The sequence below is a fragment of the Panthera leo genome, chromosome C2 (assembly GCF_018350215.1).
Source record: "Panthera leo isolate Ple1 chromosome C2, P.leo_Ple1_pat1.1, whole genome shotgun sequence".
In the NCBI taxonomy this organism is placed as follows: domain Eukaryota; kingdom Metazoa; phylum Chordata; class Mammalia; order Carnivora; family Felidae; genus Panthera; species Panthera leo.
The window spans coordinates 153359834-153420781 of NC_056687.1; the positions used below are offsets into that span (position 1 = coordinate 153359834).

The following is a 60948-nucleotide window of genomic DNA, read 5'->3' on the forward strand; positions in this document are numbered from 1 at the left end:
GGGCTTTGCCTGGAGCTGGCCTCCCGCCCTCCTTCTCACAACCTGTAGGGAAAGTGGAATTATCCCCATTTCTCCCAGGAGAAGCAGCGGTGCCCGGAACTCTCGACTTGCCCGAGGTCACTGGGCTGGGTAGCCGTGGAGCTGGGCTTTGAACCCGGGTCTCCAGAGCTCTCCGACCCAGCTAAAAGGAAGGGAACTCCTTAGAACTAGATACAGAGACACCCGGAAGAAGTAACGACCTTCGGGATAAAGGCTACAGGCGAAGCGTCGGGGAATTCACAGAAGCAAACGAGTTCCCGAAATCCCCCATCACTTAATTTTGAATCTAGGACCTCATTTACACTGCCTTCCACGTCTGGTTCTGGGGGGCGAGGTGTTGGGAGGTGGAGAGGAGACTGCCCCAGGGCCGTGCAGAGGCGGCTGGGGACACCTTTTCAGAGGATCCCTCTGCTGGGAGTGGGGGGTCAGGAGAAGTGGAGGGAACTCAGTATTCACGCCCAAGGTTAGTCATCCCTCTGCCTCAACCTTCCCCCTGCACTCCATTTCCTTCCTTTTCTCCGTGTGTTGTCCAAGAGGACAGCGGTCAAATGGAAGCCGGTCCTGCTACCATCACTGTGTTTCTGGAAGCATCTTGGCATGGGGTGGTCCCGTGCCTCCGCGACCGCGTTACAAGCTGTGAAGTCAGTCTGGGTTGACGTGGTCTGCTGGGCCGGTGTCGAGCTGACAGTCGCCATCACAACTAAGGAGGCAGCTCCAGCCGTAGTCAAGCATTGTGCTTTTTCTTAAGGGACAAGGTGGCAAATGGCAGGGGCCCCAGGAAGTAAAAAAGTAAAGGGATGCTGGGCGTGCGGGGCAGCCCAACTTCAAAAAAGCATTTTAACTTAATATTTGGCTTGCTTTGGGTGGTGCCCTAAAATGCCCCACTGGAGAAAGAGCAGAGAAGCACAGAAGGATTGTTCAGAGATACTCAGTAACTCTCTTCATTTAGGTTTGAAAGGTCTTTGAGCCATGTTCTTTGATGGTAAGCTGAAAGAATAGGAGAAGGGGGAGAATCCCTGCATGAGAACCCCATAAGGACTCAGACTAACAGAGGAAGTCTTAGTTTAACATGGCCAGTCTTTGGGCAAAGCTTGGAGAGAGGGATGCTGGGCTGTCCGGCTTCGGTGCTGGGCTCATTGTATCTGGTACCCATGGTTCCCCCCCCCCCCCCTTTTCCTTTGGTGGCCCCCTTCAACCTCTACATTTGGCCCTTCTGGTGGTGAACCAGAGCCCCTTTTGAAGACGTGTCTGTGGGGGGCTTCTTTGGAATGGATGTTTGTTCATTGCCTGGTAATGTAGGTCGTAAGGGGGCAGTGCAGGGAGAGTAGAAAAGTGGGGAAGGAAGACATTCCTGTTGGGGAGTCAGGCCGTTGGGTTCCCTCCTCAGAGGTTTGTGGCTTCCTGGTGACCAGTCACTCAACTTCTCTGGGAACCTCAGTGTCTTCCACTTTCTTTGTTTTTTTAAAATATTTATTTACGAGAGAGAGAGAGAGAGAGAGAGAGCGAGCACACCCACATGCAGGAGCAGGGGAGGGGCAGAGCGAATCCCAAGCAGGCTCCATGCTGACAGCACAGAGCATGACTCCAGCCGGAATCAAGAGTCAGAAGCTTAACCCACTGAGCCACCCAGGAACCCCTTCAACTTCCTTTACTTAGTAATAACGGTCTAATCTCAGAGGGTTGTTTGATGATCAAAAGGGAAATATTTTCATTGGCTTACCAAACCATTACCGAGCGAGTCCGTAAGATCCTTACCGAGGGAGAACGGACAGCCTCTCTGGGACAGTGGTGTGTGGTGAGGGCATTGTGCTGTAGGTCGTAGGTGATGGGCTGGAGAGAGGCACCGGTTCAGTGGCTGTATGAAGGGGTACGGAGGTCCGCCGGGGTGCTTGGGCTGGGTTTATAACACTTTGCAAATGGCAGTGCGTCCTTATGGGGGTTGGGGCTCTTGATCCATCTAGAGCTGCCTCCAAATCCTGGTCCTGATCTTCGAAGCTGTATAATCCTCAGCAGGGTACCCAGCTACTCTGAGCCTCAGTTTCCTCTTTGGTAAAAAGGGCATGATCAAATTATTCTGAGGGTCTAGTGACCTAAAGCGCTTAACGGCGATTACTACAAATGGAAAGTATTTTAAAAAAATGTTTTTTAACGTTTATTTATTTTTTGAGAGACAGAGCGCGAGAGGGGGAGGAACAGAGGGAGGGAGAGCAAGACACAGAATTGGAAGCAGGCTCCAGGCTCTGAGCTGTCAGCAAAGAGCCCGACGCGAGGCTCAAACTCGTGAACCGCGAGATCATGACCTCAGCCGAGAGGACTGACTGAGCCACCCAGGTGCCCCGAAATGGAAAGTATTATTAAAGTTACCTTTTACTCTGAACAGATGCTATTTGGGTGCCTTCGGCCAGTGCTTCTTAAATATTTTTTGGGCATAGGACTCATCTGGGGATTTTGCTAAAACGTAGATTCTGATCCGGGAGGTCTGGCGTCAGCCTGAGATTCTCCTCTTCTCACCGGCTCCTAAATTCTGTAAGTGTCACTTGTTTGGAGATCACACTTTGAGTACTAGGCCATAGGCCACTCTTAGGGCTGGGGAGATGATGGGGAGGGTTGGGGCTTCCTAGGCAGGTCTGGTCTGGTGCGGGGGGGGGGGGGTGGCGCAGAGACAGCTGGGACGTGTTCCCTGTAGGGGTGATGGGTCTAACTTCCTTCAGGTGCCTTAGGACCAGCCCCCTGGAGGAAGCTCTTTCTGGCCGAACGGTGCCTGCTCCCCCTGCATGCTGGTCTTGAGGGTGTCGAGATGAGTAAGCCACGGATGCTGTTACAGTGTGATTGGGGGTAGGGCGGGGACAGGCATGGAAATGTGTGATTTTTACGTGGTGAGATAAACATTCTATACGGTTCATGGGTGATGGCCATGGGGGTCAGAGGGTTGGAAAAGGGAGGAAGACTTCTTGCTGGTGACGACGCCTGACCTTGTTTTGGAGGATGAATCACAGCGGGGGGGGGGGGTGCGGGGAGAGCAGAAACGTATGAGGGGTGGCATTCTAGGATTAAGGAACAGCATGTGCACGGTGTCATGAAATAGCTTGATGTGTCCAGGTCATTGAACCAAGAGCTGTTTGGAGCATATGATGAGAAGGGCTGGGACAGGGAGGCCAAGCTCCGTCGCTGGGATGTAGTGGTCAGGACGGGCTGGGCTCTCCTGCAGTAACAAATCGTCAAAGCTTAACCCGGTCAAGGTCACTTCTCACTCACACTCAGTGCCCCTCACAGGCCAGAGAGGGCCAAGGAGGCAGAGCTTTTCCCTTTGTGCAGACATGCCGTTTGGAAAATGTGGCCTACGTGGCCGCCAGCGTGGGAGAAGGAGATGATGGGAGAGCTGCCCTGTGGCTCCTCTGGCACTGAGTCGTCGCTCTGTGTGCCACAGCTCATTGGTCAAAACTCACTGCGAGGGGGCTGGGACACGATGGGGGCGGTGTGGACGGAAGTTCAGAGAACATCACTGTCTCTCCCACGTATGCCTCGGAGTGGGCCTTGAGCCTCGCTCTGCAGGCCAGAGTTTCTCAAATGGGAGCAATATGTGAATTCCTTTAAAGGAAACCAAATGTTGGAGAGTCCTCGTGGTGGCTCGAACTATTTTGATTATAACGACTTCATACACGTAGTCGCCTTAAAAGGGTCTGTACTCTATGCTTAGGGCTCTCGTATGACTGTAAAACCAAAACACATGTCTACGTAAAATATCAACACGGCTGCACGTGGCGAAATTCAGATCAGCTTAATGAATTTAGTGTGATGGATGGTGATTTTAGCTACAGCGAAACCACCGTTTCTGATTCTAAAAACAGCTGTTCAGGTCCTGCGAATTTGGTAAGCTGTGGGCCGTGCCACATGGGTCGCCTGATGGCTCAGTTCTCCTCGGTGTTCCCCGGGTTAAGTCTGATTTGTTACCTTCTTACTAGCCTGTGACACAACCTTTCTTGTCACCTGCCGTATCGTGAATGCGGGAGTATGCGTCGTGAGACAGTGTGGCAGCTCTGGGTCATAGCACGGTCGTGCACACGATCCAGAATGTGCTTCTGTTGCTTTTCTGTGGCTCGGCTTCAGAAAGATTTTCGTGGGAATGAAACACAAAGTCACACCCGCTTGGAGAGAACTTGCAGCCGGCCCGGAACGTGTCTGAGGATTCTCCAGAGTCTGAGAAGCAAGTGGAAATGCCCGTGGGGTGTCTAATGGAGGAGGCCAGTGACCAGCTTTGGGGTCCAGAGACCTTGCTTGTTCAGGTGTGGGTGGGTGAGGGGCGGGTGGGGAGGCCAGAGGCAGGTGGTTCAAGCCAGACGTGCGAGGGTGGGCACCAAGGCAGTAGGTAATAGACGCGATGGAGAGGAGGTGCTACCGTTGAGAGAGATTTGGGGGGTGGGATCCACGGGGCTGGGAGATTGGCCGGGGGAGGGGAAGGAGGGGAAGAGGACCCAGAGATGGCTCACTGTCATGGGTTCGGGGGGCCGATGGTGCCGCTGACCAGGGTGAGGATCACGCGTGTCCGTGGAAAGAACAGGAGCGCTCTAGGCTAAGGCTCTGCGCCCATATTTATCAGCCTGCCTTTCCCACCTGACTTGATCTTTCCTGAACCAGTCTCTCAGGAACTGCAGCATCTTGCAGGATCTATTTTTTCCTCTCCAGGACATTTAATCAGTGCTCATTTGGACGACACGATTGGCTTTGTGAGCCTTTCCCTCGTGCCTGCTGCTTCTGACCCGTTGGAGTGGGCTCTGGCAACGTTCTTGCCTAATCAGGCGCATACTTTTTGCCTTCTACATATTTGAAGGAGGCGAAAACAATTTGAGAAAACTGTGGATGGTTCTGAGAGAGAAGCTGTCATACCATATAAGGGGAGATGAGTTATGTGCCTTCAGTTTTTAAGAGCACCAACTCTGTTTTTTTGGACACAGACACTCAAAATTCTCCGAGGAGAGAATAGACGTGGTGCGGGTTACATGATCTCTAGGTAATTACGTAACAAGGAATATGGAAACTGTGCCCTTTGGGGAGTCAGAGAGGGGAGAACACGAGGGCACCCGAACAGACAGACAGGTAAAAAGGTCCCAGACTGAAAGCAGATCCCTGTGGTGGCCAGAGTGGAGTCTTGTGTTAACGCAGGTTATTGGCACAGGATAGTTGAAAAGGTAACTTGGCCTCTCCTCTTTGTATGAATTATTAACCTAATATACCCTGGTGGAAACGCCTAGAGCAAGCTGCCAGAAGCGGCTTCCATCCTGCTCGTTCCTGCTCATGACAGACTCCCACTTGTCTCTTGGCCTCGGTACAACCATCACCTTCATGGCACAGCTTCTGAGGTCCTCCAGGGGGCGGGTGTGTAGTCCTCCCCCTCGGCTCCCCACTACATCTCTTTGGCACTCTGTAAGCAAGTGCTGACCTGTCACCTGTAGAGACCACATGCTACTGGAGGACAGGCGTTGTGTCTCTTCATCTTGGACCCCCCCCTTCCCCGTCCCGCCCCACCCCGCTAGACTAGTGAAGCATTTTTCCTGAGAGCTGTCTCCACACCCATGAGCTAGTCCAGGGCACCTTTAAGAACCATCTTGAGACCTCAGGGCTGGGTTAGAGGAGCAGATGTCCCAGCAACAACAGCTTGGTTTGCGGAACGTCTCTTCTAGGCATGGGTTGGATGAAGCTAGTTGTTCAGTCTGGTTCAGATGCTGTGTTGATTTCACATGCACTGGAACCAGAGTCCTCGGGTCTCTACATCTGTGGCAGACTGTTCATGCTCCCTAGATATCCATGTGTCCCCTGCATTAGCAGATGCCATCAGCAGCCCCCCCCCCACTCCTCAGTCCCCATTCTTATGGTTCCCCTGCAACCCACTGCAGCCCTGTTTGAGGGCTTTCTCTGGCTGTAGGGGAATGGTTCCCCCATTCTTGGAGAGAGCCAGAAGTGCTGGGGAGGTAATGCCCCTGGGAGCCGCCCTCAACCCCTAATGGAGGGGAATGGGTGGATAAATATCACAGTTACCTTGCCCCTTTGGTGAGACAACCCTCGGCCAGGGTTCTCCCCATTCTTCCAGAAGGTTCCTCTCAGAGCTGAGCCCAGGTTGCCCACAGCAGTGACCAGCTCACCCGTGCCACTGTGCTGCCTCCGTTCTTTACTCTTCTCCGGTGCTTTCCCAAGAGCTCTTCCCAATTCAACCCAAATCCTTATCCCAGGCTTTACTTTGGGGAGAGTCAAACCCAAGACCCTTTTGGGCTGACCAGGGCCCTCAGACTATGGTTGGGAATGCTGTGTGTCACTTCTCACGCAAAGCAGATAAGAGCCAGGGCACTCAGGTGTGACCATTCCGCTGCCGCAGCCACCTGGGAGGGTCTGAGAGGGAGCAGGGCTGCTTAGTCCACATGGAATTCATATGGGCAAGAACTCTTAATGGTAGCTGCCGAGCTTGGCATTTATCGGTTTAGGCCCCTACCTGCCTGCCACGTGGCACCAGCCCTGTCCCTTTGGGGGCCAACACTGAGGTCGGTCCACCCTCCGTTTCCCCATCCTGTACTGAAGCAGGGGAACTTGGGATCTGTTACCTGTGCTTCCAGGCTCCAAACTCGTTCCCTCTTCAGTGGTTTGATAAATACTAGAGTACAACTTATTTATGTTTGTCCACGGCTTTTAAGTCATCTGGAGTTTATTTTGGTATATCCTGGAGAAATAAAAATCCAGGTGTAGGGGTGCCTGGGTGACTCAGCGTGGTTAAGCGTCCATCTCTTGGTGTCTGTTCAGGTCATGATCTCAGGGTTTGTGAGATCGAGCCCCACGTCGGGCTCCATGCTGATGGCGGGCTCCATGCTGACTGCACGGGTTCTCTCTTGCCCTCTCCCTGTCCTCCCGCCATGCTCTTTCTCTCTTTCTGTCTCTCAAAATAAAATAAACTTAAAAAAATACAAATTTATTTATTTATTTATTTATTTATTTATTTATTTATTTATATTTAGAGAGAGAGAAAGAGAGAGCACGCAAGTGGAGGAGGGTAGAGAGAGAGAGAGAGGAAGATACAGAATGTGAAGCAGGCTCCAGGCTCTGAGCTGTCAGTGCAGAACCAGGTGCAGGGCTCGAGCTGATGAACCGTGAGATCATGACTTGAACTGAAGTTGGATGCTCAACTGACCCAGCCACCCGGGTGGCCCCAAATGTATTTTACTTCCAGTTATTAACCAGTTGTTCCAATATGAATAAAAATGATTCCCACCTTCCTGATGAGTTGGTAATGATCTTGTATTATACATTAAATGCTCCTTTCAAGTAGTATCTATTTTGAGGCTGCAATTTTCTTTTTCCTAAAACCCAGCTATTCCTGGGTAAGTACCAAGATCTTATAATTGTAGCCTTGCAATATATTTTGCTGTCTTCATTACTCATTGTCATCTCTCTCCTGTCCTCCCTCAAAAATTGCACAAGTACTTAAGTGGCATCAAACCTACAAATTATGATTAGAACTGATATGTTTCATTGACTGGGACTTCACGTTCTGGAATGGATAGCCGTTTAAATGGATCTTTTATTTCCTCTCTGAGTTTTGTAGTTTCCTTACATTGCTTGCTAAGGTTATTCCTAGAAATTCTCTATATGTTGACATTATATATGTTACTACTTTTTTTTTTTTTTTAAATTTTAGATAGTGCAAGAGGGGGGAGGGGGGCAGAGGGAGAGAGAGAGAGAGAGAGAGAGGGAATCTTAAGCAGGCTCCACACTGAGCATGGAAGCCAGTGAGGGGCGGGATCCTACCAGGGATCATGATCTGGGATCATGACCTGAGCCAAAATCAAAAGTCGGATGCTCAACCTGCTGAGCCACTCAGGCACTCCTATTGTGTTACGTTTTAAACTGGTACATTTTCCAACTGGTTATGGCTGTTCTATAGGAAAGCTTAATATAAATATAAATATGTATACTTAGAAAAAATTTCTGGCCTTATAGCTGGCCAGTTTTGAATTATATCTTGAAGTAAAAATGCAAAATCTATTTCATGAGGTTCCATGGGCTCAAATTACCTTTCCAGGTGACTCAGAATAAATAGATAGATTCTTGAGTTGAAAGAAGTTCAGGGAAGAGGGAAAAAGGGGTAGAGAGAAAAGGTATACAAAGGAATTGGGCATGTGGTAGGAATCAGGATCCCTCTGCCCCCCCTGCCCCGTCTACTTGCAGAGTTATAGATGCTGTGAAAACAAATAGTTTGCATTCAGTATGTTTTCTCTTTGAGACATAATCTCTCGTGAATTTAAAAGTTGCTTGTCAGTGTCTCTGACTGTCACTGTGATCGACACTTGTTAGTAACAGCATGTTTATACTGTGAGTCTTGATGAAAAGACAGGCCTAGTTATGAGTCGTTAATGTAAAACAAGATAAAAGGACACCACAGCCCTGGTCAGGGTCTCACCTTGTGTTGGAGTTCAGAAAACCAAAATCATTGGACTCAGTAATTTATTTTTTATTTTTTTATTTTTATTTTTGAGAGAGAGAGAGAGAGAGAGAATGAGCAGGGGAGGGGGAGAGAATCCACAGAATCCAAAGCAGGCTCTAGGCTCTGAGCTGTCAGCACAGAGCCCGACGCGGGGCTCGGACTCATGAACTTCGAGATCAGGAGCTGAGCCGAAGTCAGATGCTTAACCTACTGAGCCACCCAGGTGCCCCTGGACTTAGTAATTTAAAAAGAAAAAAGAGAAAGCAGTTGAGTTCATTAGATTGAAGCTCCGTTTTCTTTTGGGAACTTGGAGTCAACCAATGCCCAATGGTTCCAGACCTCCCCAGGAGGGGAGCTGCTAAGGTGCTGGCCATTTGACCCTTGGAGTGCTTTCTCTTTAACGCCATTAGGAGTAATTTAGAATTCAAAGGAGTTGATCTTTCCTACAAGGATCGCATAACTGAAGATGTTTTACTGGTTTTGAAGATGGTATTTTCCAAAGATGTCCTGCAGTGTGAAAGGGAAACAGGAGTCCACACTCACATTAAGGAGAAATAGAGAATGAATGAAAAACTCTGAGAACCAATTGAAAAACCCCCGGGGTTCCCACCTTCCCAGGAACATTCCGTTATTTATTTGCTTTCCCCCCACTCGCTTTGTCTGCATTACAGAGCAAAGACAGCAGTGGTTGCCGGGGTTCTCTTTCTTAGTTTGCTTTCTTCATCATGAGCACAAAGCAGATGTTTTCTTAGAAAGGAAAGTGCAGTGTCGGTGTAGAGGTGGAGGGGGGATGGGTAAGGAGAAAGACTGTTATCTGCCCCTCTCCCCTTCCTCCCCCCCCCTCCACCGCATGTTTGCGTGGCCATAAACACGTTGTGTGGGCTTTTAAGTAGTCTTAATTGAGGATGTTAACAAAGGAAAAACCTACATGAGGGGGGTTTTATTCTACTGGGAGGGGGGAGTGGAGTTTTAAATACCTGCCCATCCCAGGAAAAAAAAAAAAGGAAAGTTTTATATTGTCCTTGCTGCCTTGAATAACTGTTAGAAATTCTCAGCAGTTTCTGGCTAGCCGGCTGCCTCCATCTGGAGGCTGGCATTGTGTTTTCTTAACCTACAACTGACTATCACCCTCTCAAAATTGAACCAGTAACAGTCATATCCTTTCGTGGCTTTTTAAGGAACTTTTTCTCAAAGGTTCTTACAGTTCTTTTCCTACCCTTGACAATAACCAGTTTTTAGTGTAAAGGTTACCCACTTAGACATTGAGAGATCACTGATGGTCACCACAAACTAGTTTTTCATTCACTCACATTTAGTTGCTGAGTATCTCCTATGCCACCTGCCATAGGCACAGTAATCTTTGTTTAAGTTGAAAGTGCAAATAGCCCTTTGTTGCTGGAGGCTGTTGTATTCGTCCATAAAGAGCTGGAGCGTGGAGGTCAGAGCATCAGGTGGGTATTGCAACATCCGTCGTGGTAAGCTGGGAAGGGAGGAAGGAGCAGGAGGGTTGGTGAGTGAGGGGGATGGAACGGGTTGAGGGTCTTCATGGAGGGCCTCTTGGAGAAAGGATATTAAATGATCGATTGCAGACCTGAACAAAGGTAGGAAGTGCGAGAAACGTGTGTGCTAGAAATAGTTTGATGAACACTCTAGGCATCTCTGGGTAATTAACTGCCTTTGGTTTTTAAGGAAACACGAACGATGGAATGCCTTCTACGTGTGAATTCGAGAAAACATGCCACAAAACCCTCAGTGCTCATTCTTGTTTTGAGATTTAAAGGACTTTCATAATTCTTTAGGGGATAGTGTGGGTCCATGTTCCCTAGAAGCAGAACCTGAGATCGGGATCCCTGTGCGTGTGATTTTGAGGGGAGAGCTGCCACAGGATGGGAGGTAGGGTAGCAAGGGCAGCGGGGGACGTGGCTAAGCAAGGATGTGGTCTCAGCTGGAGACAACCTCAGCCTGAGCCCACGGGAGTTCTGGAGCCTGCACTGCACACAGACCTGGTCCCCCCTGGGTGACCGCTTGGTCTTTGGTACCCTTCCCTGTCCCCATCAGTCATTGATCATGGGCTGCACTTGAGGAGGTGGAGATGGGTGTAGAACCTCCTGGGTGAGGGACTCCAGTCAACAGAGGATAATTCCAGAAGCTAGAGCAGCGGTGGCCCTTTAACAGCCAACGCTCATAAGAGTTGGTGGGTGGGGACCACCGCCTGGTAGGGGGATAGCGTGGGGCACCTGTCGCATCCATGACTGTGCTGGTCCTAGAGAATGCGGATGACTGGGTATCTTTAGTTAGATTTGGGGGCAGAAACAGATGGAAAGCGCAAGATTGCTTTGGTCACCCAGGACAACCTGGTGATTGTGGACCCAGCCAAGCAAGGTCCATTTTATTTACTAGACACTGTCCTTGCCAATGATATATTTTTGGCAAATGCCAGGAGAGAGCTTCGCAAGGGATCCCGAAGAAGCTTAACCGCAGAAGCTGCCAAAGTTGACTCATATCAAGGCTCTGAAGGCAACAGCCTTCGCCAAAACATTTATAAATGATGCTCTCAAAAGACCTGGATGCAGCATTTGGGCTCTTTGAGGGAACCGTACGCATTTCTGCCCTCTGAGGTTGGCTTCTTAGCAGAGGAGCTGGCTTGCCTTGCTGCTGCTGTCACCAGTGTGGTTTAAGCACGATGTACTGAGTGCTTTCCATAGGCAGGTGACCTTACACCTGTCATCTCGTTGCAGTCTTTACCGCCATCCTGGGAGGCTGGCCGGTGGTGGCCATGCAGGTTCCCGTGGTGATGAGGACCACCAGGCACTCTGCCAGCAGGGCTGAAAATGAGGTCCCTCTTGGCTCTAGCACTCGGGGTGGGTGCCGGGGCCCCCTTTATGGTGCCTGTTGGATGCCTGTTGCAATCAGGTTCTTGGCACGGTGACTTTGGTACTTTTAGATTAGAGGATAACCAAACCCAGGTTGAATTCCCTAACGGCAGAAAAGCGTGTACCTTGATCTGCTTCCCTCTTCTTTGTTTGGAATCCTAACACACTTTGGGGAGTTGTGTTTTCAGATCAGCCTGTCTACGGGGATGTCAGGGAACAGCTCTCTTGTTTATTGCCTGCTGCGGGAACACCGTGTGACTTTATTTTGCCCAGTTGGGATGCCGGCTGCGTCAACAGGGCACAGCTAAACCGAGGCTGCTTTGCTTAGGGACCGACGCGTGTTGATGAGTTGGTGTCCTGCTCTGTTTCCTCTGGTTGGTCCCGTGAGCTTTGTTTTATTCCATGGTTACGAATGGCAACCTGATTTTGTCTCAAGCCATAGATTGTTCTAGTTCTTACTCGCAGGCTGTGTGGCCTTGGACCCACTGCTTACCCCTTCTTGTCTACCCTTACATCTAAAAATTGAGGCTCCTGGCCTTTCAGTTCTAACATACAAAGATTCTCACTCACACAGCCTTTGCTGCCACACATCCTTAGGATCCCCTTTGCATCCTTCTTAGGATGAATCCAAGGCCAAATGCATCCAAAGGATGCATTTTTCAACAGAAGCAATTTCTGAGGAGTTTTACCAGTAAGCCCAATCAATCACGTAATGGCCATGTCCTGAATATTTATGGCAAGTTATTCCTCTGGGTGGTGTACCTGAACCTCAGATAATAGCACCATGAAGCTACTCGGGTTATTTATTTCTTCCTGAGGAAACTTGGGCAAGATGTATCTTTCATGGAATCCATCCATTTTATTAAGTTGTCTTATGTGTTGGCATAGGATAATTCACAGTATTCCCTTATCGTTATTTTATAGAAGCAGCCCCAGTATTTTTCGAACACCGTATATCGCCGCTCCTGAATAAGAATGAAAACTATAAATTTTTCGGAAATGTTTCCTCTTAAGTTGCTTTACGTGCTTGCTATTTAATTACATGTTGTACGTGGTGGTTGTCTCATCAAGAGGTCAAACCCCTTTAAAAAGGGCTTTCTAAAGAATCCATAGGCTCCCTGCCTCCCTTGCGCTGTCTAGTAATGCTTAGTGGACGTATCCCCTGGCCCCTCCGATAAGCAGCTGATACATGAGGGGTGAGAGTCTGTGGGGCCAGGCGCTTTCAGGCGGTGGGTCAAATATTCCAGCGGTCTTTAGATCAATCTGAGATCCAGCCAGACCTAAGCACGAAGGCGTAGACACGAGGTAGCTGTGCTCAGTCTCTCTAGAAAAAAAGAACACAGCCTTTGCTTTTAGAATGATTTCGACAGCCTCCCCTATAGGGACGGGCCGAGGCGCAGCTCTAGCTAGCCGGTGTGTTTCCATGTTATTAGGACACAGGCCAGTGGAGACCGGTGGTCCGGGGAAGGCCTTCGGGAGTGACAACCAGCCAGAAAAAGGCTGACCAGAAAAAGGAGGTCTTGCTGGCCTTGAGTCGGCTGGAGACTATACTTCCCTCCCAAATGAACACACCCAAAGAGGCTCCCTGAAAGGCACCGAGAACAGCGAAATTCAGCCCCAGTCAGGTTTATGGAACTGCAGCAGACAATCGGGATTCAAAATCCAGGTCATGGAACGCAACAGCCCGGCCTGGGGGCCGTGTCCCGTTGGAATTTTACTGAGCGAGAGGCGACGCCCCAGGGATGGGCTCGTGGGTGAGTTGGGGCGTGTCGGGAGGAAACATGAAACCCAGGGGTGAGACAGAAAGACAGGCTGTCCCCAGGGGAAGCTCGTGTCAAAGTAAACCAGCATTGGATGTCGCCGAGAAGGGCGACGTGAGCGACAGGGTGGCATCGGGCAAGGCTCAGCAAACGTTGGCACACAGAGCCGAAGGGGAAGAGAGGAGCATAAAAGCTTCACGTGAGGCAACAATGGGAAAGCGGGAGGAGAAGGGCTCGTCTGGGGGAAGAGGTGTTGGAGTGAGATGGCCATTCTTGCGGCCACTGGAACGTCTGAGGCCTCACGAGCCCTGGGAGCAAACGAGGCCGTGTTTAATATTAATGCCCGGCTTGGAGGCCCGGTGGCCCCACCTGCTTACACAGGACCTCAGCCAGCGTCCTTGGAGTCCCCAGGACAGGATGTCACTGTCCTCAGGTACCCGCTGGCTCCTGTTCTTTCCCCAGTGGTTGAGTCACTCCTCACTCCCCCGCCCCTGCTGTCAGTGTGTCCCCGAGGCCCCACATTGTCCTCTGTGCTGTGCTGGGGAAGGCTGGGCAGCTGCCTTTGAACCTTGTCCCCTGGGTCCCAGAGCCCCACACGGGCTTAACTAACGAATGGAGAAAGAAGATGTGGTTTGTGTATACAATGCAATACTACTTGGCAACGAGAAAGAATGAAATCCGGCCATTTGTAGCAACGTGGATGGAACTGGAGGGTGTTACGCCAAGTGACATAAGTCAGGCAGAGAAAGACAGATACCCTGTGTTTTCACTCATCCGTGGACCCTGAGAAACTTAACAGAAGACCAGGGCGGGAGGGGAAGGGGGGAAAAAGTTACAGAGAGGGAGGGAGGCAAACCATAAGAGACTCTTAACTACTGAGAACAAACTGAGGGTTGATGGGACGTGGGGGAGGGGGGAAAGTGGGTGGGTGGTGGGCGTTGAGGAGGGCACCTGTTGGGATGAGCACTGGGTGTTGCATGGAAACCAATCTGACTATAAATTATATATATATATACATATATATATATATGTATATATATGAAGACACACAGCTTCTTTAGTGTCCTTTGTTAACCCTGTGCTCCAAGGATTGGGAGGGCAGGGGCAGATGCCATTCCACTGTCTCTCTTGTCATTGTCTCTAATCCTGCTGCTTCCTCCGGGGGTCTGATGCCTGCGCATGAAATGCCTCCTTCTTCCCCCTACATTCCCCTCCTTGCCTGCCCGTTTGTCAGCCGGCGCATGTGGATTGCAGGGGAATAAACCCACCACTGGGCGAGGGCCAACCCTGGATCCCACTTTGGCTTGGGTTGGGTCACGCCGTGCCGTGCCTTCGGGGTTGGTCAAATGGGGATGCACTAGTCCGAGGACCTCGTAATCTCTCCCGTCGTGGTCTGCATATTTTGGTTCCACTAGCCACCTCGGCGAGGCAAGAGATGGTCCTATAGCGGTGCTTCTTAAGATTCAGCACGCGTCAGACCCCCCCTGAGGGTATTGTTAAGATGCGGAATCGGATCCGGTGGGTCTGGGGTGAGGCCTGCGATCCTGCACTTCCAACAAGCTGTGCGGGGGGTGGGGGGGTGCTGTGCCGTGGGCCCCCCTGGGTCGTCAAAGTGGTCACCGCCTCCTTCATTTCTGTTTGCTGTGCTTAACGGAAAACCCTGGCTAGGAAATCCTGACCGGACTTTTTGTTTCACTGCACGGGTGATGTCATGTTTTAATCACCTATCATCTTCCTACTCGCATTATGAAAAAAGGGTACTGTTAGTTGTAATACTACTTTAAGGAGTTGGTGTGTGGACCCACTTAGAAATTGCTGATAGGTGACCGGCATTCCCAGAAGGATACTCTGGAACTCGTCTCTGTATCCTTGTGTCTCACGGTGGGGTCCATGTGCCAGCAAGATGGGCATCGCCTGGGCCCTTGTCGGAGAGGCAGAATCTCAGGAGCTATCCTCGACCTTGACTGGCTGACTTAGGACCTGCACGTGAACGCGGTCCCCAGGTGGTGTGTGTGCCCTCGTACGAGACATGGGAGAACACGGCGCATCGGCAGCGGGGGCTGCTGGCTTCGCCACTTTAGCGGGACGCCCAAAGGAGGCACGTCAGTGACGGTGGGGAGAAGTCCATCCCTTGGTCATTGGTCCTCTTCGTCACGGGGTGTCCTGGGGGACGTCTGGGGAGAGAGGAACACAGGCTTTCCGGCTTGCATGGAGCGTGAAGGTTCTTCAGACAAAATACAGGCAGCGGAGGAGGAAGGGAGAAGCGCGATGTGCCGGTGAGATGGGTAGGTGTGCAGGATGAGAGCAGGGTGCTGGGAAAAGCAAGGGCGGGAGGAGGAGTGTTGTTGAGGGGGTTTGGGACGAGCTTCGAAAGCGAGCAGATACGGAAGCTTCACTTTCAAATCCCTTTCTAACTCGCTGCGACTCCAAAGTAGCTGCGATGGTAAAGTTCCAGAAATGTACTGTCTCACGGTTCTGGGGGCCAGATGTCTGAAATCAGATGCTGGCGGTGCCGGTTCCTTCTGAGGGCCGGTGTCGGCCCCTCTCCTTGGCTTGTAGGTGACCATCTCCATGTTCACGTGGCATTCTCCCTGCGTGATTGTCTGTGTCCAAATTTCACCTCCTTGTAAGGACACCAGTCATGGTGGATTACAGCCTACCCCAGGGACTTCCCTTGAACTTGATTGCCTCTGTGAAAATCCTGTCTCAGAATAATGTCACATTCTTTTTTTTTTAAAAATTTTTTTTTTTCAACGTTTTTTATTTATTTTTGGGACAGAGAGAGACAGAGCATGAACGGGGGAGGAGCAGAGAGAGAGGGAGACACAGAATTGGAAACAGGCTCCAGGCTCCGAGCCGTCAGCCCAGAGCCCGACGCGGGGCTCGAACTCACGGACCGTGAGATCGTGACCTGGCTGAAGTCGGACGCTTAACCGACTGCGCCACCCAGGCGCCCCAGAATAATGTCACATTCTGAGAGCCTGGGGGTGGGGAGTTTGTATGAACTTAAGGGTGGGGGAGGGGGACACAATTCCACCCATAACGAGGTTATATAGGCAACTGTTAGTTTGCCTGGTCGATATCCATTGCACTTTCTTCTTTTTTATTGATTTTTTTGTTGTTGTTAATTAAGTATAATTGGCACACGATGTTACATTAGTTTCAGGTGTACATCGTAGTGTTTTGACAAATCTGTACATTATGCTGCGCTCACCACGAGTATAGCTGCCATCTGTCACCGTACATCGCTATGGCAATATCATCGACTATATCCCCCGTGCTGTACCTTTCATGTCTGTGACTTATTCATTCCGTAACCGGAAGCCTGAACCTCCCACTCCCCCTCCCCCGTTTTGCCCCTCCCCCCAGTCCCTCCCCTCTGGCAGCCATCAGTTTGGCCTCTGCGTGTGTGAGTCTGATTCTGCTCTCTGTTTAGCAAACTCCATCTTTAAATCAGTGAGCAGCTTAGGAAGCAAATATCAGGCATCTGTCAGGCGGGCTATTACAAGGACTGGCAAATATCCTTCAGTCAGAGACCAAACAGGGTTCCTGTGCCAAGAAGCTGGGAGGCATGTAGGGAAATTGGCATGAGTAGGTCAGCAGATTAAAAGACAACCCAGAGCAGGGGCACCTCTGAGATGAGAGCTGGAAAGGTCTTTTCAATCACTCCGTTCCTGGTGTCTCAGCTGACGTCCTGTTGGTAATAAAGATTAGGTAGCGACAGCACTAATTAGAGATTGAAGGGTCATCAGCAGTGACAGCCAATAAATGGCACGGCATGTTCGTCGTATTACCTTACCTTTATTAACGTCTCCAGCTTTGATCGATACAGACCTTGGCCAGGCTGGCAAGTTAGGAAACTGTGGCACTTTTGAGGCTTACTGACTGGAGGCTGCATTCCAATTTTTTATTCGTTTAGAAAACCCTCCTTGGGATGTTTGCATAATCAAACGTAAGTTCACAAATGTTTCTCCCGCCTCATAATCTGCATATGAGCAAAATGAGTTTGTTCCCAAACAGCCCCTGGAAAAAGCCCAGGACAAATGATTACTCAGTGGAAAGGAAACTGAATACAGCCGGTCCGTCTTCAACTTCTACAAAAGGATGGAAGCGAACAGCCTCGCAGCACTGCAGCCTGGGGCCACACGTGATCAATCTGGTGAAACCACCCAGAAATACGAGGTCGATAAAAGGGAACACATTTCAGGGGAAGCGTCTCTGCTAGGAATGGGGACTGCGTGCCCCTAGATGCGTTGGCTTTTATTTTCCCATCAGTTTTTGGTGTTGCATTGCGTGTCCCCAGATGCTTTGAAACACCGATTTCCGTTTCTTTCAGCACTCCTAATTCGTCAGTGCTTAAAAAGTGATTATGGATTACTTACGCCTGACGGCAATTTGGATGCGATTCTCCCATTTCTTTTTCTTGATGGGTCATTGTAGCCTTCTAGGAACCAAGGTGAGAATTCCAAAGTTAATGCTGACCTCAGACACAGTTTTTCTTTGTTAGACATACGGGTTATGATTTAAAAATGAGTAGGAAAAGGTACATTCGTTTTGTTCTGATTAAAAAAGACAAGTAAAAAATTAATTTTAGCAGTATATATATATATACATATATATATATATATATATATATATATATTTTAATCTTGGTACCGCCCAAAGTGTTATTAAATGATCACACAGGAAACTGGATTAACGTGATGTCCAGTCATTTTGGTAGCCTTGTCAGTATGATAAGGTGTAGGGCTGACCCTTGTAGAATCAGGTTATGAATCGTGGCAGCCGGTAGGAGACAGGATTGTCAGGGGCCAAACCCACTGGAGGCAATGACAGCAAACTGTCTATGCAGTTGCCGCGTTTACTGGCTGACGCCAGTCGGAGAACCTAGGATCAGTGAGCAGGAAGTTGGCTTATCCTCCCAGAATTGCTGTATGCTTCAGTTTGCTGGAGTGTTTCTCTTAGTATCCTATCCCTCCTGTCTCCTATTTCAGTCACTACCTGGATGACAAATTCACCCACTGAGTCACATTTAGCATCGTGTTCTCTTTGCTCTTAAGATCTACGTGGATTTGGGGGAAAGCCAGGGTTACAAGACCTTGTTTTCTTTTGGAGAGGGAAGACAACAAACACACGCTGAGCGCCTTCAGCACGACCGAGGTATCGTGGTTGGCAGATGTGGAGACTGGGGCTCAGAGAGATGCTATAGCTCTGCGAAGGTCGCATGGCAAGTAAGAGCCTGCTAGAACCAGGATTTCAATGAGGTCTCTGACCCTGTGTCCAGTGTTCTTTGCACGCCTCTGGAACGAAGCTGTCACAAACTCTGCAGAGATGTACTGCTGTCCCCTACCTGTATCAGTCCCTCTTTATAAATGCTGCATTGGCAGATTTCCTTGAAGTAAAGTGGATGTCTGTGATCGTGTCTTCTTTCACCTTTCCAGTCTCTTTAGGAGGCCTGGGGTGTGATGTCTGCCAGAGCTGAAAGGAGCAACACTCCGTTGTCTACAAGGAGAGCCGGCAGACTGAGACTCGGTGCTTGTGTTGGATGTGAGGGCTGGGAACCGACTCCCCAGATCCGCAGTACCGGCTGGAGGGCGGGGGTGCCGGGGGGATTTACACAGTCTATGGTGTCTCTGTCTTTAGGGGGCTTGATTTCAGTCGAGAGGAAGAGTACACCTGTGAAGATGAACTAACAAGTAGCCGAGACGTGCCGCAGAGGAGACCGGATATGGGGCAGCCAAGCGCCGGTATTGGGTCTCGGGTCTCGAGCATCCCTGCCAAGTGTTGCTTTAAGGAACGAACCGAGCTTCAGAGGAGGGAGTGGACTGTGAAAGTGAGGTCAGGGAAGGTTTGGTGGTAGCCGTGGGTCCCAGGTCTTCCGACATGGTGAGGTTTCGGTGGCTGTGAGGACCGAGGGTGGTGTGGGGCTGGGATGGGCGGAGGCCACCGCGTTATGGAGGGCCTTACCTATCCAGGGGAGGGGTTTGGGTTTGGCCCTCCGGGAAGATAATAAGGAGCCACCGTAGGTTCTTGAGCAGAGGAGTGACTCGGCGAAAGCAGTGTTTGTTCTGCTGTGTGTGGGGGTTTAGATTGGCCCTGGGGAGAGACCCTGCACATATTTGTGTCTGGGGTATATGAGGCAAAAGCAGTGTATTGTCAAATCAAGGCCAATTGATGTCGCTGTAGGAACCTAGAAAAACAGGGCTACGAGAGCATCCTTTTCTGCGTCCGTTTCCGGGAAGCTCCAAGCGTGGTGACCGAGGACTGGGCCTTAGGGTGTTTACTTTTTACTCTCTGTACTTTCTTTAACTGCTTGTGGTTGACGTGGGGACAGGGTAGGGGTTATTATCCTAGATCGTTTCAGGTGAAGCCACGTGACGTTTCCGCTTCTTTGCCGGTCAAGATGGAAGTACTGGCAATCTCACGGGTTCCATTTTAGTCGATTCTGTAAATTGTTGGAGATAAGCAGACACAGCCTGGTCTTCGGCTTTCTGCTCGGATGGATGGGGGGTGGGTACCAGGAAACTGCTGCTTATGCTTAGCCTAAATGGACCACTGTGCCGTGCTCTCGGGAGGTGAGGCTGTTGCTGGAGGCTGAACCCAGGGCCCCAAGGTCGGGCTATGTTGTTCCTCTCCCTAATGCTTGCTCCACGTGCTTAAAGACCAGGCCTTCACAGTCTGCTGATGTTATCCTCTCACCCTTAAAGAAGAAAACTTTGCTCTGGACTAAGGATTTTTAAAAGGGGGCTTGTGGAAGAGAGGATAAAAATATTTACACTTGGAGGCTGTGTTTTCTTAGCCCCCCAGTTTGCTCCTCTAGCCACCAGGAATCAGGGCTGGTTCTGAGGTAAGGTCTGCTGAATCTGGCTGGGCATAGCCATCCCAGAGAGCATGGGTTCCCTGACATCCCATCTGGACCCTTCTCTGGGACCCTCCTGAACCCCCTTCTGTGCTAAACTCTTCCCACATCCCTAATGTATTCACCAAATGCTTCCCGTGTTCTTCCCTGAAAGCCCCTCTCCTTTCCCTTCCCTGGAATAGAGAACTCTTTTCCATTTAGTTAGCGTGCCAAACGTGTATAGCAGGTCCTTCTCTTTGAGAAGGTCATCTTCCTTGGCATCCTTCCTTAATGTTCCCCATGAGGAAATACAGACTAGCATTGCTTCTGTAGATCTCTCTAAACTCTCTCAGACAACAATGGAGGCAGATGACAGAGATTATGAGAAGAAATGGTATACCAGATGTCCCCAGTCTCACTGTAAATGTGAGTGCTAAACTTCTAAATGCATGACATGTGAGAAGATCAGTCGGTACCAGCCACTGCTTGTCATCTAATTTGACACCTGTGTCTTGATGGAAATCATCTCAGAACAGATTGTACGTTGTAATTGAAAAACAAAGGGCATTCTGTGTAAATATGTTGGGCCAAATTGCGCATCTTGGCACAACTGGGGTTCCGGCTACAACTCAAATGCACATAGAAAGGATTATCTTTAACTTCTTTTTATTATTTATTTATTTATTTATTTTTATTTATTTTTTTACATTTTTTTATTTTTGAGAGATGGAGAGAGATAGAGCGTGAGCAGGGGAGGGGCAGAGAGAGAGGGAGACACAGAATCGGAAGCAGGCTCCAGGCTCTGAGCGGTCAGCACAGAGCCCGACGCGGGGCTCAAACCCACGAACTGTGAGATCATGACCTGAGCCGAAGTCAGACGGTTAACCAGCTGAGCCACCCAGGCGCCCCTCTTTAACTTCTTTTTAAAGGAAGCATAAATGGCAGATTCCTACATGGAGGGTAGGACATATGGATCCTTTGGGGGTAATGTAAGTAGGCCGCAGTCCACCCTCATGGTTGAAGTCCGTGACAGATTCTGTTGTTTTCCTGTTTCCTGACCTGGACAGAAATGGAAATTGAACTGCTTGTGCCTCAACTGCTTCATTCTGGCTGGGCACAATTGATCAGGAAACACAGTGTCTTGTTGTATTCATTTATGCGGTTAATGAGTAAATAGAGAATGAGCATATTTTTTTTTGTATTTAAAAAATTTTTTTTTAATGTTTATTTTTTGAGAGAGAGAGAGAGAGAGAGAGAGAGTCAGCGGGGGAGGGGCAGAGAGAGAGGGAGACACAGAATCCGAAGCAGGCTCCAGGCTCTGAGCTGTCCACACAGAGCCCGACGCGGGGCTCGAACCCACAAACCGTGAGATCATGACCTGAGCCGAAGTCGGACGCTTAACCGACTGAGCCACCCAGGCGCCCCAAGAATGAGCGTATTTTCACTATTAAAGCTTTCCCTTTTTCTGAGAGGAAAAGCCATTTGGAGAAGAAAGTTTCTGTACCTACACCGAACTTGTTTCCACCTTCTTTTCTTTTCCGCACCCCCCGGTGTAAGAGAATCTCAATCACAGCTTTAAGAAATACCCGCCCTGTCGTGCTGGTCCATGAGTTCTTGTGATGCCAAGTGGATTCTGCCTTCCCAGTGTAATATATTACTACCAAAATGATGATACCATACAAAAGAGATATTGAGACTCTAAGGACAGTTTTAATCACTGACAATTACTGTGCCCTCCCTGTGTGCCAAACACCCCTTTAAGTGAACCGCAATCATTTTCCCATTTGCCCCTCATAAAAACCCTTTGCATCCCCATGTCCTCGCTGAAAAGACAGAAGCATGAGTGATTTGCCCACATTCACACAAGTAGTCAGTGGCTGTGCCAGGGTTCAAATACAGGTCTGTCTCAGAGTCAGTGGTCATCACCCCTTCAGGTACCACCTCACCTCCAGTGAGTTGAAAGTCAAGCTGAGAAAACTCTTCCTGGCAAAGAGGTGGGGGAAAGTTGGGTTCTTCCCAGCTCCGGAACGTTCTGACTTGTTGGCGTTTCCTGGGTGGCAAACCCTGGACCTTTGATCTCCGTTGTGTATCCTGGAGAGTCGGCTCACTTCAGGGGGGCAGAGGCTGCGTTTCCAGGGTCAGGCCTAGCCTAGTGAGAACTCTCCACGTGTGGCCCATTCTGGGGGTTCCTGGGAGGCATAGAGGAGTGACCCAGGCCCGAGGCTGACTCGGTTCGGCGTTCCTCGTCTCTTACAGGGGAGACTGGGGATAAGGTCCCAAGTGCACAGGCTTCCATCGTTTCAAACAGGCCCTCCACGATCACACCTACAGACCATAATAGAACCCGTGACCTTCAGTAAAGTTTTGGCGAAGGCCAGTGGGCCCCTTGAACCCATCACGACTGACACAGTGTTGTCATTTTCCTCTTGCAGGACGCGGAAGCCTGTGTGACCATTCTCTAAAATCTTTAAGCTCCAGAATCACGGTGCGGAAGCTGCAAGGCGCGTGGCTGCCTGCGGGCCGCGGGAACCTGGAGAAACCACTCCTGGGGCCGCGGGGCTCTGTCGCGCCCGTGCTCGGCCCACAGAATGGCCTCCACCCCGTCCACGCCGAGAGCAGCCCGCTGAAGCCCAGGGTGGTGACCGTGGTCAAGCTGGGCGGGCACCCGCTCCGGAAGGTCACCCTGCTCCTCAACAGACGGTCGGTGCAGAGCTTTGAGCAGCTCTTGGCGGACATCTCCGAGGCCTTGGGCTTTCCCAGATGGAAGAACGATCGCGTGAGGAAGCTCTTTAACCTCAAGGGCAAGGAGATCAGGAGCGTCTCCGATTTCTTCAGGGAAGGGGATGCTTTCATAGCCATGGGCAAAGAACCGTTAACCCTGAAGAACATTCAGGTAGCCGTAGAAGAACTCTACCCCAGCAAAGCCCGGGCCCTGACCCTGACCCAGCACAGCCGGGCCCCTTCTCCGAGGCTGCGAAGCAGGCTCTATAGCAGGGCTCTGAGAGGGGGTCACCACTGTGGGGAGAGCGACGCGGCCAAGGGCCGCGGGGAGGCTGGCGCGTCCAAGGCGGCCCCCGGACATCGGGGCCAGGCCCCCGTGGAGCCAGCGCCGGAGGACAGGGCGAGGCCCCAGAAGAAGTGGGTCGGGGGCAAGCGGGAGCCCGAGCCCGCCAGCAGGCCGCCCAGGGAAGCCGCTCTGGACAGACCTGCCAGCGGCGAGAAGCACCTGGGCGTGGAGATCGAAAGGACCTCGGGTGAGATCATCCGGTGTGAGAAGTGCAGGCGGGAGAGGGAGCTCCAGCAGGGCCTGCAGAGGGAGAGGCTGTCCCTGGGGACCAGCGAGCTGGACTTGGGGAAGAGCCACAGGTACGAGGCGGCGGCCGAGAAGCTGGTGAGGACCAGGAGCTGCCGGCGGTCGCCCGAGGCCCACCCTGCAGCCGGGGAGGAAGGGGGCAGGGCCGAGAGCCACAGGAGCAGCCCCAGGAACCCCACCCAGGAGCCCAGGAAGCCCGGCAGACACCCAGACAAGAAGGAGGACAGAGACCCCGAAGGTCAGGAGGGGCACGCTCAGGCCGCGGCCAAGGCCAGGAGGGAGCCGGGGGACGCGCCGCCGGTCAGAGAGGAGGGGCTGCGGGACGCGAGGAGGGAGGCCAGGAGCGCCTGCGGGAGCAGGCAGGGCGGCTGGCCGCGGAGGGAGCAGCCGGTGGCCCCGGAGGCGCCGCCCGGGCCCCGCGGGGGCGAGCCGGACGCGCACCGGGAGCAGCAGACCTGTGCGGCCGCGTCAGCGCCCAGGAAGCCGGCCGCCCGCGGGGACCGGGAGCCCAGGGGCGGCCGGAAGCGGCGGCCCGCGGGCCTCCTGGCGGCCGACGTGCACAAGTTCTACGAGGCGGGCCGCGTGCTCGGGGACGGCAACTTCGCCGTGGTCAAGGAGTGCCGGCACCGCGAGACGCGGCAGGCCTACGCCATGAAGATCATCGACAAGTCCAAGCTCAAGGGCAAGGAGGACATGGTGGACAGCGAGATCCTGATCATCCAGAGCCTCTCCCACCCCAACATCGTGAAGCTGCACGAGGTGTACGAGACCGACGCGGAGATCTACCTGATCATGGAGTACGTGCAGGGCGGAGACCTCTTCGACGCCATCATCGAGAGCGTGAAGTTCGCCGAGCGCGACGCCGCGCTCATGCTCATGGACTTGTGCAGGGCGCTTGTGCACCTGCACGACAAGAGCATCGTCCACCGGGACCTCAAGCCCGAAAACCTGCTGGTAAGCCCTGACTGCCTGGCGGTCGGCAAGTACGCCTCCTAGCGGTTCTCCCCCGCATCCTGGGACGTGGCCCTCGTGCTGCCTTAGCATTCTCGTTCCAGTATTTCAAAGCCCGGTCGTCGGTCACAGGCTGCTGAGATGCGTTGGGGTTGATGATTATTGAAAAAGAAACCTTCCAGTTTAGATAAAATGGGACATGCTTTCTCATTCCTGGGAGAAAAATGCTTTCACCTTGACAGTGACCAGGCGGACTTAATTTCTCCGGCATTTGCGCATCGCCTGGTCTGGGGTGGGGGGGGGTATCTACCGGGCGGCAGCTTCCCCCGAGGGCTTTGCATCGCCCTCCCACCGGAATGCCCCCTGGCCCTTTGGAAGGTAACAGCTTGTCAAGGGTATTCAAAAGGCTCAGCGCTGCGGGGGGGCCCCTGTGCGAGGTGGATGTAAGAGGCTGGCCCTGGAGTCAGATAACCCGAGTTTGAATCCTGGCTTTCTGAGTTGCTTGCCGGAGGATAAGTCTTTCACCTCTCCGGGCCTTTGCTTCCTCATTTATGAAAGAGAAATAGCAATAGTACTTGTCTGGCAGGGTTGGAGGAAGACGGGGCACAGGAAAGAGAAGAGCAGGCCCTGATGGCCGGGAGCTGGCCTCGCACGCTCAGCTCGGCCGTGGTGTTCTCCTGGTTCACGTAAATAGGCTCCCAAAACACCACCGTCAGATAAAGATGGGTTAAGACAAAAGCAAGAACCCTTTATCATCGTGTCCAAATGCACGTAAAACCAAGATTGCCCAAACCACAAGTAAGGCCCCCGTCAGCTAGTAGGAGGGGCTGCCTCATTTCATTCCTCCCTTCTCCTTGGTAAGAATTACTAAGACACCGAATTGTAGAACGACCCTCCCTTCCTGACAGTGTCCCATTCAGAGCAAAATCCTGCTTTCTCGACCCCTCCCCCAAGTCACCTAACAAGCCAAATCCTAAGGTAAGTCCTTTGAACACCCTCTGCTTTGGATGCCTGGCTCCCCGTGGTGTGCATTCTCTCTTGTAGCAGCGAGTTAGTAAATGCAGTGTTCCTGAACGGCACGCGTGTTCCCGGGGGTCTCTGTTAGGACAGCATGCTTTCACACGGTCACCCTCTGGGACCCTTATCCTACTTCGTTCGTAGCTCTGGTCACCCCCTGATACATCCCGTATTTATTCTTCTGTTTTCTTTCTCCTCTTCCTGGAAAGCTCGTTCTAGGCCAGCGGGAGCTTTGTTTTATTCAGACTTTACCCCCAAACCCAGAACAGTTCTGTCACATGGTGGACCTTCTTTAAATCTTAGTTAGACGGATGAGTGAACTCGGACCACAGCATGCCGCCCGCACAACAGCGAGCATGCCATCAGCGGTGCGACTGTCGTGCTTTAGAAATGACTGGGATGTTAAGGTGGATGTCAGGAGCAGGCATCCAAAGCCACACTGCTGCAGATAGAGCAGTTGGGAATGGGGAACGCGATTTCGATGAGCCACGTTACTTTTTCTTTCTGGCAGCACGTGAGCTTGCTTTCTTTCATTTCGTGGCCGTAGACCCAGCCCGGGAACATGCTGCCACGGGGCATTCATCTGTCTGTAAACTGCTCCCACACGCAACAGAAATACCGAGTCAATCCAGCCAGTTAGCTGGCGAAATGAGGTCTGTGTTGACCACCCAGTCAAGCAACCTTGGTTTTGCCTGAATTTAAGAGAACCGAAGAAGCAGTTTGGTCGCCTGCGAGATCTGCATTACGATCCGATGGCTCCCTTTGAAGAAATTTCCCTTCTGCATTGGGGAAGTGTTCTCCTCCTCTCTTCACTTGCTTCCTGATTGTTTCTTCTGTCTTCTGGGTCTGAGCCCCGGTGTTCTCCATGTGTGGTGTGCCGTGCGCTGTTTATAATGGACGCTTTGGAATGAGCCTCTGATGTTTTACTGAATTGTCTAAGCAGAAGAGATTCTGCTTAGAGGCCCGGGTGGGTCCCCCTGAGCTGAGCATTTTGGGCATATGCCTACTAAAGCATTCTAACGCTGATACAGGTTCTTGAATATGTGGACTGACATAATTTATCCTATAGGATTGTTTTCTTTTGGGGTCAGTCATCTAAGCTCGCGTTTTCTCAACAAGGTCCCAGAGCCATGTGCTGAACCAGCTCATCTCTTGAGCCACAGAGGCTCTTACTTGTGTCAAGGGACTTACTTGTCGGCAGTTTTTACTTTTTTTAATTTTTTGTTTGTTTATTTTTGAGAGCGAGTGAGTGGGGGAGGGGCAGAGAGAGAGGGAGAGGCAGAGAATCCCAAGCAGACTCCGTACCGTCAACGCAGAGCCAGATGCGGGGGCTCGAAGTCACGAACTGCGAGATCGTGACCTGAGCCGAAACCGAGAGTGAGACGCTCAACCCACTGAGTCACCCAGATGCCCCTACTTGTTGGCAGTTTTTAAAATGGAGAAAGCAGCGGTTTAGATTTCGGGGAGAAGTTTTTCCTTGAGGAATTAGAAGACGTGCAAGGAATGTTCCGCATGGACAGGCTAACTGCCTCTGAGAAGTCGTTTGGCAACGCTTCATGGATTTAAATGTCAGTACAGGTGTGTTTTTAGTGCCCTTAAGGGCAGTGAAGTGTGTGTGTGTGTGTGTGTGTGTGTGTTCTGAGAGGCACATTTTTCAGTCTCAGTACATGACTTATTTATTGGTGTGGATTGTAACTTGTATTTAGACCCTTTTCTCTTTTCTGATTTCAAAGAAAGCCCACTTCTTTTTTTTAAATGTTTTTTTAATGTCTATTTATTTATTTATTTTAAATTTTTTTTTAACGTTTATTTATTTTTGAGACAGGGAGAGACAGCATGAACGGGGGAGGGTCAGAGAGAGAGGGAGACACAGAATCCGAAACAGGTTCCAGGCTCTGAGCTGTCAGCACAGAGCCTGACGCGGGGCTTGAACTCATGGACCGCGAGATCATGACCTGAGCCGAAGTCAGATGCTTAACCGACTGAGCCACCCAGGCGCCCCTAATGTCTATTTATTTTTGAGAGAGAGAGAGAGAGAGACAGAGCATGAGCCAGGGAGGGGCAGAGAGAGAGAGGGAGACACAGAATCCTAAGCAGGCTCCAGGCTCCCAGCTGTCAGGACAGAGCCCAGCGCACGGCCTGAACCCATCAACCATGAGATCTTGACCTGAGCTGAAGTTGGACGCTTAACCTGTGAGCCACCCAGGTGCCCCCCTCCCTTTTTTTTCTTTTCTTTTTTTTTTTTTAATAAAACCTTTTGTGTGTGTGTGTGTGTGTGTGTGGTCGTATGGCTCCTCAGAAACTGCAAGAAGATACATATCTGAGCCATCTTTTGTGAAATACTTTAATATCTTTTCTGTCCTGCAGTTTGTCAGGTTGCATTTATCTGAAAATGAACAGGTCTGTCGCATTTCTAGGCCATATTGGTTCTGTTTCTGGGTGAGTCAAGTTCAACGTGTTGTTATGTCAGAAGTCTAAATGGTCTCTAATGCCAGTGTTTATTGGCTTTTCAGACAGAGCTCTGGATAGTGCTGGATCTGACAGTGGACTTGTGGTCTGGGTTTAGAAGGTCGTCCTCTCTAAATGTGCTGGTATGATAAACACGCCCCAAACTTGCCTGGTCTTCTAAGATCTACTCTTCCTGAATATGACCAGGCTGGCCACTGTTCATCGATTAATGTTCTTCAGGTGCCCTTCATTTAGTGTTTTGCACTTGTACGGAGCCTTGGGTTATCAAGGTGATTCTTTCTTTGTCCTTCAGCAGATGGCTACTGTCTGAGTTAAGACCTGACTTTGCCAAACTTAGTTCTAACGTGAAAGCGCTTTCCTAACTTCGGATTCCATGAGTGATTATAACTGTTGCTTCTTTTAGAGACTTTCTGAATGTGCCCAGAGCTCCTTAGGACTATAGCAAGCTTCTCATGTTATTTTAATCAACAGAAATATTTGTGTCTAATAATTCGGCCCCAGGGTACAATTTTAGGCCTGTATTACTGGGTTTATCCGTCTCTACCGATCACGTGTCCTGATAAGACGCCTCTTCCCCTTGGGTTATCTCGACTCCTGAGATCTTGCAAGAGAAGTTTTAATTATGAGAATTTCCAGCTTGCAGAAATGTTAATTGCTTCTTCTGCCAGCGTGTGCTCCCTTGGTGGGGTTGGAATGTGCTGTGTGGTGTTGACTGGGCCCTGGGAGGAGGGGAGGGGGCACACAGGAGCCAGAGAGGTGAGGAGGCCTGGAGCAGCCCACACAGCCTAGGGGGTGGCTACTGTTGGCTACTTCCGGCCAACAACTGAGACACCTTGGCGAAGAAAGCTGAGGGTGTGGCGGGGGGGGAGGGGACATACTGAGGGGATGTCAGATGTGAGCACAGGCCATTTGAGGTCATCTGTCCCACAGAAGGGCAGGGTTTGGCTTTGGAAACGGGCTGAAAGGCAGGGGGTAGGCACTGTCGCCCTGAAGTGTTTGAAGCAGAGACCCTTGGAGTCCAGGGGAAATGGTGTGGGGACAGGTCCCAGCTCATCGAGGATAAAGGTTGTGCTCTTTCTGGCCTCTCGTGGGTTCTGGGAAGGGAACAGACTTTTCTAGATTTTCTGAATGTGGCTAGGACACGTCAGAGACCGACATCCCCAAGGGTGGTAAGGAAGATACGGAAGGTTAAAAATAATGGCTCAGAGCCCGGAGCCTGCTTCAGATTCTGCGTCTCCCTCTCTCTCTGCTCCTGCCCCACTCACACTCTGTCTCTCTCTCAAAAATAAACAAACATTAAAAAAACGGGCAAACGCACATCTTGCCCATTTTCCCTCGGAAATAACCCTGTCCAGTCACTTTGTGTGCTCTAGTTCTCTAAGTTCTTTTTCCCACTTCTACTTTGATGCACAAGAAGGACTCAGCGATTAGTGCTCTGCTAGCAGTTACGGTGCGCAGTTCTCCCTCGCCAGCAACACGACTTCTCTGTCCCAGCTCCAGTTTCCGTCTCCTTTCCCCGTAGCATCTGAGACGGGTGTCCAGGTCCTCTCCTTAATGGTCTAGGCATTCGCACATGCATTTATACACCCGTTGCATTAATTAAAAATTGGAGGGCTAGGAAGCGTATCTTGTTAAGGTATACTTAGCACCATCAAGAAATGGGGATTTCAGCAATCACACCAAGTCACTAAAGCAAAAGCACAGTGATACAAGCCTTTAGGCCATTGGCCAGTATTGATCACATCGGTGAGAAGACGGGTTTATAAGAGCAACTCATCTCAAGAACCCCAGGGTGAATTCCACAGGAGACGTCAAGAGTTACGACTTTCGGTTTGTATCCATGAGAGTGGTTCTCGGCCTCCATGTGAACAGTTTCCAGGAAAATAAAAAGTGTCCATACAGTGAACCCACATATGTGACTTGACCACAGAGCCGGAAGTTTCAGGAGATTTAAGTCGTCACAATTCTAGATACTGGGTCATTTTGATAACCGCGGTTTTCTTTCGTCTGTTCCTTTTGAAAGAGTCACCTAACAACGGTCGATGTCTCCTAATATACTGCAGACCGTAAATTATCAGTAATGGAGGCACCTTTAAAACCTGATTCATAGTTATCAACCTTGTTGAATCTCTTCTAGAATTGTGACTTCATTCCCCCCAAGGAGTCCTGAAGTGCAAATCATTTAGTAAAGGTTAATATTACAGCTGTCTGTTGTCCTCTCAATACTTGTGTTCATGTGTGTTGCTGTCACTCCAAGAGACTGATGGCCTGTGAGCCATTTGAGGGTCTGACGTGAAGTTTCTTAAAAATCTCTGTTTTCGAAATGCCCTTCCCCTGGGGAAGCAAGTTGGCAAATCTCTTCAGGACATTCTGTGTGCGTATGGATACTGTTGATCCCTCCCCAACCTTTCATCGGCAAGGAGAGTCCACTTTTCCGTGTCTGGACAGAACCCTTCGAATCCTTTCAGCCGGTTGGATAGAACATGTAGAATCAGGTTAAAGGACGATGTGTCTAAGAATCTATGAGGGCAGCCCGCCCAGGCATTTGGCCCCAGGTGCCTTCTCAAGATGCTAAATTGGCCCTCTGGGAACCGTCTCTGATGTTTTGACCTTGTCAGATCCCAGGGTACCCCTGGAGGCCCATGAATAAATAATGGCGACCATGGCAATAATAATTCTGTTTCTGATAACTTTGGCTTTCTTTACTGGGGAGGACCTCGACCGTGCGAAGTTTGATCAATTACGTGCGTGGCCCTGTCATTGTGGGCTTGGTGTTTTATGTCGGTTCATTAGCTTTTTCTGGGAGGGAGTTGGAAGCAGGAACACAAAGATGTGTGCCCATGCAGGTACTGCCTGCGTCTGCGTCCAGGGGAGCCAGACGCGTCGTAAGGGCCGAGGAGCGGATAAAGAGACGGAGAGGACCCCCTGACTGGCTCTCCTGGTGACAGCGGACCTACCTTCCGGCTGTGGCAGGACCACCTGACTACAGTGGGGTAAATCAGCACTTCTCAACCCGTCTTGTGCACCGGAGGCACCTGGATCTTGATGAGAGGCGGCTGCTGATTTCGTGGGTGTGGGGAGGGGCCTGAGACGCTGCAGTTATAATAAGGCCCAGGGGATGCTAAGGGTCCACAGAGCACACCTTGCGGAGCAAGGGCTCCAACAGCGGAGGCCTCTAGTTGTCTCACGTGACCAGAAGTTTGGAGACAGGCGGTTACAGGGATGGTTAATGGAGCAGGTCAAGCACGTCCAGGCCGTTTTTGCCATTTCTCTCAGGGCCCCCAAATGTCTACCGCTCTCCACGGATCGCGTTGTCACAGCCACATAAATGGCAGGAAAAGTAGGGGGTAGACTCTTGCTGGCCTTCTCCCTTTTGAAAGTCGAAGAGAATCTGCCCCCTGGGCACACCCCCCGTTCTAGCTCGTTGGCCAGGACGCATCACGGGGCCCCCCTTGGAAAAGAGGCATGGTCGCAGTGATGGACTTGGGCCCGGTCACAATGGGCCCACCTTTCCTCACGCAAGTTGCCCGGTGGCTGGGTGGAGTCTGGGTTCTGTGGGAAGGAAGGGGAGCCTGCGGGAGGGGGGGCACGAGCCGTGGCTGCCCTACAGCTCAGAGTGGGCCTGGGAACCGGCGGTGCCTGGAGACGGGGTGCACACACGGTGCGTTGCCTCTGCAGACTTCTGTGTCTTCTAGACCCGGCAGCATAGCTAGGGAGGAGGTGACCCAGCCAGCAGGCCCTGCCGGCCTGTGTATCTTCCTGTGCCAGCCAGTTAGGGAAGGGCTGTCTATGTTTCCGTGTCACATGGCCCTGCGGGGAGTATGGTTCTTTGGCCACTACACGTTTCCACCCTGTTGCTTACGCCGTGGCCTGTGTTTTAGCCTCACCTCGGCCCCCCGACCAGGTACAGTGAATGGGGCATGAGAAACTTTCCAAACGCCCATTTTCCTAGCCTAGGACACTTTGGAGATGTTCACTTGTGCTTTCTCTTGGGGACTCTGCCCAGTGGCCAGGCCCTTAGGTACCCTTCCCTGTTTGGAGGGTTTGGGTGGGGACGTAGAAACCACCCGCCAGCTGTTTCTTGAGGTCACTGAAGACTGTGCTCCTGGAGTGGGTGGGGGAGGGGGGACCACCCACGTGGGCCCCTCTGGGTCCCTCCACCACTCAGCATGGGGCTGGCTCAGGGCCATTTTTGGGGTGGCCGCCCTCACTCTTTTCTCCATCTCTATTGTGGGATTATAGGGATGATTCTGAGTCCTCTTAGGAGGTCTCGGGGACTGCTGGTTGTAGGGCAAATCTGGGAGACTGTACCCTTCAAGAAGCCGTAGATAAGACGTGCCCACCAGACCTCTGTTTGTAGAATCACCCAAACTTCATGGGTAATTTCTCTGGATCTCTTGGGAGGCTCCCAACTTCACGGAAAGTTGGGCCTCCTCATCCTGTGGGACAAGGCGTCTCTCAAATGCTTTCCAAAACTTCCTCTCAGCCTGCTTTTGTTTAAACGGGCTCAGCAAAAGACAAGGTGGAGGCCATCTGGCTCTTCTGGCGGGAGCAGAGCTAAAACCGAGACCTAGGTAGTTTCAGTCCTAGTTCTGAGCTCTTCCGCAAGATGCGTGCAGTCTCTCACATCTTTGCAAGATCTTCGACGGTTCCGTTGCTTGACTTTGGGTTGAATGATTTCCTTGGAAAGTTCTATGCCCGAGTGTGGACTTTGCTCCTTGAGAGTCGGGGAGCTGGGTGGGTTCCGGTATCGGGGAGACCGAGAAGCTGGTGAGGAGGAGCACAGTCTTCGTGTTTCCATACGAAGAGACAGCAGAGTGTGGAAATCACACACTAGTCCGGGCATTTGTTTGAAAACATCCTGCTGGTTACCTCCGTTGTGTCCTCTACCAGGGCGTAATCACTCTAGTCTGAACCCGATGCTTGTGGCCCTATTTCTGTCGTTCTCCACCAGGATTCTCAACTGTGCCACTGTGCCTGCGTTTGGGCAGGATGACTGTGCTGTGGGGGCCCGTCCTGGGCATCGTGGGTTTGGCAGCCTCCTGGCACCCGCCCGCCAGAGGCCAATAGCATCCCCCGAGTTGTGACAGGCAAAGATGTTTCCAGACAGTCAGGCATCTCCTGGGCAGTGGTGGTGGAGGACCCCCCTGCCTGTACTTGTTACGCTGTGACGTTGACTTTTCGCTCTGTGCTCCCCCCCCCAGGAACCCACACCCCATTAGAACTTTCCTGTCACGTGATTGTAGCACATTGCTCGCTGCTGTCTGCATCTTGCAGTTTCATAGAATTCTCAGGTCAACTCTGAGGAAGGCTTCGTCACTTGCATGTACACGTGGGGAAACTGAGGCTACACTAAGCTGAGGGGCTTGCGGGAGGTCCCCCAGCTGAGAGCGTCTGGCCGCGGAACCTGGGGTGTGGTCCAGTGTCTGGTTCAGATGTGGCCCGCCCCGCTGGTGAAGGAGTGGCTGGTGAGCCGGAGATGTTTCCTGGGTCAAATGGGGTGGGCTCCCATTTAGCCGCTTACTTCAGGTCACCACCTGGTTGTCTGATGTGATGGGCGTCTCACTGCCAGGATGTCAAAAGCTGGGTTTCACCCGGAACCTGCTTCTCTCCGGACTTCTCTAACCCAGAGGATGGCTCCGTCATCACAAAAGCATACGTAATATTCTCCCAACTTAAGAAAACGAAACCTTGTCTTCTCCACATCCCCCTTCAGTTATTACCCCACTTTATGAACTACACACACACACACACACACACACACACACACCCTGAAACATGTGTCTGTACTCACCATTTGTAGTTTTCCACATTCCATTCTGTCCTGAGCTCCAGCCAGGCTCTCACCCCCTACGGTGCCAAAACCATCCTTTTCTGTCACAAAGATGGGGCCTCCACCCACCCAGCTGCTCGTGGCAGGAACCTCAGAGTCTCCCTGGAGCCCCTTTCCCCACCCTCCCCGTTCAAGTCTTCTCTCCACCCTTAGGTGGGACATTTCTCCCCACCTCCCCTCTACCACCCAAGACCAAGCCACCATCAATCATCTCCTGCTGGGACTATTGCAGTAGCCTCCTTGCTGGTCCTCCTTCTTCCTCTAAAGGCCACCTTCCTCAAGGAGCCTGAGTGATCTTCTCCAAATGTAAATCGGACCCTGTAACTCCTCTGCTTAGGGCCATCACTGGCTTTCAGTTACACTCAGAATAAAAGCCAAGTTCATTTCTGTGGCCTCCAAGGTCTTGCACGATATGGCTTCTGGCTTCCTCTTAAAGCTCCACTGCGAACACTGACGCCTTCACTCATTCTGCTTCTGCCCCTACTTGCTGTCCCTCCTTCAGGCCAAGCATGCCCCTGGACCTTTGCGTTCGCTATTTCCTCCACCCAAAAAGCTTTCTCCTCGGATTATGGCTCATGCTTGACTTTTTCAGACGTCCCTTTTTCAGTGAGTTCTGCCTTTACTCTCCTATTTAAAATACCAGCCCCTGTCACTGTCAGTCCTAGCACTGTCCAGTAGAACTTTCTGTGATGATGGAAATGTCTTATCCCTGCACTGCCCGGTACAGTAGCCACTACTGCATGGGCACTTGAAATGGACCTTGGGTGTCTGAGAAACTGAGCTTTAAATCTTCTTTAAAAATAGCCACATGTGGTTAGTAGAAACGACACTGCACAACACAGCCTTTAGTTCACTTTTTCTTTTTCATAACACGTATCATTTCACATATCACACATATCATAACACGTATCACATATTCATTTGAACATTATTTATTAGTAGAAAGAAAGCTTTATGAGAGCGAGGACTTTATCTGTTTCGTTCCCTATTCCGAGTTCCTAGAACAGTACCTGGCACACAGTAGGCATCCAGACAATTGTTGGATGCATATCAGATGTTAGTTAAGTAGAAAAGAACTAGGATGAAGGCCTATCATTGGCCTGTCATATGACAGTTCCCAGGAAAGACTTTGTTTTCACTAAAGTTTTCAGTCACTCTTTTGTATTGCTGTTGACACGTAAATTGATTTTAGGCATTGGTATTTCAGTGTGAATTGGTTTTTAAGATTATCTAAGTCCACACAGCCAGTCGAAGATGGAACCTTGGAGGGAAGAGGCCAGAAGGACCCTGAAGGATCAAGAAGAAGATAAGTAGGCTTACCCCCCTCTCAGTTTTTCTTACTTGCTGTTTACCATCTGTACTCTGCTGCCACCTTCTGTTCGGAGGTGAACATTACAACATCACATTTAAATGGAGGTACCATTTTGAAGGGGAGGAGGCTGTTCATTGTTCGGAAAAAGAAGAATTTCTCTTGAATCTTTGAGACCATCCAGATGGTTTATGGCTGCTTATGTAAATAACATGGACCACCCGGATTCAAATCGGGGAACCTTGGCGTGGCTGGCAAAGGAGGTGACGGATGCAGACGGATCGGCAGTCCAGATGGCACCGTGCCATGTAAATTCATCCCTAACACCTTGGCGGTTGGAGGGCGGCTGAAAACACAGCCCAGGAAGGAACACGACCCGGGGCCGTGGGTTTCGATGGGCCAGAATACAGAGAAATGGAGATGTGGGTGAGACAAGTTCAGATGTGCGCACTGGGGCTGTGGTGGGCCCTCAGCCAAACCTCGCCCCCTAAGGTGTAGGGGAGGAATAAAACCTTTCTTCCTCCACCCTCCTGGGTTCTTTGGCAGGGCCCTGGAAATTAAGTTGACAAAAGACAGATTAACGAGAAAAACAGAGGGCCTGTGTGCATCATTCACACGTGGGAGAAATTCAGTGATGAGTAACCCAAATGGCGAGTTGGAACTAGGGGCTTTTAGAAGCATCTTAAAGGAACAGTGAGACTTCAGAGAAGTGCCAAGGTAAAGGAAAAGGGGTTTTTAGGCTTTTAGGAGCAGCAAGTTACGGAAAATAAAATCGTGGGAGAACTAGCGGAAGACAGGAGTTGTTTAATAAGGTTTCTATGCGGAGTCTTCTCTCAGCGCCTCTCCGGCCTGGCCAGAGCGTCTGGTGATTTACAGTGGTCTGCCCTGGGGCAGGGAGGGCACCTTCCTCACCGGAGACTTTGTGTCCTGCTTTTAGGTAAAAAGGGGAAGGTCAGAGAGTACTTCTTGCCTGCCCCTGCTGTTTCTCAAGGGTCTTCAGCTCAAGAGAATATGTCAAGGTGGCATAATTTGAGATAAAATGTTCTGATCCACTGCGAAGGCTTTCTGAGGAAGGGGCATCAGAGAGGGACACTGAGTGGAGTCTTTGGCTGCCTTTTTTTTTTTAAGTTTATTTATTTTGGAAGAGAGAGACACGCACACGCAGAGAGAGAGAGAGAGAGAGAGAGTCAGAGAGAAAGGGAGAGACAGAATCCCAAGCAGGCTCTGTGCTATCAGCAAGGAGCCCTACCTGGGGCTTGAACTCCTGAACCATGAGATCATGACCCGAACCGAAGTCGGATGCTTAACCAACTGAGCCACCCAGGTGCCCCTCTCTGGCCGTCTTTATGGCAACCCAGTGTCCCGTCCACTGAGAGGCCTGAGGTCCACTGTCCTGATGAAAACACACCTGGCATGTAGTGTTCATTCCTGGGTGTTCTTTGTTAAAAGAGGCATCGAGGAAATGGGAGACGATCCAGAACTCGACTGTGCTCACGAACCGCCCTGGGGTCTTGCTGACATGCATGGATCTGGGGCAGCCTAGATTTCTAACCAGCCCTCAGGCAATGACAGTGCTCTTGGTTCAAGCAGTGAACTTAGTGCGGGAGGGAGCAAGGAAGGGGTGATGGCCAGGAGGGTAGGTCTTATAAGGATCAGGTGAGGATCCTCGGATGTGAAGTTAGAGAAGGCAGAGGTGACCTGGGGATCGTGATACCGGTTTCCCATCTTTGGGAGGACTGTGCCCTTCTTCAGCATCACCCCCGAGGGCAGGCTTAGAAAACAGGGTAGGGGGTGAAATTTGGAATCAATGTAGGGGTGAACCTCTTCACAAGTCACGCTGGCCATTAATGGGCTGAACTGCTGGGTCAAGTTGTGGAATCTTTTCCGGGTGGAGATTTCAATCAGAGGCAAACAGTACTTGTTACAAGCTCCTGTCTGGGTGGAAAGATCTGGTGGTTTCAGAAGTCCCACAGAGGCCAGGAGGAAGAATTATCCCGGGAGGATGTCACTCATTTGATTTCGAGATTATGATAGGTCTTGCTCGGAAGCCAAGAATGGTAGGTGCCTGTTAACAAAACAAAACAAAACAAAACTCACACAGTCAGTGCATGATCTTAAAGGCAATTAAGCTGCTCATGTAGGTGAAATAAATGAGAAGCCTCGAGTCCCACTGAGGATGTGCGACTGAAGGATTGTGACATCCCTGCTGACAGCAGAAGCTGGAGACTGGAGAATTAAAACCACGAGTGGTCTCGAGCCACTTTCTGGAAGGGACAAGGGGCCCCACAGATCTTAACCATGCTTGGGTCCCAGCGCCTGCTATTGGTGGTGCTGTGGGCATGATCCTTGCTGTGGCCAAGAGAGCGGCACGAAACCGGGAAGAGGCCAGGGGCAGCATAATATGTTTCAGAAAGGCCACGGAATAATGTAAAACACAGATCTGGTGTATGAAACTGTCGGCATCAGCATCTGGACATCTAATATAATAAATGTCCAGAATAAAAGATGGCCTCTCCACCATGTTGGATCTGGCGGGTCCTTCAGTTGGGCCAGGTTTTGGAGTTGGGGTGGGGGGATAGTTTCTTTCACATGGGGATACATATTTCATTGTGGGCTATTAAATCAACCAAATGCTTTTATTGCTGATCATTTGGTTGGGAATATTTACAAATGTTTGTGAGGGACGTATTTTTCTCAGCGATTACCCAGCAAATGTGATTAATGTAGATGATCCATCTGGAAACTCTCGGCACTGCACTATGTTTTGTCCTTCCCTTCCAAACTAGATTTTCTAGTCTAGGTTACTCTGATAATTACCTCCCTGTCTCCTTCCGGGCTGTATCCGTCTCCATACGCAGAGCAAAACCGAATCGAGTTTTTGTCTACGTCTGTGACTTCCCCTTCGGTTAGGTTAATTATGGAGGCATTGATTAGGCGGCCCTGGGGTGACTCAGGCTCAGTAATTAAGACACACATTCTGCTTACAGAGACGTAAGCTCACTGGCAGGATCCAGAGCAAGTTCTGAGAGCTTACTCAATGCTGGCGGAACCGGGGAGCGCTGCCTGCCCCGGATTTTTGGGTGTTGCCTTGCCCTTGGCTCTGTTGGGGCTCAGGGAGAGCTGGAATCTTCCCATTGCCCTCGGCACCCCCCCAAACACTGCTGGGAGCACTGGGGGCCTTCGCCCCTATTCCAGTAGAGATGTGCGAGCCTGTGCCCGCAAACAAGTTGATAATTGCTCCTACAGCTCCTATAGGTGGCCCCAAGGAGCCTCTTGCCTGGGGTGATACCAGCCAGGCTTGTCCCTGTTTTACTGTCGCTCGGTAATTAACTGCTCAGCTGGCCTGTGCCCTGAGCAGTCAGCTTCTATGTAAGAGTGGGGACCGGGGATGGAGCAGAGAATGGCCCAGGGCCGTGCCTGGTTTGGAGAGGGAAAATATCAAGGACGGCTTCTGGCACTTCCATTTTGCCGGAAGTCAGTCCTGCTCTCCAAGAGGTCACGAAGGCGAAAACAATAGGGTTTACTTCACAAACACTCGTGTCGTGTATATATATATATATATATATATATATATATATATATATATATATAAATTTTTATTTATTTTTGAAGGAGAGAGAGAGAGCGTGAGCTGGGGAGGGGCAGAGAAAGAGAGACACAGAATCGGAAGCAGGCTCCAGGCTCTGAGCTGTCAGCACCGAGCCCGACGCGGGGCTCGAACTCACAGACCGTGAGATCATGACCTGAGACAAAGTCTGATGCTTAACCGACTGAGCCACCCAGGCACCCTGCACCTTCGAAATATGAATTCATTAAGTTGTCATTACACATCCCATTCACCCCTCACTTTATAAATGAGGAAGTGGATGCACAGAGAGGGCAGGTTGCTTAGCCAGTTACACAGTAAATGCTGAGCTGGAGTTGAACCCTGGCAGGGGGGCTTCAGAGTCTGTGCTTGTGACACTGACTCTTCCCGCCAAGGGTTATTTCCGTGCAGGCCATGAGGAAGCCCGCCCAAGCCTTACCCCCGCCTGCCTGCCATCACCCCCCTGCCCGCCATCACCCCGCAGAACCAAGAGGCAAGGGGACCAGAGGCACACCTCTGTCAGGAGGGGGCAGAGCTCGTCTCTCAACTCTGAATTTTACCAAGTTGTTACAAAAAAGGGCTTTTGCCATGGACCCCTTAGATGGCGCTGGGTCCAGGAAGGGTGCCTCTAGGGGCTGTGTCCCTGGGGCATTTCTGCTGTGTGACCAAGATCCCCAGAACACTGGCTGGCTATCTGGGTTTCAAGACAGCAATAGGGGCCATAAATTTTGTTTTGTTTTGTTTTTAATTTGAGAGAGAGAGAGAGAGAGAGAATGCATGCATGTGAGCAGGGGCAGGGGGAGGGGGAGAGAGAGAGAGAGAGAGAGAGAGAAGGAGAATTGCAAGCAGGCTCCACAACTCAGTGCAGAGCTGAACACAGGGCTCGATCCCATGACCCTGGGATCATGACCTGAGTCAAAAATCAAGAGTTGGAAGCTCAACTGACTGAGCCACCCAGGTGGCCCTTTAATTTGTTTTTTAAGTGGAAAATGAAAGTTTTATTGAGAACTTGCCTTGGGAAAAAAACCCCAAAATATAAGTGTATGTAATCTTATATTTAATAAAACTTATGCTTTAATTAAAACTATGCATTAATTTCTCCCCCCAGCTTAATTGAGGTATAATTGACAAATAAAATAGTAATATTCTTAAAGTATTCAACGTGATGATCTGATGCGTGTATACATTGTGGAAGGATTCCCACAATCCAGTTAATTCCCACATTCATCACCTCATAGACTTACCTTTTGTTTTGTTTTTGGTAAGGATGTTTATTAGCAAATTTCAAGTACACGATATGGAATTATTACCCACAGTCACCATCCTGTACATTGGATTCCCAGAACATATTCAACTTTTTTTTAAGTTTGTTTATTCATTCTGAGAGAGAGAGAGAGAGAGAGAGAGAGAAAGAGAGAGAGAACAAGCAGGGGAGGGACAGAGAGAGAGAATCCCAAGCAGGCTCTGAGTTGACTCCGGGCTCGAACTCACAAACCGTGAGATCGTGACCTGGGCCGAAATCAAGAGTCAGACACTTACCCGACTGAACCACCCAGCGCCCCCAGAGTATATTCCTCTTATGACTGAACGTTGGTACCCTTGGACCACCTTTCCCGGTGCCCCATCCCCCCCACCCCCACCCCCCCACCCCCGCCCTGGTCCCTGGCGACCATTCTACTCTTTGTCAGAGCTGGACTTCTTCCATTTGTTTTTCAAGACTCCACTGTTCTCTCTTCCCTCTTACGGATGAATTCTCCTTTGGGCCTGAGACCTTGACGGCCCCAAGTATTGTCCTTTCTATTGGGGGGCAGGGCGCCAGGCAGGATGTGGTTGTGCGGGCTGCCGGCACCTTTCCCAAGAGGCAGACAAGGCCGGAGGAAAAGATACCACGCTCGCAGAATCCGCCCTTCGAAGCTCCCCGGTTGAGGCCGTGCGGCCTTCTTGCCGTGACAAAATGAGGTCAGAGAGATCACTGGCTGGCAAGGCTGCTAAAGGGGCTCGGAACACCGGCCTGAGGTGGAAGCAGCGTCTTCCAGGTGTGCAGGGACAGGCGGCCGGGGGAGCCCCAGAGCGGGGCCCACGCGGGGCCCCGAGCCGCGTCAGCCGGAAGAGTGGGAAGCAGGCAGGTATCGCCCAGGCGTGCTTCGCTCCCCACCTCCTGGGAATGAGGGGCTGTGGGGACCCTTTGGCTTGTGCCTTTATTTCTCGGTGGCCTGGGACTTCGTCGAGGTGAGACTCCTATGGGGAAGGCAACCGCTTGAGTCTTAACATTGTCTGATGTGTTTGTCGAACAAACCTGCTGCGGGCTGCCTTTCTGCATTGCTTATTTGGGTACCAGCGCGTATGGAAGAAGGTTGGAGTTTTGATGTGCCCGATTTAACCCTTCCGCAAAGTGGAAAACGGCCTCCATAGCATGGAGGGAACCAATGCATCGTTTACTTGCTGCGAGATAGGCTAGCTTTGCCCCCTCACACGACGTCTGTACCTTTATCCGGTCCTGCGGGGAGGTCCAAACACCGGCTATGCTCACCTGTTGAGATTCATTTCTTCTAGGTGAAGCCCCGCCTCTTCCTAACACATCATCTAGCACGCATATGACCTTGAGGGTGAAGGAGGACAGGACTCATTGACCTGGCGGTGGGAATTGGTTTACCAGCCATCAGAAAGCCAGTCACCAGGATTTGTTTGAAAGAGGGAGACTCAGGCGGGATCCCCTTTGACGAGGACAGAGGAGGGCAGCGGTTCTCCGCACTCATTTCAAAGTGGTGAGGGTGGCTGTCTTTTCCGTGTTCTCAAAATGACTGATTCTGCCCTTCTCTAAAACCCGATGGAAATGGGGTCTCAAGGAAGAATCAGAGCTGACTTCTTTTGCCTTCGGGAAAAACGTTAACAGAGCCCAGTGTATCAGTTCACATACGCAGGAATGAATCACAGTTCAGTAGCATTAATTCTGCATTACGTGCAGACAAGGACAACCACCTCATCCTGATTTGCCCAAGGCTGTCCCAGTTTTAACATCCTGGGGACCCTTCAGCCCCCGGCAGCTTGGGACCGTTGGTTACTCTAGATGAGAACTTTGCAAGGTAGATTATGGACACTGAATGGAACTCCTGACGTAAGCCTTCTTGCTGGAAACGATCACCACCCCCCTTCTTTTTAAACAAATGAGAAAACAGAGGCTTCGAGTAGTAAAGAAATCAGTCCACGACCATCCAGCGGCAAGTCTGGGATTCGGAATTGAAGACTCCGGGTCTGTTTGGTCCTTGACGCCTCCCGCTGCCCCCAAATTAGGGCCTGTACTTAGCCTGTTCCACTGCTTGTCTACTTCTCTCCTTCCAATTCTTACTTCTTTCCCTTTCTTTTTTTCTTCTGCCCAGACTCTGCATTACCCGCCAGGAATTCTCTAGTCCTCCCTAAAGCTAGTCGGTGCTCAAAAAATCATTGATCCTTGTGCCAACTCAGTGGTGCCCAATGGAAGTTTCTGTGATGATGGAAATGTTCGCTCTGTATTTGCACCGTTCAATATGGTAGCCATTAACCATCCGTGGCTCTTGAGCACTTGAAAGGTGGCCAGTGCATCTGAGACACTATATTTTCAATTTGATTTGATTTTAATAGCCATCTGTGGCAATATGGTGCTGCCCTGTTGGACAGCACGGGGAATCTAACGCCTTCGTTTCTTAGTTGAAAAGGTGAGCGAGCACCTGTCACTGCAGTCAGGTTGGGCTTATCAACGATGAGCTCCTCTAGGTTTATTGTTTGCTTATCCTGATCTTGCACGGTTGTTGTCTCGTTCACTTTCCTTCTTCACTCTCATCACAGTTTTGGTGATTTGGGGTTTTGTGTTCTGACAGGTTCAGCGAAATGAGGACAAATCTACCACCTTGAAACTGGCTGATTTTGGCCTTGCAAAGCATGTAGTGAGACCTATATTCACTGTGTGTGGGACCCCGACGTATGTAGCTCCTGAAATTCTCTCTGAGAAAGGTAGGTGTTATGCATTGCTCCGTGGGATGCTAGCTCCCTTACCAACAAATGTTTTATTTTTAATATTTCATATTTTCCACTTTTCAATACGGAGCAGTCGAAAATCTCAGCGTGTTGGCACCCAGCTGGCACTTGGATTTTAACGGGAATATTTGAAGCTGATCTTGACCAGAGCACGTGGACTTTTTCCTCATCGGGGCAGCCCTCGTAGAGGAGGGATTCGTGTGTGTGTGTGTGTGTGTGTGTGTGTGTGTGTGTGTTGTCAGGATCATGAAATGATGGAAAATTGGCTGGGGAACTCAAGCGAGCAAGGCCATTTATGCCACTGGCCCCAGGATATCTCTAATGGGAGAAAATTGAAGTGGTTCTTATGGTAAGCAGCTTACAAATTTCTCCACCAACCTTGCATTTTAAGGAACAAGGTGTCCCATTTCAAACCCCGTGAGTAATATTTATTACCGGTTTGTATATACAATATGAAGATCCAGTGAACGGTTTTGGTGACACATTCTGTAAAGTGTATAAGAGGAGACTGTTATTATTATTATATGGCTCCAAATACGTGAATGACCATTTAGCCCCCATGGCACTTTCAGAGAGATCCATTTAGGCCCCGTATGTAAGATGGGAAAGCTCGGGATGGGTTGTGGGGTCGGTGGGGAAGATGGGGAGACTCTGGATGGGCTGTGGGGCCGGTGGGGGAGATGGGGAGACTCTGGACGGGCTGTGGGGCTGGTGGGGAAGACGGGGAAACTCTGTGGACGGGTTGTGGGGCCGGTGGGGAGAGGGGAGAGAGTTTCCCAGCAGCAGCCTGGGGAAAAGGTAAGACAAGGAGATGGGAATGTGCGTGGGGATTGGGTGGCAGAGACATTAAGAAGACTGGTCTTCTCAGTGTTGCAGAGGGAAGTTCAGTTGGCTTAATGGGGTGGAGCCTGGGGTCTCCACAAGCGGGGAGGCTGAGGAGAGGAATTTGGACTCAGCGTGGCCAGGCAGAGTAGCCATGGCGGTGTGGAGACAGACAGGAGAATGCTGAGCAGAAGAGACAATGTTAGTGGAGGTGTCGATGAGCTGGGTAAGAGAAGAAGGGAAGCGGATAGTCTACCTGGACGCTTAGGGAAACCTCGGCATTGGTGCTGGTACCAGCTAAGATCGGGTGTTAGAAAGAAAGCTGCCTGGGGAGATGGGGGTGGATAGGTTAAAATTTTAAATGCACCGACTTGGTAGCGATGTGAGAACGGACACTTGGGGTTGTCCACTTGGCGGGGAGGTCAAGTCCTGGGCTGACCGTGCCTTTTTGAGACTCCTCGACTCAGGAATGCCAGCCCAAGCGGGCGAGGTAATGAGCCCCTCATGGTACCAGCAAGGGCATCTGGGGAAAGAGTCTGGAGGGAGGCCAGGAGTTGGGGGATGAGCGAGAGAAGGATGGGTTAGCGGGGGACAAGGTAGTGGAGGCAGGAAGAGGAAGAGGAAAGTACTATGTCATGGAGGCCGGCGGGGGGGCGGGGGGCAGATTTCAAGATGGGAGGCTGAGCCGAACCAAACCCTCCTGAGCAGGAATTCTAGAACAGAACTGAGAAAAGACCAGTGAAGTGGGCCAGAAAGAGGTCAGGAATGATTTGTTTCTCTAATAATTTTCTGCTGATTTGTCTTGACAACATTGCTCTGGGGCTTAATAATGAATTCATAAGAATTATTAATTTGGAATAACTTCCAACCTACAGCTGCCGACAGTTTTCCTTTTCCAAAGGTAAAAAGTTGCAAAGTGTTTGCAGATGTATATACTGCTGTTTACGGAGTGTTGTGACGACGATTGGGCAGTTCTAGCAAAAACCGTTATTGTTTATTTCTTTGCGCATTTAGTTTGCAGAAAGTTATTTCAAGCATATACTAAGAGAGGTGCATAAATATTTAATAGGTAAGGATGTTCGCCACAGAATTACTTACAGTGTAAAAAAATTAGGGAACACGTACATTACATCAGAGAGGATTTATTATATCAAGGGAATACTAACAGCTCTTAGAAATCATATTCCTTAAAGATTTTTAAATGTTCTTTATGGGAAATTCCTATATAGGAAATACCATGATATATTAAGTGTGTGAAATAAGGTATAAGATATGGACAATGTGATTTTAATTTTATTACAGAAAATATAAGTGTGAAACGTGTGTTCATGGGAGATACAGGTAGTAATGTCAGTCTTTTTATAATCATAGAAGAGAGTCAGTAAAAAAATTTATATTAATACATATTAAATTTTTTCCTAATGTTTATTTATTTTTAAGAGACAGAGAGACAGAGTGTGAGCAGGGAAGGGGCAGAGAGAGAGGGAGACCCAGAATCCGAAGCAGGCTGCAGGCTCCGAGCTGTCAGCACAGAGCCCGACACGGGGCTCGAACTCACGAACCGTGAGATCCTGACCTGTGCCAAGTTGGATGCTTAACTGACTGAGCCACCCAGGCGCCCCAGTAAAAGTACTTTTTAACTGTGAGGAGACGATGAATGCCTAGGACGCAGAGGCTGCTGGTGCAGACCAAGGCTTCTCGAAACATCTCTGGTGAAGGTTTTAACTATTCTAATATAATGGGGACCCTGCTACAGGGTGACTAGATCACTGCTCGTGCCACATGCGAGTTACCACGTGTGTTCGACAACCCCCGAACTCTGATGTCTATACTCTCTTCATGGAGATGTGTCCTCGATCATGTGGTTGGACATCACAGTCGTGCCAAATTGCTCTGAGTTTCCAATTGTTTATTTTCAATTTCTGTGCCGATCTTTATCACAGACCGGTAATAAAACATCACAAACTGCTGGTGGTCCGAGGACCAAACGTTGAGTACCAGAGGTGCAGACCCGTGTTTATAGAAGCTGGTAGCAAAGCCGACCCTCCTGTTCAGACGTGGCTGGTGCTTATCGAAAGCTGAGGTCTCTGTGACCTTGAAACCCCAGTTCTCCACTCTTTCTCCCCTCACATCTGACCCAGCCTGGCCTCCGTTTCGCTTGTGTCTCTGCCTGTCGCACAGGTTACGGGCTGGAAGTGGACATGTGGGCCGCGGGCGTGATCCTCTACATCCTTCTGTGTGGCTTCCCCCCCTTCCGCAGCCCGGAGCGGGACCAGGACGAACTCTTCAACATCATCCAGCTGGGCCGCTTCGAGTTCCTGGCCCCTTACTGGGACAATATTTCTGACGGTGAGATTGGGGCTTCCCCGAGCAGGAGGAGAGGGGACGTGGGAGCTGGAGCCTGTCCTGGGTTCTGACCGCAAAGCAGGTTTTAGGTGTGGAATGAGACGCGCAGAGGGCCCACTACAGAACTGGGCACAGCCGCGGGCCCTTGACAGGTGCCTCCTCCTTTGTCTCCTGGAAGCTTCCTGAAGATTTCTTTGTGTGGCACTCTGAAAACATGACTTGCTTTAGGTTCAGTGAAAAAGTTTGACCGCTGGTTGCAGTCACTAGATACTTTTTCTTAAGGCAGCGGAGGACCCTTAGAACGGAAGAATGTTGACAACGCAGATCCCTCATTTGGAAAGATCCAAGTCCTCTCGTATATAGACGTGCTGTGAGTTGAACAGACTAGGAGTGCATATCTCGCTCGTGAACAGCCAGGGGTCCTGGAGGGGTATACTTGGGACACAGGGGCTCTGGCAGGTAGGGCGTGAAGGCCTCAGCTACTTTCAGTGGAACAGAAGCATGCGGGGTCTTTTTGGCCCTTTCAAATGCAACTTTCCCCCTTTTTGCTACTGATTGGTTGGTATCGCCCAGCGCCCTTGTAGAATTGGGAACTAGACATTCAGGGAGTTTGAGTCTGTGAGTCTTTAGCTTACAACGTAGCAGTGATAACTTTACTTTGCCTCGATTTTCCTCTGACCACGTCATCTAAGATTAGTTATCAAACTGCCCTCACCCCCAGCCTCAGTCTCCTTACTTGGGGTTGGGAGATGAGGGAAGGAGAAAGCTTCATTTTTTTCCTGAAAAAATGGTGGAGTGAGGGTCTTGAGCTGATCAAGCCAACGGCGACTTGGGAACTGAAGAGCTGAAAATCATTTTAGAAGGTTCTGTGCAGCAGTGTCCTTAGATTTGGGTATGGTGGCCCCTGCCCTGAGCCCCATACCTTAGAGGGCCCTGCTCTGGCTACACCTGACCCACAGAGTGAGGAGACTCTGGAGTCAAGGACATGTGTTTCCCCAGAGCCCAGATTCCCCCCGCTTCTAGATCCCTTAATCAGGACCCCAGAATCCCCTGGCCAAATGGCTCAGGCCCACTCCCAAGACTGGGGAGACCTCTTTTCCCAGCCACTCCCCACAGTGAGCCAAGGGGCGCCTGTTCAGAGGGGTAGAGAGACCTTGGACATGTGGCCAGGTGTCCAGTGGTCCACACCTGTCCATGTGAGTCCGAGAATTTCCAGTTTAAGCCTGACCTGCTCGCTGCTGAGTCTTTTGAGGACCTTGACGGAGTGATGCTGGCCAGATGGGTACCAGGGCACTTTGTTGGCGGAGCTTGAAGTGGGTGGGGCAGGAGAAATCCTGCGGCTTCCATGCCCAAGAGGTGGTTGGACAGGGGTGTGGAGGCGGGGCTGATTGGTGGCTGAGCAGCTGATGGAGAGCCAAGGGTCATCCCCCAAGAAAGGTTCTCACATGTTTGAAAAGGAGGCTCAGGGAGCTGGCCAGGGAGAGCCTGCAAGTCCCAGGAGGAGAAATCTTTTCTCCTGGTCTTGGGCAGAAAATGAAGTGCATTTTGAATTTGTGCTCTTTTTTACTCCGGTTTCTTTCACACGTTTCTCAGTTTTGTCAATGCGAAGGCATATTTACCAATCTAGGAGATTGAACATATTTTCCTTAACAGCCCGACGATCGATTTCACAACTTAAGATCCATGGACATATGGTAGGTGGCCCCCATTTGTTCCCTTGCACTGGGCGCTGTGGCTATCACGGGTGGGGCCTGGCCTGTGACTCTAGAAATGAACAGTCGTCCTCTAGAGCTTTGCTGTCCCAACATGGTAGCCCGTAGCTGCACGTGGCTCCGGAACTTTACGTGTAGAGTAGCTGAAGGTAAACGGAAGAAACGTTCGGTTCCCCGGTCTCAGTAGCCGGATTTCAGACGCCCAGTGGGTAGTGCAGACCTGGAAGGTTCCCAACGTCACGGAAAGTTCTGCGGGGCAGCGCGGCAACAGCGTAGCTCGCGTGGTGCTGACACGGATGTTTGTGCTCTTACCTCCTGCGTGGGGAGAACCGTTTCGGAGGCACCCGCATTCACTTCTTTCCCCCCTCCTTCTCTCACCTCAACAGCTGCCAAAGATCTGGTGAGCCGGTTGCTGGTGGTGGACCCCAAACAGCGCTACACCGCCCACCAGGTCCTTCAGCACCCCTGGATTGAAACGGCGGGAAAGACTAGCTCGGCGACCCTACCAAGGGAGGTGCCCCCCAGCAGTGAGGGGCACGCGCGGAGCCAGCACAGGCGGTCTGCGGAGAAAGCCTTGTAGCCCCTGCCTCGGGTGCCGGTCAGCCCCCTTCTCCCCCAAGGGCAGAGAAGGAGCTAGAAGTCCAGGAGACAGACAGAATCGGGAGAGGGGGAGAAACGCTTCATATGTTTTAAAGCATATTTTACAAAAACAAACTTGAGTCTTAATGCTACATGTTGTACCATATTTTTAGATTTGTATATTTGGAGACTTTAATACATTTTGGGGGCGGGGGGCGGGGAGGCCGTCGGTGAGGACTTTTTGGTAATAATGCTGTGTTTTGCCTCCTCCTCGTAACCCAGTCCATGGTATACTACCTGAGTGGTGCTTGCCAGGATCTGAACTCCCCCTGTGAGGTTAACAAGGCAAATCGTGCTCTTTCTCTGTTAATAAAACGTGCTCTGACGGACAGAAGTGGGTTGTATTCTGCTTGCTTCTTAATGCTGGTGATGGGAGCCTGGGAATTCTAGTTTAGACATGCTTCCTAAGACCGATGTGACTACATGTAAATGTTGTGACGGACACTTGACTAACTGGCAGGACGCGTTTATTTGGGATGTGTGTCTCGCTGTCCAGCGTGTCCTGAAAATCCATTCTGATGCTGTCGGAGAAATGGAAAAAAAAGAAATCGTTGATTTATTCTTGCCCCTTCAGTACCCCTTTATTCTGTTTTTCAGCCGAGTGTACCTGAGCCTGAGTCATTTCCACATGAAGTTAGGCACTCAGGCTGCGACTGTGTTAACATTTTCAGATCACCCGGGAGCCATTTAGTGCATTAATATGTCAGCGATGCAGTCAGTGGATTACACTCAGGCTCGAAGTTGCTCAGAGAGTTCAGGCACGTTCCTACCTGCAGGGCAGACACACGGAGGGCACGGGATGCATGTGCTCTGATTATTTCAGTCCAGGTTTCTGGGTGGAAACGCTGGGCTTTTCAGATGACTCGGGGGCGGGATACGCATGAGCTGAAAGCAAAACGTAATTCTCCTGTTTCCCGAATGGACCTTTCTGGGTTATGTGTAACTCGGCCAGTGGGACACAGAACCAGCCCCCAAGTGTGGGTTTCGCCCCCTGCCCCCTCCTTCCCTAATGATGCCGGAGTCATCTGGTGAAGGATGCACATCGGGAAAACGGGAGGAGCCAGAGAGAGCGTTTAGTGTAAGGAATCGCTCAACCGGGTATTGAAACCTACAAAAACGCCCGGGAGACTCTGAAGTAATTTGGCAACGGTAACGGCAGGAAGCGGCTTCCGATCCTGGGTGGGGAACCGAAGGAAGAGCCTGGGCCATGAGAACCTGGCAACTTGGAGGAGAATCGCCTTGCGGATGCTGAGTAGGCCGCCCTGAACCCCCTTGAAGACCGAAGGGAACCAACAGGTTGTGGGGCTGGCAGCCCTCAGCCGTCACACCTCCCTCCCGGGGCAGGCTGTGTCCAATGACTGGTCCACGCAGGGGACGAAGGCTCAGCCCCCACACCCCCGTGGGGACAATGCCGAAGGGCCATCCCAGCCTCAGGGCTCCTCGTGGGCATCGGCTGAGCCCTTCGGTGACACTGCTTCCCAGCCCAGCATCCGCCTGGCCCAGGCTTGCTTCTTTCTGTCCTCGGAGGTGACAGGGGAGACCACGCCCTGATACAACATCTGCCCATCTCCGTCCCACGGTTGGCTTCCCAGGAGACGGGGCTCCGAAGGGCGAGCTGGGACCCACACACCTGAGGAGGGGATGCTGCTCGGTACATGGACTCTTGTTCCGCAAACATCGAAAGAGGCTGGAAGCTGGAGCCCAGTTGCTCCTGGAAGGTCACCAGAGGCGCTAAGTCCAAGTGAGAACGTTCAGTTCGCGTTAGCGTCGGTTGATATCAGGTGGTTCTCCTGACCACTGTCTCTGAGCCATTTCTCCTGTTGACTTCTGTGATGCCACGTTTCTCTGATCTTCTTACCCGCTTCTCTGTCTTCTCCTTTGGGCCTCCTGTACCAGGTTCAGCCTCCTTCCAGTTGCCAAAAGCTGTTTCATCATCAGGATGAAACATCAGGAAAACGCAAATTAAGACCACAATGACATAATACTGTGTACCTATGAGAATGGCTAGAAGTTAATGGCCACAGTGAAAAGACTGACCATACCAAGCGTTGGTGAGGATTTGAAGCAACCGGAACTCTCTCTCTCTCTTTTTAATATGCACTTATTTTGAGAGAGAGCGCATGTGGGGGAGGAGCAGAGAGAGAGAGAAGGAGACAGAGAATCTGAAGCAGGCTCCGAGCCGTCAGCGCAGAGCCCGACGCGGGGCTTGAACTCACGAACTGCGAGGTCACCGTGGCCTGAGCCGAAGTCGGGCGCTTAACCCTGAGCCTCCCAGGCACAACCGGAACTATCGTAAGGGGCAGGGGAGCGTTTTCAGTGGTCCTCCCCCTCTGGAGAGCACCTTGGCAGTTCCTTTAATCGTATGCCGACTGTGTGATGCAGCCATTCCCCCTCTGGGTATTTTTGAGAGAAATTACAGTGTGTGTCCGCACAAAGGCTTACGCACAAATAGTCATAGGTGCTATGTTTGTGGTAGCTCAAACGTACAAACAGCCTGAATGTCCGTAAATTGGTGATGTATAAATTATGGTGCATCCATGCGGTGCCTACAGTTCAGCAATAACAAGGAGTGAACTCTCGAGACGAGCCACAACACGGACAAAAAGAAAAACGTGAAAAGTGATTAGACTGAACAAAAGAGGCCAGACCGAAGCAGCTTATGTTCTCTGTGATCCCTTTTGCCTACAGTTCTAGAAGCTGAAAACTAAGCCACAGAGCAGATCGGGGTTGCCCGGGGACAGGAGGGAGGAGGGGTCCCCAAGGAACAACACCAGGTAACTTTGGGGGTGAGGGATACACTTGTTATCTCGAATGTAATGATGGGTCTGTGGGCGCACACACGTCGAAACTTAACAAATTGTGCACTTTTCACTTTGTGCTGTATATTGTGTGTCACTTACACCTCAATAAAGCTGTTAAAAAATATAGTTGCAGTTGCTTCAAGACCAGTCCTAGACCCTCTTCCTTGCCCCCGTACTCTCTCTTGGCAGTTTCACTGGCTGTAGATCTGCAGGTGATCGTCTGCCTGCCTCCCCCAGGATGTCTCCAGCCCAGGCTTCTGGGCTCAGACCGTCTGTCCTACCGGCCCTGTGACACATCCACGTGTAGGTTCAAGTTCCTCCAGGCCAGAATGTGTGATCATCACCCCACCCACACCTGGCCCTTCTCCGTTGCTCCCTATCGCACCGAATGGGTCTGCTGGGCAAGTTCAAAACTCTGGCATCATCCTCGATCCCTCCATCTGCCACCTCGAATCCAGCCCATCCCCATTGAATTTACTTCCTTAGTGTTTCTTGAATCTAGCCACTGAACCTCCTTGGTTCCCCTCCTGATGGGCCCTAAGGTTGTTTCTTGTTCGTTGTTTATTGTTAACAAACACACTGCCTTCACCACTGTGTATACGTGTCCTTGTGCCCAGAGACACGGGAGAGATTCTCTTCTTACACACAGAGGATACTTACACTTCTCACGTGTAGAGGATATGGCCACGTTGATTTTGAATTACTTTACCTTCTCACAGAGATGCATGAAGGTTTCCTCTTTTCCCTTAGGGATTCCCACATGACTTTTGTTTTTTAATGCTAGAATGTTACTCTCTGGCCATACCCAAAAAGTAGGAACGCAGAAGCTGCTTTCTATTCCGGCATTTGTGTAGCACTTCATGGCTTCTGAATTCAGCATTTTTTTAAATGTTTATTCATTTTTGAGAGAGAGCACGCATGTGCACGAGCAGGGGCGAGGGACAGAGAGCGAGAGAGAGAGAATCCCAAGTAACCTCCATGCTCACCATGGAGCCCGATACGGGGCTTGATCCCACGACCCCGAGATCATGACCTGAGCCAAAATCAAGAGTTGATGCTCAACTGACTGAGCCACCCAGATGCCCCAGCACTTTATAGCTTTTGGCGTGAATGCCTATTAAGTATCTCGTTCTAACCTTAAACCAATAGCATGGGGAGGTATAGTTATCAGCCCCACTTAATCATCTGGGAGACAGTGGCTCAGAGAAGTGACCTCCCTTCCTCAATGTCACTCGCCAGCTGCCAGGTATGGACCCCAGGGCCATCGCTTTAGTTCCCAGCCTCCACTCTGCTCTGATCCTGCAAGGCTGGGTCCTCAGTGCCTGCGGATGAGTGATTCCGGGCAGATTCGTTTCCGCAACAGAGGTACTCATCCAGAGGCTTCACGAACCCCTCCCACTCCTGCTTCGTGAGAGCAGAAAGGCCGCGTTTGAAACTAGTCCCTGTATCGCCGGATCTGGGGCATCTCACGAGACCCACCCCACCGGCAGGTTGGTTGAGAGCTGATGGTGGGTCTCAAGGTGGCTTAGCAGTCATGGTCGGTCCTTCCAGGGAGGTGCCTCTGGTGCAGAAGCCCCCGGGGCGGGGGGGGGGGCTCTCAAGTGGCTTGTGCCCTCTCCTTAGGGCTTATCATGAGGCAGGTCACTCTGTGGCCCTCATCTGCTCCGGGTGGCAGAGCAGTCTCTGAACGTGCCGCCCCCCGAATATTCTAACATCGGTGTGATGGATGCGGTGTGGCGTTATGAGCCCTGCTCCTGGACTCTAGCCCTTGCTTTTCTAGACTTGCCTTCGGCTGAACTAAATCTCCTCACTTACACTCACGTGAGCCCTGGGGCAGCTCGTGTCCAGTGGCTGGTCATTGTGGATTACAAAGGTCCAGACCCGTTGCTTCAACTCAGGACAGCCGTTCAGGGCCTTCCCATATCTCCCTGTGGGACCACATTTTTTCTTCTACTGGGTTCTGTGTGGCTTACACCCCTTCCCTGAAACGTGTCGATACCGAGAACAGTCCCCGGGAAGCTTCCCACACACCCATCTCCCCTCAGAGCCCGCTTTCCTGGGAAACAGTCTGTGAGTTTCTCGCACCCAGTTTAGTAAGAGCAGGGGGCAGCTGCATCGGGGGACCTTCCCCTCCAGACCTGGAATGGAGCCCCTGATACTTGGCTGCCCGCATTGAGGCTAACCCCAGGGGACCAGGGCAGAGAATGGCTCTGGGTCCAGGCGTCCCGGATGAGTGGACCCTGGTGACTTTGGCCGGGTGATAGAATCCAGGGACCGGCAAGCTCAGAGCGGGGTCACAGACTCAACTGTGGTTTCCCTTCTTCCAAGGGGGAGATTAGAACTACTTCCAGTGTGTCAGCAAGACTTTCAGGGCCCGTGCGAGTAACTGGGCTCCAGCCCTGGGGCCGTGCTGTGGAGTGAAGGGAAGCTCAAGCAGGTGGTGAGGCTTCTGGCCTGGAGAGGAGGAGGCTAACCCCATCTGGGAAAATTCTGGGGGCATGGGGTTCCCGAAAGCAGAGGCTGAGGCCAGGATTTAGATGGATAGTTTATGGGAGGCCATCCCAAGAAATGTGGTGGGAGTGGGGGAGGGAGTCTGGGAAGGGAGAAAGGTCCAGAAAGCAGGTGTCCATGCCTGAGGACTGCTGTGGGCAACTGAGGCTTGTCTACTAGGGGCTCCTCGAGGCACCGTGTAAATTGTGTCAGAATCAGTCCATTCCTGGGCAAGACAGCTGGGGTTTTAACCACCAGCTCGTGTCTTTTGCTGGTGGGGGGATTTTCCTGATGTGTTAACTCCCTGCCACTTCTGGCCTGTTTGGGGCTAAAGCTTCCACGTCTGGGGGATGCCTTCTCGCAGAGTCCCAGGAAGCTGGTGGCATCTGTAGCAGCCACTGTGGGCGACCTCTGGGTCGCTGACAGGATGCTGTGGGGGTGCCGCCACACACAGGAACCCGGGAGACAGGACCTCCAGGATTTGGGGAAGGCGCTCGTGGTGTGGGCGTGAGGTTGGGGGGATGCGGAAGCTGGTCCACTGGCTGACATTTCCCTTCAGCCCCCCAGAGCCGTGGGGGGTGGGGCAGGGGCACGGTAAGGGTGACAAAGATGACCAGAAAAACTGGATCAAAGTAACTCTGGAGAGGTTTTATGGCTCTTGTGAGTCCACAGGGCATTACAGTGGAACTCGTTTGTGGCCTTTGGGGCTTGCTGTTGGTTGCTGTTCAGTTATCCCCCGGGACTATTGCTTACTGGGGTTCCCGTCTATTTCCACCGACGTGTGGAGTCAGAGCACGTGCGATCCCCAGAGGGGAGCCCATTTGGTGACAGCTTTCACGTGGCCCAGAGAGACTGAGTCCCGAGGCTTCTGCCTGCATGGTTTTTGGAGACTGATTTGGGGAACTTGGAAAAATGGTGGCTTCTATCTCTTCCAGTCCAGCGAGGCAGGGGAATTCTGGTCGTTGTGATGGGGAGTAAGGGCAGGTGCCACCATGGACATCTTAAGATTGATGAAGCTCAGGCATTTATAGACGAGTAGGGAGGTAGGAGGGGCCTGGCAGGGCGCTTTGCTGTAGAGGGACAGGTTCTTGGCCAACTGGACCAGTCACAGGCACTGGCGGAGAGGATTCAGCCATCTCAGCGAAGCAGGGGGCTTTGAGGACTTTCTTCATTCTAAAATGGTTTAGGGTTGTGTGCCATTTGCATTTAGGAGTAAAAGAGGCGTCGTGCTCTTTTTTTAATGTTTATTTGTTTATCTTGAGAGAGAGAGAGAGCACACGAGTGGGAGAGGAGCAGAGAGAGAGAGGGGGAGAGTGAGAATCCCAAGCGGACTCCATGCTCCATGCAGAGCCCGACACGAGGCTCGATCTCACTACTGTGAGGTCATGACCTAAGCTGAAATCAAGAGTCGGACTCTTTTTTTTTTTTAACTTTTTTTTTAACGTTTATTTATTTTTGAGACAGAGAGAGACAGAGCATGAATGGGGGAGGGTCAGAGAGAGAGGGAGACACAGAATCCGAAGCAGGCTCCAGGCTCTGAGCTGTCAGCACAGACCCCGACGCAGGGCTCGAGCTCACAAACTGGGAGATCATGACCTGAGCCGAAGTCGGACGCTTAACCGACTGAGCCACCCGGGCGCCCCGAAAGCCTGCACCTTAAACCCTGCTCTTCCACCTTTTAAGAGGGGGTAGGAGTCACCCAAGTTTTACTGCATATGATCACAACTTTTTACAATGTTATAGAATCTATCATGATGTATGCATGCCAACTCTGAGGACTTAAGATTTCTTTTTATTTTTTTTAATTTTTTTTTTTAACATTTATTTATTTTTGAGACAGAGAGAGACAGAGCATGAACGGGGGAGGGGCACAGAGAGAGGGAGACACAGAATCGGAAGCAGGCTCCAGGCTCCGAGCTGTCAGCACAGAGCCCGACGCGGGGCTCGAACTCACAGACCGCGAGATCGTGACCTGAGCTGAAGTCGGCCGCTCAACCGACTGAGCCACCCAGGCGCCCCAGGAGGAGTCTGGCATTTAATTCATGCTTTGGAGTTCACTGCCTTTTGTATTTTCTCCCGCTTTTAATTGGCCTTTCTTCCCCTGCTGACTTACCCTGGATTTCTACCCCAAGTCTGCTATATTAGTTAACACTTGCTGCGAAACAACCAAACTCAATGGCTTTGGGCTGGGATTGTGGGCTGGGCTGGGCTGGGCGGCCCTGACCTAGGCAGTGCTTTGTTGTTCTTGGTTAGAGTAGGTGACATGGCTGGGTCCTCCTCAGTCCGTGTGGCTGCTCCCCCTCCCGCAGGCCCGCCTGGGCCTGGTAACATGGCAGCAGACGGGTCCCCAGCACGAGGTTGGTAGCTCTCAGTTCTCTTCAGGTTCAGCTTTGGAACTCCGTGCGATTGCTTACACTACCTTTCTGGCTGATGCGATTCACACAGCCAGCTCGGATTTAAGGGGCGAGGAAACAGTCTTGACCTCTCAATGGTGGGAGCTTCCTGGGGGGTAGAATCTACGGCCACTATGGCATTCTACCACATCTCCCGTGCCCAGCATGGAGGACCAACCGTCCTTACGGACCACTCACCTCTGCGAAGCTGAATTCCCGCCTCTTAACACTCACGGTGGAAGGGCAGGAACGATGTGGGCTCCTTCCTCAGTCATCAGGAAAAAATCATGTGTGCATTCAGGTCTTCCTCAGCTTGTCAAGATAAGGGTGCTTGTCCTGAGTCCCGCCCTGTGCCAGGCCCCGGGATACAATGGCGTCTTGTGCAATATGGCATCGTATCAGCTGTCAAGAAGCTCCATCTTGTGGGGGAGACAGGCCCCAAAGCCGATCATTTCATGCAGCGTATTAAGTGGAACGGAGGAGATATTCACAGAGTTCCATGTGTGTAATGAGTAACGGTGGGCATTTAGGAGCACGGACACAGAGCCGGGATCTGTGACAGGCCCTTGATATCTTCTCAGCGAATCCCAGACAACCACAGGATAGAGGCTTTATTGTCTCACCCTGCATCCCTGGCCAGAGCGAATTTTTGAAGCAGGGATTCAATCATGTCACCGCCATTTAAAAATGGCTTCCTACTATGTTTTGAACCGAGCTCCTCACTGTGGCCTGTGGAAGCGGAAGGAAACTAACCTCCCGATTCCCTGCCACCCCTCTCCCAGGGGCTAGCGCGGCTGTCCTCGCACAGACGTCGTCGTGCCTTCTCAAGCACAGTCAGCGCCTTCTGGGCCTTGGCACCGGTTCTTTGCTTTCTCTGGAATGATCTTCCTCCAGCCCTTGAGGGTTCAGCTCAAATGCTCTCTCCTTGAGAAGCTGCCTCCCCGAGACGCCGTCCCATCCGCCTGTTTCGCTCAAGTTCACTAAAGGAGCTTCTCAGCGTCTGCAGTGCTTCGTTTGTCTACTCGTCTGCGCCTCTCTGTCCTTCGCACCGCGAAGGGCGGGATCTTCTCTCTTTTGTTCCCGAAGGTATCATCCACGTCTCGACCAGTGCCTGGACAATTTGAAGCTCGTAATAAATACTTGTTGCATGAACGAAGGAATCCCTGATTTACCGATGAGGACCCTGAGGACCCCCGTCACACGGTGGTAAGCGGCAGAGCTGGGATCTGAACCCATAATTGTGGAAGCCATGGCCGTTCCCTCCATGCCATCTTGCTTAGAGAACCTGGGAACGCAGACCTCTCCCCTTTTCTGTATTTTGATCCCACGTTCTACGACCTTGCCTTTGGTGTCAGGGTGGCATCACCGTGGCCGTCCCTCTAATGGCAAATACCAAGAGCTGAGTCGCCGTGAGATAGAATCTCCATGGCTGTTCTCTTTCATTCTAAAAGGGATACTTTTCCATATGGTGACATTTCTTTAATTGGAGTGCATTCTACGCTTGATGAGCACTTAACATAGGCTCCTTTGCCCCTTGAAAGCTCTTATTAAACCTAGGGTATACCCCACAGTGATGGTGTCCTAGAATCTGGAAACGAATTGCAGTGAAAACTCTAATTGTTTTCAAGAAAGCAGCGGTACTGGAATAAATAGCGGAGATTTCTCTCTTTCCTGTGGGTTATCTTCTTTCTGTTGTACGCAGATACCATACAGAGCAGCCTCAGATATTTCTTTTGTTGTTAACGGTATATTTTTTCCTCCTTGTCTACCTTCCTGATAGAATCTGGGAATTGAATAATACGAGAACATAAAGATATATCTAGATTTGTTCTGACAAGTTTCATATCACCGAATATACTTGGAAAAGAATATTTGACCTTAAGAAAAATTACGTTGAGAAACCCAGCTGCTGTTATAAAAACCGTGCAGCACAGAGGAAAATGATGCTCTGTCTGTTGTGGTATCCGTGTAATTTATGTCAACAGAAAGCCAATAGCTTCATCAAGATCTGAAAGTAGATTTCGCTTGAGAGATCTTGGGCCCTCCCTTGATCTGATAAGAAGGAAGCATGTGTATACATTCTCTGCTCCAACTCCCCGGAAGAACTTTGGTGGGAGGAAGGTGGGGGTGGGGAAGACGGACGGTTCTTAGATTGTCCTCGTTTCATGCCAGCCCTCACCAGGGCTCCCTGGCCTTTGACAGAGAGATTTATACAGGAGCATCATGGAGGTAACTCTGGAAACAGGAAATACTTTAATAAGCATTCTTGCTAAAACTAAAGAAGTCATTTTATTTTTTTTTAACATTTATTTTTGAGACAGAGAGAGACAGAGCATGAACGGGGGAGGGTCAGAGAGAGAGGAAGACACAGAATCTGAAACAGGCTCCAGGCTCTGAGCTGTCAGCACAGAGCCCGACGCGGGGCTCGAACCCACGGACCGCGAGATCATGACCTGAGCCGAAGTGAGACGCTCAACCGACTGAGCCACCCAGGCGCCCCAGGAAGTCATTTTAAATTGATATGTTGAAATCGATATGTTTCTCCATCAAATGTAGTTTCATGCAATCTTTTTTTTTTTTTAATCTGCGCGTAATGCAAGTTGCTTCATTAACCTTTTGACCTCAGTTTCCCTATCTGGAGGCAGCTGGTATGAATATTAGTCTGAAACAAGGGATGTGCATCATTTTATTTTCTGTCAGTTGAATGACGTTTCGACCGTGTCCTCCCAGTCTGCTGGCTGAGGGTACAGTGGGCAGTGACCTCAGCCATTCATTCCGCATTTGATCACAGCCCTGGGGGCTTGTGAAATGCCACGTCAAGGGCGGCAGCCTTCAATGATCAGTTACTGCTGACACACCTCCGTCCCAGCCCACCTGTCTGCTGCTCCCTTGCCACCCTAGGGCTTGGGAATCCTTTGTTCAACAGTCCATAATCTTCTTTGGAGTCTTGACCCGCCAGTGGCCCTCCACTTGGGTCCCTGGGGCTTCTGGAGCCTATAGGATTCTATTTCCTCAAGCCAGGAAGGACCACTTGGAATGGTTGGGGAGGGGGATTCTCCTTTTCTCTCTGTAAGCGCCTTTCTCCTTCCTTACACCCTCCATAGATCTTCCAAATTCTCCCCTGGGCAGGGCTGGGATTAAGGTGAAGTGAATGGGGATCCATCTCAGCTGCTAAATTTAAGGGTGCACCTTAAAAATTGCAGATTTTTTAGGGTATTAATTTCGAGTTTTTAAACGATTGTATTAAAATATTAATTATCCTGATTTCCGAGTTTTTTGGGTTTTTTTTTTTTGGTGACTCCTTAAATTTTGCAGCCTCACCTGCCTCGCCCTACAGCTGACCATGGCTTTTGGAAACAAAACCAGAAGATCGTACGGTTTACTTGTCTTTTCTGTCTTGCCATGTACCTTGAGAACCAGCTTGAATTGAAGGAAAGAGGGAGGGCAATTCAGGGAGGACAAACCATCAATTAATATGCCAACACACATGTAGGGGTACCTGGGTGGCTCAGTCGGGTTAAACATCCAGCTCTTGGTTTCGGCTCAGGTCATGATCTCATGGTTCATGAGTTCAAGCACCACTTTGGGCTCTGCGCTCTGCGTGGACAGCATGGAGCCTGCTTGCGTTTCTCTTTCTCCCTCTCTCTGCCCCTTCCCCACTTGTGCGCTCTCTCTCTCTCAAAAGAAATTATAAATAAATATTAAAAAAAAAAAGGCACATCTAGCCACACAGAGGCTGAGGGTGGGGTTCTATCGCAAAAGCGTTCCAGCTTTCCCGTCTGTGCTTCCAGACACACGAAGCTGGTGGGCAGGTGTGCACAAGGAAGATGCTTGATCCTCACCCACCTCCGCCCAAATTGTTTTCAGCTCAGATTCTTGGCTGCGGAGATGCGGCCACTTGACAAAGCATCCCTGGCAAGAAACATCACAGCAGGATCGAGCGTGGACCCTTCCCTGCTGGAAGGTTCTTACTTCCGTTTTCCTCATTTCTTTGAGGCTCACCTGCTTGCTTTCTGGCTGTGGCTGCGCTGCCCCTTTGCCCTCATTAAAAAACAAAAACGCAAACCCTTTTTCCAGAAGCGTCTCCATTCTCCAAAATGTGATCGCAGGAGTTTGATTCTGTTTTTATAAAAGGCCTGTCTTTGGCCCAAAGTCACCAGCATCTTCAGACCGGAGGGTGATCCCTTTGATGGTGCTTCTTTCTTTAAACTTGCCCTCGGGGGTGGAAGCCAGTCCCAGGGAAAGCGGGGAAGGTTGTGAGAAGTCAGCAGGGCTGTTCCCCAGCCTGGAATCAGAGGGCCCAGCCTTTGTAACTGCGAGGCAGCCGCTTTCAAACTGCCCTGCACGGCTTTTCAGCCCTCCTAAGAATCATTCGAGGGCTGAACATTGCTGTTTTTTCTCTGCTTTGCCTACTCCCTTGAAAATAGCAGAAGCACCGTGGGACGTTTTGTCCTACATTTGTGGCTTCTGAGTATTTTCCGTGGCCAGGCTGTGGGACTCGGGCCACCTTCTGCGGGCTCTGAGTGACTGCACGTGGGTCTGGTCTTCTCAGGCTCTGCCTCCATTGTTCGGTCTGATCACCCTCAACGGAATGGAGCTGGCCGTGACCTCTCCTCCCCCCGCTTCCCTTAGCTCTGACTTGTTCCTTCCTTCCTTCACGGCAGCGGGTAGCATGCACATCCGTGCAAGGTGCATCCCCAGCAGGAATCGTGATGTCGCAAGGGCACTGCGCCCCCCAAGCGACCCAGGGAGAGAGGGTGCTTACCGCAAGGTCATGGGGGCCCCACCGAAAAGGTCGCATGGGAACCAGAGGTCACCTGCACAGACTCTCCAGCCTCTTCCCGTGGACCAGGGGCTTCCAGCTAAGCCTTGGCTGGGTGTCCTCTCCTCCCCTGCGTACCAGCCTGCTTCACCCCAGCTTCTGGGGCTTGCTGGCTCACAGGGGTGCATGTGCTGTGTCAGCTCTGGCTCCGGACTCTCCGTGACCTTATAGCGTGTCCCCTCAGAACTGGCTGACTCAGCCACAGGGATCTGTCTCCAAATTCCTGGGAAAGGAATTCTGGTAGCCTGCTTAGGTCAGGTGTCCACCCCTAGCCCCGTCAGCTGTGTGCGATGCTGGGGCAGGCACATGGCACCTTCCGGAGGAGGAATTGAGGGTAGATTTTCCAAGAGGACGGTGTGGGCTGGGCAGGAGAGAACTGGCACTTCCAGGGCCATCGCTGAGTGTCATCTCCTGCTTGCTGTCCGGTGCTCGGGGGCACACCCGTGGTGAGCCTCCCTTT

At 51.1% G+C, this 60948-nt stretch overlaps 1 protein-coding gene across 1 annotated transcript; it reads left to right on the plus strand.

Moving 5' to 3' along the window:
* The first annotated feature begins 18789 nt into the window (after positions 1–18789).
* DCLK3 (doublecortin like kinase 3) lies at positions 18790–48313 on the plus strand. Its single transcript, XM_042903329.1, has 5 exons — positions 18790–18883; positions 22407–24241; positions 42307–42439; positions 45467–45634; positions 47730–48313. The coding sequence occupies exons 1-5, from the start codon at positions 18865–18867 to the stop codon at positions 47921–47923; spliced, it is 2349 nt and encodes a 782-aa protein (XP_042759263.1). The 5' UTR covers positions 18790–18864; the 3' UTR covers positions 47924–48313.
* Positions 48314–60948: the final 12635 nt, after the last annotated feature.

Coding starts and splice junctions, on each gene's coding strand:
- DCLK3 (XM_042903329.1), top strand. Junction 42,440..45,466: donor TGAAATTCTCTCTGAGAAAG/GTAGGTGTTATG, acceptor CCTGTCGCACAG/GTTACGGGCTGGAAGTGGAC. Junction 45,635..47,729: donor CTGGGACAATATTTCTGACG/GTGAGATTGGGG, acceptor TCACCTCAACAG/CTGCCAAAGATCTGGTGAGC.